This window comes from Nannobrachium achirus, assembly GCF_963921795.1.
Source record: "Nannobrachium achirus genome assembly, chromosome: 16".
Classification (NCBI taxonomy): Eukaryota; Metazoa; Chordata; class Actinopteri; order Myctophiformes; family Myctophidae; genus Nannobrachium; species Nannobrachium achirus.
Window position 1 is genome coordinate 7,240,533 of NC_137823.1, and position 72,089 is coordinate 7,312,621.

The 72,089-nt window shown below is 43.2% G+C and overlaps 1 protein-coding gene across 1 annotated transcript; it reads right to left on the reverse strand.

Moving 5' to 3' along the window:
* Positions 1-495: 495 nt before the first annotated feature.
* Positions 496-20,669, reverse strand: gja1b (gap junction protein alpha 1b; the record flags this gene model as incomplete). The annotated part of the gene is made up of 6 exons (XM_080745325.1): positions 496-762; positions 4,038-4,231; positions 7,398-7,623; positions 16,943-17,117; positions 18,647-18,900; positions 20,601-20,669. 6 exons carry the CDS (start codon positions 20,667-20,669, stop codon positions 496-498), a joined length of 1,185 nt encoding a protein of 394 aa, XP_080601451.1.
* Positions 20,670-72,089: the final 51,420 nt, after the last annotated feature.

The following is a 72,089-nucleotide window of genomic DNA, read 5'->3' on the forward strand; positions in this document are numbered from 1 at the left end:
ATGCAATCAGATAGGACTTTTCTGTTTGGATGTAAAGGCTGTCGAGGCCAGAAAGTCGTTTTCTGCCACTCAGTAGGCATTCCGGGTATGATGATGATGATGTCACGCGCATACCCTCTTATAGGCCAATCAGAGGCAGGTAGGGGCGGGTCTTTTCGTAACGCAGGGTGCGTTCGGATAAAACAAGCGACAGGAGTGCAGTGCACATCACCGGTGCCCTCAGTTCATATATCCAATCTCACCCAGGGTTAATGAAAAGACCCGCCCCCACCTGCCTCTGATTGGCCTACACCTGGATGGCACTGGGCCAACCGAACGTCAGTTTCTGTGACGACACAGGAAGCTGCCCTGACCCGCCCGGCGATGCCGGCGCCCCGCGGGTGGGAGGAGGCGTCTACCTTTCTATGTCTAGCGGGGGCGACGTCGCCCCCTGGTGGTGGACCGGGAGAACAGCGGAAGCGAAACAGGGCGGGGGTTTGCAGGACGAGGGCGGGGCTACACATCCAGGTCGTCGGGCCGCGCGCGACTGCTGACGCGGCTGCTCGCGCGGCTGATGGGCCGCACGTCCATCAGCGCCAGCGGCTGCAGCGGCTGCAGCTCCTGGCCAGCGGAGGGCGACAGAGGCTTCCTGACGTGCTCCACCGTGTCGTCGGGGAAGTCGAAGGCCTGAGCGTGGGAGTTGGAGATGGTGCTGCCGGCGCCGCCCTGCTGGCCGAGGCGGTTCTGCTCCGTGGAGTAGTTGGCCCAGTTCTGCTCCGCCGCCTGGGAACCAGGAAACAACGACTAAGTAACCAGGAAGCAACAATGTTTACGATGTTTACTGTCATTAACTCTTTCTCAGCTACGTGGAGCCACTTAATATTAAAACCGGATTAAACCGTACTTCCTCTGTACTCAAATTAGCCGACCGGAATTTTCCGTACTAGGTCATTAAAACCGAAATAAATGATAATTATCAAAAAAAAACTCGGCCAAAATCCCCACTATATGCCAATGCAGATCGAGATACTTCTGGTGAGTTTAAACCGGGGGATCGAAAGAAGAAAAAAAAAAGTAGGTCCTGGTGGCGCCAAATGTGAAAAGGGTGCCATGACTTCTTTGGACTTTAACGGCAATCTGGCGCTGCATGCATGATTTGAGGCATTTTGTTCCAAAAATTAGTTTGGCAAAAGTCAACCTGCTGGTGGCGCCAATGTGAAAAGGGTGACATTTGTTCCTTGACCTAGTGGGAAGCCAATGTTAGCCAATTAGGATGGAATATGAGATATCAGACAGGTCCGTCTTGATCACATGACTATATAGATACTGTGTACTGACTTGCATGATTTAAGGATAAAATCTCAAGGAATAATAGGAAAAAAATTGTTTTACTCAAGTCGGCCTCCTGGTGGCACTATAAAAGGCAGATATGAAAAATGCAGGGCAAAGGTTTTTCCTTGGCCTCTAGGGAGTGCACATATAAAGTTGTACACTGATCAGTGGAGTTATAGGTAAAAACAAGAATCTGCCTGTTATAGCGCCACCATGAGGCTGATTTGATTTTTTTTAAGTTGCATTTATTCCTCGGCCTATTGGGAATGCGCATGCACAATTTCATCCAAAATGGCACATTGTGTTCATGATTTCAGGCATTTTATTCAAAACGGACCAATCCTGCAAACTTTGGAAGCCAGTTTTAGCCAATCAGGATGGAATATGGAAAATCGGACAGATTCATGTTGATCACATGACTGTAGAGATACTGTCTACCGGTTTGCGTGATTTTTGGACAAAATCAGTAGGAGTACTGGCATGTGGGGCAGAGGTTCTGAATTGGTATCCAGGGAGTGTGTGTGCAGTTTGGCAGCGATTGGGCCAACAGCGCCGGAGATTAGCTGGTAACAGACAGACGGACGGACGGACGCACGCACGGACGGACACACCCACAGTGTTGGGTGTATGGTAAAAAGGGAGGGGATGAGTTCATGATGTCATTAAATCAGTGTTTTTCGACTGTGTTTTCAGTCTTTCAGCTTTCAGGAAGTAACCACAATACACAGGGAATACAAATCTGCACATTATAACCACACACAAAAAGTACAAAACTATGGCACCACCTCTTTAAATAACCAGGAAGCAATGATTACTGTCATTAACTAGCTCTATAGTGTTACAATGTTACTGTTTACTAGCTCTATACTAGTAGCGTTACAATGTTTACTGTCATTAACTAGCTCCATACTAGTAGTTAGCCCAGTTCTGATTCGCCGCCTGTGAACCAGGAAGCAATGTTTACTGTCGCGTCACACTATGTAAGTAAGGGTTACATCCCCCCATTCCGACACTAACCCTATACCTAAACTTAACCTATAACCCATGGAAGTGCCGCCACTCAGACAATTAGAAGTCAATGTCTGAATGGCAGCATGTCGGAATGGAGAGCGCCCCCCTTAAGGAAGCTAGCATGAGAGTAGTAGCCTACAGTGTTGCCAGATGGTACATTTTGAATTATTGTACCGGAAGCTTAAAATGTTCATATTTGACAGAAATCTGTCGTGCACAGAAGTAATTTCACCAACAAAATGGTGTTTAGTGTAAGAAACAACCTTGTTTGAGGCTCCTGTGTGACAAAAACGCATCACATATGCTGCGAGCGTGGACCTTCCTGGACCTTACTTAAATAAAAGCCTGAAACTTGCCTGGCTCCAGCCCATAGACCCACCCACTCTCTGAGCGGACTGGTTCTCTTGGTCTGGTGTTGTCATATGACACTAAAGTTTCTTTGGTTTAGGCAGAACCAAGCCAATGAGAGTCGGAGCCTTGGAGGAGGGGGTGGGTCTAACTTTTGAAAATCAACAGAAACAGTAGCTCAGCCAAAGCTCTTTTTGCTCCCTTTTAACTTCAAAGGGGGTTTTGCACATCCTCGTTAGCATCAAAGACAACAACCTGTTTGATGCCTGACATAGAGGGGAGGGGAGGGGGAGGGGGGAATGTTTTTGTGTACACACAAGTCAAACACAACCCCTCCCACCAGATCTCTTGTGATTGGGAATTTCAAATTTCAATTCCCTTCCCCTTTGAAATCTCTTGTCAATGGGACAATGTCAGACTCAAGCTCAGCGCAGAGTCTGAAATCAGGCTAGCCTGAAACTGAACTGGAAAGACGCGACCAGTGTTTTTAATGCCTCCTAGTACAGAATAGATCTAGGGTCAGATTGACTGATTTCCAGACTTTTCCGGACGTTTAGGCCACGCCTAGACCGGATCACACGGTCCGTTTAAAAACGGATACCATGCGTTCCTCCGAGGTGGAAAGACTGGTGATGTGAGGTTACAAGTGAGGTGGGCGAAAACCTTAGTTGTGTAGGCTCATCACTGTATAATCGAATCGAATCGAATGGTTACCTGGTGAACCGTAATCATATGGAATCGTGAGGGCAATGCCAACAATGCACACCTCTAGTGCTGACCTGCTTGTTGTAGTTCACACCTCTAGTTTCTACTGACCTGCTTGTTGTAGTGCCAATGCACACCTCTAGTCTCTGCTGACCTGCTTGTTGTAGTTCGCTAGCCTGATTTCAGACTCTGCGTTGAGCTTGAGTCTGACATTGTCCCATTGACAAGAGATTACAAAGGGGAGGGGATTGGCAATTTGAAATTGCCAATCACAAGAGATCTGGTGGGAGGGGTTGTGTTTGACTTGTGTGTACACAAAAAACAAAAGTTAGACCCACCCCCTCCTCCGTCTTGCATTGATTTCATTGGCTGGTGCGCCAAGATACCATAGAAAGAGGCGCGTCATATGGAAACACCAGACCAAGAGAACCAGTCCGCTCAGAGAGTGGGCGGGTCTATGGGCTGGAGCCAGGCAAGTAGTTCACACCTCTAGTCTCTGCTGACCTGCTTGGTGTAGTTCACACCTCTAGTCTCTGCTGACCTGCTTGGTAATGCACACCTCTAGTATGTGCTGACCTGCTTGTTGTAGTACCAATGCACACCTCTAGTATGTGCTGACCTGCTTGTTGTAGTTCCAATGCACACCTCTAGTCTCTGCTGACCTGCTTGTTGTAGTTCCTACAGGATCCGGCGGTGGTGGTGGTGGTGGCCATCTTGTACCCCGGAGGAGACAGGGGCGACAGCGGGGCGCTGGGGGAGGAGCAGCCGTTGTAGTAGGAGTACTTAGTGGTGGACAGGTCCTTAGGGGTGGGGCTCAGGGTGCCTCCGCTGGAGTAGACTGTGGGCGGCTGCTGACCTGGATAGATAGGTATATAGGTATGTAGGTATGTAGGTCAGAGGTCGCGCTAGGATTTTTAACAGCCGGTCACCGTGACCGGCATGATTAAAATGTACCGGACATCTGAAGAAAATACCGGACATAATCATTTTAATGCATAAATTACAAGCAGGTGCACAAACAGCCAATAGCAACAGTTAAAGTATTAGGCCTACTCACTGCATAGTTGGGACTGAAAACGAATTGAATGGAAAAAGTAGGCTAAAAAGAAAGAAAAAAAAAACGCTTCAATCTTGCATAAGGGAATTAATTATATTGGACTAATCGTGCAGGCTGGCTGCATGTGGCACACTGCTTTCACAACAAGGTCTTTCTGTTGCTGCATCTTTCATGCCAACAGTACAATACCATGTCTTGACTTAAGAATATTGAAAAATAGCAATTGCTTCATAAGGTTGATAGATTCATCTGGCCAGCATTCTGGTCCATTACTCACTGTCGAGTGGTGACACAGACAGACAGTGCGTCCGTGCGCATGTTATGCAACTTGACAAGTTGAAAAGGCTCTTCCTACTGTCTCCACTCCTCCTCATAAAGAACTTCAATCAAGTGTATAATGTTTGTTTATATGGGTTGATTGCTGACCGTGCGTGCATTCCTTAATTCCCATGGCTTTACATGCAGTGCGTGCGTCGCAAACTGACACTGAAATGAGCGAGCGAACGAGCGAGAGAGAGAGAGAGAGAGAGAGAGAGAGAGAGAGAGAGAGAGAGAGCGGGCGAGCGAGTGAGAGACAGAGAGAGAGAGAGAGAGAGAGAGAGAGAGAGAGAGAGAGAGAGAGAGAGAGAGAGAGAGAGAGGAAGCCTGCACAGAGGAGCAGACAGCGATAATAATAAATGACCATTGGTTTTTCAATCGGTCAGAATGTCCGGGAGGAATTTTATTTTCCGGTCTTGGCCATAAAAAAATCTGTGATGTAGGTATGTAGGTAGATAGATGGATAGGTAGATAGGTAAGTAGGTACCGTAGGTAGATAGATAGATACACCGAAAAAGGAAAAGGTGAATAAAAACACTTGATTTTGCAAAAAAGAACTCCGATTTGCTATTTATGTCATTTCGAAATGTAATTGAGTAAAGGTACAAAAGTATTGTCATCAAAATGTACTGCAAAATGTCCCAATTCCCCAAAAGGTTTTCAAATGTATGAAATGTACAAGAATCTTCTGAAAAGAGTAGATTGAAGATCAGCTATTTCCCAACGGGCGAAAGGGTTTGCATGTTATGCAATAATAATCAAAATCTACAAAGTAATTAGTAACTAAAGTGTGCATGTAGATCTGCTATTTTCACAATAGAAACTTCGACCTTCGACTTTCTCTGGTAGTGGAGCGGCGTAGCTCTTGAAACATGACAAATCGTTCAATTTTGCGATAAAAGCGCCAAACTTGGTAGATATGTTGATTGATATATTAGAAACAAATCTGGATATCGGGCCATCAAAAATTTAGATTTTTCAAAATGGCCACTAGCGGTTTGTTAAACCTTCCTAAATCACCCTCTAGAAGCGACAGTTTTAGTGATAGGAAGCTGAAATGTTGCATGCTGTGTGTGCATGTTCATGTCAATTGGTTAAAAGGGGGTGTGGCAACGGGAGTGGCCTATCATAAAAAGGTGCATAACTTTGATATAGATGCACAGATTTGCACATAATGTTGTAGAAAGGTTGGTCACGACCCAAATAACATCTGAGTAACTGTTCACACCATCTTCCAAAAAAGGGGTTTGTCATTAGGACCAGTGTAATACCAGTGTAGTACCAGTACAAAACCAGAAGCTCCCTGCAGTCCAAACACCCAGAGGTCGTAGCGGCATGGGGCAGGGTGGAGGAAGCATGGCTTGGCTTTGCATGTGAGCCTACTGTGAAGAGACGTGGGATACTGAACGAGGCCAAACAGCTTCTCTTCAGTACCTATGATAACATCAAGGGGGAGGAACTGATGGAGAGGGTGCAGAGAGTCCAGGCAGCGCATGGTGAGAGGCAGTATGGAGAAGCCTGGACGAGGAAGAGGACCAAGGAAGAGGACCAAGGAGGGACAGGTCGAGGGACACACCAGTGAGGAGAGGGTAGCGACCTGGTTCAACCACTTCCGAGGGCTGCTGGGCACAACATCAGATGGAGAGGAGGAAGAAATACCATCATTCCTCCATGGACCTCAACATCAAGGATGATCCCTTCACGGTCACTGAGTTTGCCATGGTGAAAAACACTCTGAGAGAGGGGTAAGAGTGCTGTGCCGGACGGCATACCCCCAGAGGTCGTAAAGAACTGATGTCTTGACCACATCATCCTACAGTTCTGTAACCTTGCCCTGCTAGGCAGCTACCGAGGCATCAGCCTGACCTGTATTGCAGCAAAGGTTCGGCATGCCATCAACCCTCACCCGAGGAAAACCAAAATGCCTTTCGAGAGGAGAGAACCACATAATCCCAGATCTTGGCCCTGAGGAGTTGAATTGAGGAGGTGAAGAAGAACAACCTGATGGGAGGGAGCTTCTGGTTTTGTACTGGTACTACACTGGTATTACACTGGTCCTAATGACAAACCCCTTTTTTAGAAGATGGTGTGAACAGTTACTCAGATGTTATTTGGGTCGTGACCAACCTTTCCACAACATTTTGTGCAAATCTGTGCATCTATATAAAAGTTGCACCTTTTTATGATAGGCCACTCCCATTGACACCCCCCTTTTAACCAATTGACATGAACATGCACACACAGCATGCAACATTTCAGCTTCCTATCACTAAAACTGTCGCTCCTAGAGGGTGATTTAGGAAGGTTTAACAAACCGCTAGTGGCCATTTTGAAAAATCTAAATTTTTGATGGCCCGATATCCAGATTTGTTTCTAATATATCAATCAAAATATCTACCAAGTTTGGCGCTTTTATCGCAAAATTGAACGATTTTATAGCCACGCCGCCCTACTATGGTGGGAGTCGACTTGTGTAATGAAGTCGACTTGTCGACTTTTTCGTTAATGCCCTAGTGGAAATAAGAAAAAAAGTCCCCTTCTGTGTTGCCTAGAACTGGAGGATTGACTGGATGTCATCAAGGTGTACTTTGCAAGCCAAATTCCACATTCAATCCTAAACGTGCTGTGTTTACTTTCCCCCACCCACCTTTGACGCGGTCTTTGATCCTCTTGAAGAGGACGTAGAAGAGCTCGATGACGTTGAGCATCAGAGACACCAGAGACACCACCAGCATGAAGATGATGAACACCGTCTTCTCCGTAGGACGAGACAAGAAGCAGTCCACACGATGTGGACACGGGGAGCGCTCGCACGTATACACAGCTGCCAGGCTGAAGCCATAAATGTACCACTGGATGATCAGGAAACCAACCTAGAAGATAAAATATATCATTATGATTATGAAATGGTAAATGGTGCATTTACATAGGCGTAGCACTTTATTCCAAAGCACCTTACAGTACATAGATTGTGCATTACATTCACCCATTCACACACATTCATTACATTACATTCACCCATTCACACACACATTCACCCATTCATTACATTCACCCATTCACACGCACATTCATTCACACACCGATGGCAGAGGAAAGCATGCAAGGCACCAACCAGCCGTGACACAAGTCACACTTGCAAATTAATTCCGTCCTTGTCCCTTGTATGCCCATATATGGAGATCCCTGATGTCATCAATATAAAGCCCATAGCTTGGAATGCCCATATATGTAAATATTGTGTGAGAGACTCACTTATAGGATATGAATATATGATGATAATATAATATAGTATTAATAGGATATGATAATATAATATAGTATTCTAGGAAACCCACCTCGAAGATGGACTTGAAGAAGATGCTTACTGGTATAATATAGTGTTATAGGATGTATATATGATGATAATATAATTTAGTGTTATAGGATATGTATATATGATGATAATATAATATAGTGTTATAGGATATGTATATATGATGATAATATAATATAGTGTTCTAGTGAACCCACCTCGAAGATGGACTTGAAGAAGATGCTGACTTACTGGTATAATATAGTGTTATTGCGACCGTAAGGTCGCAGTTTAGTTGCGACCGTAAGGTCGCAGTTTAGTATGAAAACCTCCACCGGCCGTCCGTCGGTCACACGTGCGGTCGACCGCACGTCACACGTGCGGTCGACGTGTGATGAGGTCACAATGAGTCATCTATGCCCAAATATAGATTTCTAGGTCAGATGGCCCATAGAGTTTGTGATGTCAAACCTAGCAACCCAATATAAACAAACCTGATGTCAGACCTGAAGTATCCTTTTATACCCATATATGGAGATACAGAGATCTCCATATATGGGCATATTAGAAAGCCCATATATGGGCATATACGGATGACATCAGGGATATCCATATATGGGCATAAAAGGGACAAGGGCTTACAGTTAAGAGATCTCCATATATGGGCATATCAGAAAGCCCATATATGTTCATATACTGATGACATCAGGAATATCCATATATGGGCATAAAAGGGACAAGGACTTACAGTTAAGAGATCTCCATATATGGGCATAAAGGGACAAGGACTGTTACAGTAGATATAGAGATGTCCATATATGGGCATAAATGAACAAGGCCTGACAAACACTGAGATCTCCATATAACCTATGGGAATATAAGGGACGAGGACTGTCAGCTTGTAGACCTATTTTCTAAATATTGTTGTACATTAAAAACTTGAAATGGGTCGTTCTGCATAGTACTTGGGATTTGTTGATGTAAATGTTCACATAGAGTGTAATAATTGGTAAAACAAACTTTTGGCCTATTTGTGGAGATAAGCGACCAACGGTCGCTTATCTCCCGATTAGGGAGTCTTACTGGTAGGATATGTATATATGATGATAATTGCGACCGTCAGGGAGCAGTTTACTATGAAAACCTCCACCGGCCGTCCGTCCGTCGGTCGGTCACACGTCACACGTCACACCTTTGCCCTGCTCATATCTCCGCATCAGTATATAGGGCTTGTTTGTTTATTGTATGACATCACGCCACATCATCAGCTGTGGACTCTGTGATGTCATCGTATCGCATCAGTATATAGGGCTTGTTTGTTTATTGTATGACATCACGCCACATCATCAGCTGTGGACTCTGTGATGTCATCGTATCTCCATATATGGCCATCTCCATATATGGAGATATAAGTCGTCCATGCCCAAGTATGGGCTGGTGAGGTCAGACTTTGTGTGATGCGTAGGTTATCTCCATATATGGAGATTCAACATTCCAGGCAATGCTCTCTTCCCTGGTGAGAATTGCCCCTTTATATAGGGCTTGTTTGTGTATTGTATGACATCACGCCACATCATCAGCTGTGGACTCTGTGATGTCATCGTATCTCCATATATGGCCATCTCCGTATATGGAGATATAAGTCGTCCATGCCCAAGTATGGGCTGGTGAGGTCAGACTTTGTGTGATGCGTAGGTTATCTCCATATATGGAGATTCAACATTCCAGGTGTAACTATGGCTACCCGTATGACGTGAGAGGTGGAGGTAAATGTTCACATAGAGTGTAATAATTGGTAAAACAAACTTTTGGCCTATTTGTGGAGATAACGGTCGCTTATCTCCCGATTAGGGAGTCTTACTGGTGTACGGTGTGATGTCATTGCGACCGTCAGGGAGCAGTTTACTACCAGTAAGACTCCCTAATCGGGAGATAAGCGACCGTTGGTCGCTTATCTCCACAAATATCACAACCTCCACCTCTCACGTCATACGGGTAGCCATAGTTACACCTGGAATGTTGAATCTCCATATATGGAGATAACCTACGCATCACACAAAGTCTGACCTCACCAGCCCATACTTGGGCATGGACGACTTATATCTCCATATACGGAGATGGCCATATATGGAGATACGATGACATCACAGAGTCCACAGCTGATGATGTGGCGTGATGTCATACAATACACAAACAAGCCCTATATAAAGGGGCAATTCTCACCAGGGAAGAGAGCATTGCCTGGAATGTTGAATCTCCATATATGGAGATAACCTACGCATCACACAAAGTCTGACCTCACCAGCCCATACTTGGGCATGGACGACTTATATCTCCATATACGGAGATGGCCATATATGGAGATACGATGACATCACAGAGTCCACAGCTGATGATGTGGCGTGATGTCATACAATAAACAAACAAGCCCTATATACTGATGCGATACGATGACATCACAAAGTCCACAGCTGATGATGTGGCGTGATGTCATACAATAAACAAAAAAGCCCTATATACTGATGCGGAGATATGAGCAGGGCAAAGGTGTGACGTGTGACGTGTGACCGACCGACCGACCGACCGACCGACCGACCGACCGACCGACCGACGGACGGTCGGTGGAGGTTTTCATTGCGACCGTCAGGGAGCAGTTTACTACCAGTAAGACTCCCTAATCGGGAGATAAGCGACCGTTGGTCACTTATCTCCACAAATATCACAACCTCCACCTCTCACGTCATACGGGTAGCCATAGTTACACCTGGAATGTTGAATCTCCATATATGGAGATAACCTACGCATCACACAAAGTCTGACCTCACCAGCCCATACTTGGGCATGGACGACTTATATCTCCATATACGGAGATGGCCATATATGGAGATACGATGACATCACAGAGTCCACAGCTGATGATGTGGCGTGATGTCATACAATACACAAACAAGCCCTATATAAAGGGGCAATTCTCACCAGGGAAGAGAGCATTGCCTGGAATGTTGAATCTCCATATATGGAGATAACCTACGCATCACACAAAGTCTGACCTCACCAGCCCATACTTGGGCATGGACGACTTATATCTCCATATACGGAGATGGCCATATATGGAGATACGATGACATCACAGAGTCCACAGCTGATGATGTGGCGTGATGTCATACAATAAACAAACAAGCCCTATATACTGATGCGATACGATGACATCACAGAGTCCACAGCTGATGATGTGGCGTGATGTCATACAATAAACAAACAAGCCCTATATACTGATGCGGAGATATGAGCAGGGCAAAGGTGTGACGTGTGACGTGTGACCGACCGACCGACCGACCGACCGACCGACTGATAGACGGACGGCCGGTGGAGGTTTTCATATTAAACTGCTCCCTGACGGTCGCAACCAGGGAAGAGAGCATTGCCTGGAATGTTGAATCTCCATATATGGAGATAACCTACGCATCACACAAAGTCTGACCTCACCAGCCCATACTTGGGCATGGACGACTTATATCTCCATATACGGAGATGGCCATATATGGAGATACGATGACATCACAGAGTCCACAGCTGATGATGTGGCGTGATGTCATACAATAAACAAACAAGCCCTATATACTGATGCGGAGATATGAGCAGGGCAAAGGTGTGACGTGTGACGTGTGACCGACCGACCGACCGACCGACGGACGGACGGACGGCCGGTGGAGGTTTTCATTGCGACCGTCAGGGAGCAGTTTACTATGAAAACCTCCACCGGCCGTCCGTCCGTCCGTCCGTCGGTCGGTTGGTCGGTCGGTCACACGTCACACGTCACACCTTTGCCCTGCTCATATCTCCGCATCAGTATATAGGGCTTGTTTGTTTATTGTATGACATCACGCCACATCATCAGCTGTGGACTCTGTGATGTCATCGTATCGCATCAGTATATAGGGCTTGTTTGTTTATTGTATGACATCACGCCACATCATCAGCTGTGGACTCTGTGATGTCATCGTATCTCCATATATGGCCATCTCCGTATATGGAGATATAAGTCGTCCATGCCCAAGTATGGGCTGGTGAGGTCAGACTTTGTGTGATGCGTAGGTTATCTCCATATATGGAGATTCAACATTCCAGGTGTAACTATGGCTGCCCGTATGACGTGAGAGGTGGAGGTTGTGATATTTGTGGAGATAAGCGACCAACGGTCGCTTATCTCCCGATTAGGGAGTCTTACTGGTAGTAAACTGCTCCCTGACGGTCGCAATGAAAACCTCCACCGGCCGTCCGTCCGTCCGTCCGTCGGTCGGTCGGTCGGTCACACGTCACACGTCACACGTCACACCTTTGCCCTGCTCATATCTCCGCATCAGTATATAGGGCTTGTTTGTTTATTGTATGACATCACGCCACATCATCAGCTGTGGACTCTGTGATGTCATCGTATCTCCATATATGGCCATCTCCGTATATGGAGATATAAGTCGTCCATGCCCAAGTTTGGGCTGGTGAGGTCAGACTTTGTGTGATGCGTAGGTTATCTCCATATATGGAGATTCAACATTCCAGGCAATGCTCTCTTCCCTGGTGTACGTTGCTGTGGCAACAGTCAGTTGTTGCTGGTATATATGTATACGTGTAACGCCTGATACTGTGGTGATGTGTCACTGTGACATCACAGGTGACATCGCAGTGATGTCAGATACTCAGAGCAGGGATCTTCATATATGGGCATAAAAGGGATTCTGTTAGGGATCTCCATATATGGGTATAAAGGGATTAGTGATGTCAGTTACTCAGAGCAGGGATCTCCATATATGGGCATAAAAGGGATTCAGTCAGATACTCAGAGCAGGGATCTCCATATATGGGCATAAAAGGGATTCTGTTAGGGATCTCCATATATGGGCATAAAAGGGATTCAGTCAGATACTCAGAGCAGGGATCTCCATATATGGGCATAAAAGGGATTCTGTTAGGGATCTCCATCCATATATGGGCATAAAAGGGATTGTATCCCAGGACTGTGTGATGTCATCATATCTCCATATATGGAGACATAAGTTGCTCATGCCCAAATATGGGCTGGTGAGGTCAGACTTAGTGTGATGTGTAGGTTATCTCCATATATGGAGATTTAACTTCAATGAGTATATAAGACCGGCATTATCTACCGACAGCTGCTATAAGCCAACCCTGGCGATAAGGTCTGAGTCGAAGAAATGCTTCTTTCCTGGCAAGAATTGCCCTTTTATACTGTAGGGCTCGTTTGGGTATTGTATGACATCACGCCACATCACCACATCATCACATCATCGGCTCCATATATGGAGATTCAACTTCAATGAGTAACCATGGCAAACTGTCAACTGCCCGTATGTCTTGATAATTGGGTAAACAGTTGGTTAGTAGGGTAAACCTTCAATGATTTTGACATCTTGTTACTAATCTGTCGGTAGATAATGCCGGTCTTATATAATGGTCATTTGTGTACGGTGTGATGTCATACTGATGTCAGCAGTGTGACAGGAGATAAGCGACCAACGGTCGCTTATCTCCCGATTAGGGAGTCTTACTGGTAGTAAACTGCTCCCTGACGGTCGCAATGAAAACCTCCACCGGCCGTCCGTCGGTCGGTCGGTCACACGTCACACGTCACACCTTTGCCCTGCTCATATCTCCGCATCAGTATGCCACAAACCTTTGTGTACGTTGCTGTGGCAACAGTCTGTTGTTGCTGGTTTGTTAGTGTACGTTAGCAACCACCTTAGCAACCATGGTTTTACCCTAGCAACCAACTGTTTACCCTAGCAACCAACTGTTTACCATAGCAACCATGTTTTTTTACCCTAGCAACCAACTGTTTACCATAGCAACCAGATACGCAGAGCAGGGATCTCCATATATGGGCATAAACAGGTGACATCACACTGATGTCAGATACTCAGAGCAGGGATTTCTCCATAATATATGGGCATAAAAGGGATTCTGTTAGGGATCTCCATATATGGGCATACAAGGGATTCTGTTAGGGATCTCCATATATGGGCATAAAAGGGATTCTGTTAGGGATCTCCATATATGGGCATAAAAGGGATTCTGTTAGGGATCTCCATATATGGGCATAAAAGGGATTCTGTTAGGGATCTCCATATATGGGCATAAAAGGGATTCTGTTAGGGATCTCCATATATGGGCATAAAAGGGATTCTGTTAGCTGTTAGTGATCTCCATATATGGGCATAAAAGGGATGCTGTTAGGGATCTCCATATATGGGCATAAAAGGGATTCTGTTAGGGATCTCCATATATGGGCATGAAAGGGATTCTGTTAGGGATCTCCATATATGGGCATAAAAGGGATTGTATCCCAGATGCCCTGTTAGGAGATCCACACTAACAGAATCCATATATGGTCCTACCGACAGCTGCTATAAGCCAACCCTGGCGATAAGGTCTGAGTCGAAGAAATGCTTCTTTCCTGGCAAGAATTGCCCCTTTATACTGTAGGGCTCGTTTGTGTATTGTATGACATCACGCCACATCATCGGCTGAGGACTGTGTGATGTCATCATATCTCCATATATGGAGACATAAGTTGCTCATGCCCAAATATGGGCTGGTGAGGTCAGACTTAGTGTGATGCGTAGGTTATCTCCATATATGGAGATTCAACTTCAATGAGTAACCATGGCAAACTGTCAACTGCCCGTATGTCTTGATAATTGGTAAAACAAATTTTTTGGCCTATTTGTGGAGATAAGCGACCAACGGTCGCTTATCTCCCGATTAGGGAGTCTTACTGGTATAATATAGTGTTCTAGTGAACCCACCTCGAAGATGGACTTGAAGAAGATGCTGACTTACTGGTATAATATAGTGTTATAGGATATGTATATATGATGATTGCGACCGTCAGGGAGCAGTTTACTATGAAAACCTCCACCGGCCGTCCGTCCGTCCGTCCGTCCGTCCGTCCGTCCGTCCGTCACACGTCACACGTCACACCTTTGTTTGTGTACGGTGTGATGTCATATATCTTCAGTATGACATCACACCACATGTGTACACAAACCTTTGTGTACGTTGCTGTGGCAACAGTCTGTTGTTGCTGGTCTGTTAGTGTACGTTAGCAACCACCTTAGCAACCATGGTTTTACCCTAGCAACCAACTGTTTACCCTAGCAACCAACTGTTTACCATAGCAACCATGTTTTTTTACCCTAGCAACCAACTGGGCATAAAAGGGATTCTGTTAGGGATCTCCATATATGGGCATAAAAGGGATTCTGTTAGGGATCTCCATATATGGGCATAAAAGGGATTCTGTTAGGGATCTCCATATATGGGCATAAAAGGGATTCTGTTAGCTGTTAGTGATCTCCATATATGGGCATAAAAGGGATGCTGTTAGGGATCTCCATATATGGGCATAAAAGGGATTCTGTTAGGGATCTCCATATATGGGCATGAAAGGGATTATGTTAGGGATCTCCATATATGGGCATAAAAGGGATTGTATCCCAGATGATGCCCTGTACTTGGGATTTGTTGATGTAAATGTTCACATAGAGTGTAATAATTGGTAAAACAAACTTTTGGCCTATTTGTGGAGATAAGCGACCAACATATATGGAGATTCAACTTCAATGAGTAACCATGGCAAACTGTCAACTGCCCGTATGTCTTGATAATTGGTAAAACAAACTTTTGGCCTATTTGTGGAGATAAGCGACCAACGGTCGCTTATCTCCCGATAGGATATGTATATATGATGATAATATAATATAGTGTCATAGGATATGTATATATGATGATAATATAATATAGCATTCTAGGGAACCCACCTCGAAGATGGACTTGAAGAAGATGCTGACTTACTGGTATAATATAGTGTTATTGCGACCGTCAGGGAGCAGTTTACTATGAAAACCTCCACCGGCCGTCCGTCCGTCCGTCCGTCCGTCCGTCACACGTCACACGTCACACCTTTGTTTGTGTACGGTGTGATGTCACATATCTTCAGTATGACATCACACCACATGTGTACACAAACCTTTGTGTACGTTGCTGTGGCAACAGTCTGTTGTTGCTGGTCTGTTAGTGTACGTTAGCAACCACCTTAGCAACCATGGTTTTACCCTAGCAACCAACTGTTTACCCTAGCAACCAACTGTTTACCATAGCAACCATGTTTTTTTACCCTAGCAACCAACTGGGCATAAAAGGGATTCTGTTAGGGATCTCCATATATGGGCATAAAAGGGATTCTGTTAGGGATCTCCATATATGGGCATAAAAGGGATTCTGTTAGGGATCTCCATATATGGGCATAAAAGGGATTCTGTTAGCTGTTAGTGATCTCCATATATGGGCATAAAAGGGATGCTGTTAGGGATCTCCATATATGGGCATAAAAGGGATTCTGTTAGGGATCTCCATATATGGGCATGAAAGGGATTATGTTAGGGATCTCCATATATGGGCATAAAAGGGATTGTATCCCAGATGATGCCCTGTACTTGGGATTTGTTGATGTAAATGTTCACATAGAGTGTAATAATTGGTAAAACAAACTTTTGGCCTATTTGTGGAGATAAGCGACCAACGGTCGCTTATCTCCCGATTAGGGAGTCTTACTGGTAGGATATGTATATATGATGATAATATAATATAGTGTTATAGGATATGTATATATGATGATAATATAATATAGCATTCTAGGGAACCCACCTCGAAGATGGACTTGAAGAAGATGCTGGCTTACTGGTATAATATAGTGTTATAGGATATGTATATACAATGATAATATAATATAGTGTTATAGGATATGTATAATGATAATATAATATAGTGTTATAGGATATGTATAATGATAATATAATATAGTGTTATAGGGAACCCACCTCGAAGATGGACTTGAAGAAGATGCTGACGATGTATGTTCTGAGCAGGGCTCCCTTCATCTTCACCTTGCCGTGTTCCTCCAGGCCGTGTTTCACCTTCTTCATCTCGATCTTCTTCAGAGGGATGTCCACGTCTCCGCCGTCGTTCTGCACCGCCTTGAGCTCCTCCTCCTTCCTGTTCACAATGGAGACGTTTTACAGACAGTGAGCAAGACCATTCCAAACATGTAAACGACGACCCGCTTTAAAATAATTATTGAATGCTTTAACCAGTGAAAAATAGCAGATATACAAGCTCACAGTGCGCTGCGAGCTTGTAGATCTGCTATTTTTGAAAAAGTCGTGAAAATGTGTGCAAATCTTTGACTATATGTATTTTCAAAGGCGAATTTTGCTTCTGGGGGGTCCCTGGAACTAAATATTTTGAGATGCGGGTCCGTGGCCAAATAAATGTCATTTTGGTGGTCCTTCACATGAAAAGGTTTGAGATCCACTGACATAGTAGTCTCAAGAACAGACTAACTGAGCTCCAGTTAAGTGAAAAGGACCTTTTCTTTGACGATGGCTGGCCAGATTGCTGACATAGAAACATAGGTTTTTCAAAAAGTCTTAGAAGGATTCAAAAGACACTTATAGAATAATTCTAAAAGTCAAAATTCTAATTTTCACGATTTATCAAAAATAGCAGATCTACAAGCTTGCAGCACGGCACTCAGTGCCGCACTGTGAGCTTGTATCTGCCTCTCCATCATCAAAGATACCCGGCCCTGGTGTAGTGTCTCAGTAAACTATGGGACAAGCAGTCAAACCTAGCATCAGCCTAAAACAACAACAGAGGAGCTACCTGTGATACTTCTGATCCTTCCTCATCAAGTAGAAGACGTTTTAACCCTACTATACAGTATAGTATAGTAGGTACTAGTACAGTAGGCTATAGTTTAACCCTACTATACAGTATAGTAGGTAAAGTACCGTAGGCTTGTTTAACCCTACTATACTAGTCATTTAACTATTAGCCGGGGAGCCACAGGCCCAAAATTTGAGAGGACCTGTGATGTCATACTTTTTATTTTAGTTTTTTTTATTAATTTGGTCAATAAGGTACACAGAATGAGAGGCCTGCCCTGCCGGAAACATTGCGAAAAAAAAGTCCCATCGACGTCACTATACAGGAAAAGAATACAAAAATAAATCTGCTTTAAGTAGCATGGGAGGGGTCAAACTAGGGGTTCTTCATGATTCTGAATCCATTGCAAGCATTTGTTTTGCATGAAAAACATTCCTTAGGCTAGATTTCAGCCCCACAAAACGGTGAAAAGTGATAAGTCATCAAAAATCACAGTTTTGAGAGGCCGAAATCTAGCCCAAGGAATGTTTTTCTTGCAAAACAAATGCTTGCAATGGATTCAGAATCATGAATAACCCCTAGTTTGACCCCTCACATGCTACTTAAAGCAGATCTATTTTTTGTATTCTTTTCCTGTATAGTGAAGTCGATGGGACAGTGAATACAAATGGCCATAACTTTTTTTCGCAATGTTTCCGGTAGAGCAGGCCTCTCATTCTGGGAACCTTAATGACCAAATGAATAGAAAAAACAAAAATAAAAAGTATGTCATGACGTCACAGGTAAAACCCTATTCTTTGAGCTTTTGGGCCTGTGGCTCCCCAACTATAAAGACTGAGGTAATTCTAATAAGCTACCTGTGGTATTTCTGCTCCTTCCTCATAAGGTAGAAGACGTGAGCCAGGTAGAGCAGGGTGGGCGTGGACACGAAGATGATCTGCAGGACCCAGAAGCGGACGTGGGAGATGGGGAAGGACTTGTCGTAGCAGACGTTCTCGCAGCCAGGCTGCTGCGTGTTGCACTTGAACGCCGACTGCTCGTCTCCCCACGCCGACTCCACCGCCGTCCCCAAGACCAGGATCCTAAAGATGAACAGGACAGAGAGCCACACCTTCCCCCGACACCATGGAGTTAATTAATTATCATTAATTATCATTAATTACACGTGTGTTATTTTCATTATTTATCTATCAGTCAAGTTCTCCTCAAAATGGCGTAATCTATCAGTCAAGTTCTCCTCAAAATGACGTAAGAAACTACCTTTGTACCGACAGTACAAAGGCAGGGCCCTTAGCCAATGAGGTGCAGCCAAAGGGTAGATGCGAGCCCACACTGTTTCGTAGGAACAGTATTTCTAGTTATCATTTACTCTTTTACCGCTTCGGACGTTCCCGTTCGGCCCAATTTTCAACCCAGCTCGTTGCCAATACGGCTCGTTCTTTTTACCTTGTCTGATGACTGTAAGCTGATGTGGGGTCGCGCCGCCGCGTACAGTAAAACATCTCCCGTAATGCTGCTCTCAAAAATCCACAGCACGTTAGCAATAATGGAGTCCCAAATCACTTCCTGGCTGTTTTCTGTAGATCTGTTCTAGAAAATGCATTTCTATGCTCTGAATGGATGGCAAGCAAAGCGGCCCAATTCACAGTCATTCTTTGCATAAGGCTGCCCTCTGCCGCCAGCTCGGCTAAAGTACACATATGAGCGTTGTGTTGTATTGTAAAAAGAATTAGCCCTTAAGTTCTGTTCAGATTCACTACACCTTTGTTCTGTTCGGGTCATTTTGACCCGGGGGATATTTGGTTTAAAAAAAACAACACTAATATAAATTTTTACTTAACAAATCATCATGATACATTGACTTTGACTCAATACCAAACCAATTCATATGATATATATGGTAAATGTTTGCATTTCTGCTTTGCTATATCACACTGATTTAGCTGAAATTCATGTAAAAAAAAAAAAGCTACTTTATTTAATACTGGGCAATATTGCTCATGCTTATAGAAAAAAATGAAAATCAGACAATAATTTTTATGAACTTTTTTTTTCCAACATGCCCATGCCCAATTGCCCATTAATTGAATACTTGTGGTTCAAGAACAGGACATCATTCTCACAGAGCTGAACATGTGAACAGTGAACACACATGAACGTCACATGATATACACTTGAACGTATACACTAGGACAAAGGTTGGGGGGTTTGGAGGGGAGGGGGTAAGGGTGAGGTGAGGGGGGTTGGAGGGGGGAGGGGTGTAAGGGGTGTAAGGGGTTAGGGGGTGATTGTGTATCTGTGTTTGTACATGATTCCTTGTATTTCTGTGCATCAGGGTTATGTGTGTGGGGGGGGGGGGGGGGGGGGGGCTTTGGAAGGGGGCTTCGGAAGGGGGGTGTTAGAAGTGGGGGTGACTGTGTGTCTGTGTTTTGGCATAATACTGTGTATTTCTGTGCATCTGTGCTTCCGGGTCAAAATGACCCGAACAGCACTTAAGGTTCAAAACATATGAGGGGGGTCTAGCATGGGTGTAGTGCAAAAATATTTTTTTTACATGTTCATCTCAGAAGAATCTTTAAGGCCAGTGAGTTTCAGGTGGAAAAATGTAAAACTTCTACCTTTTCTTTCCAAATGAAAATGTAAAACGGGTCAAAATGACCCGAACAGAACTTAAGGGTTAGTTTGAAAATATCAATAGATAATTTTCTATAACATCGCAAAGGTAAGCTGCTTTTTGCTGGCACCAGCCCCAATAAATAAATAATAACATCTGGCAGTAGAACTGTTAATTATTGTAAGGGTTAGGGTTACCTTTCCTCCGGCCGTAGAGTACGCCTGCACCTTGTCCAGGAGCCGGCCGAGAGCACTCCAGTCACCCATCCTGCTGGAGCAACAATATTACATAAATACATAAATAATATAAATATATCAACCTTCTGAAGCAACAATACTACAGTCAACCTTCTGAGGACAGACACAAAGATACTACCGTCAATCTTCTGGAGGCAAAGACACGGTTTAAAGACAAACACAATGTTTTAAAGACATGGACAACGTTTTAAAGACAAACACAGGGTTTAAAAACAAAACACAAGGTTTTAAAGGCAAACACAGGGGTTAAAAACAAAACACAGGGTTTTAAAGGCAAGGACAAGGTTTTAAAGACAATCACAAGGTTTAAAAACAAACACAAGGTATTAAAGACAAGGACAAGGTTTTAAAGACAAACACAAGGTTTTAAAGACAAGGACAAGGTTTTAAACGGGGTTTAAAAACAAACACAAGGTTTTAAAAACAAGGACAAGGTTTTAAAGACAAACACAAGGTTTAAAGACAAACACAAGGTTTAAAGACAAACACAAGGTTTTAAAGACAAGGACAAGGTTGTTTGGTGCAGCGACTGACCAACATATGGCCAACATGCAGACATATCTTGGTCACTCTTTCTCTACCGCTCCTACATCTGGCTTTGTCTGTCTTTATGTACTGTATGCACAGTATGTGCCACACTTGGCCCCTTGGCCCAAGCTTCACGGGGCGCTTAATGAAATGAACTCTGCTCACTTCGCACTGGGTTTAGGGGACCGCTCTCCATTCCGACATGCTGCCATTCCGACATTGACTTCTAATTGTCTCAGTGGCAGCACTTCCATAGAGGTTAGGGTTAGGAATGAATTAGGTCGGAATGGGGGGATGTCTGAATGGCAGCATGTCGGAATGGGGGGATGCACCCCTGGGTTTGATGTTTTCCTCATATTCACAATTTTTACTCACAGCACCTTATGGTATATTTTACTATTACCTTTAGAATAACGGTATGATCTAACAATGTTTTAATCAAAAATATAAAATTTGTATTCATTATTATGAGAGGAAGACAAATTCTGAATGAATTGGTGTTTTATTGGGTAAATCACATGACTTGGCTCCAGCACTGCATTTAATACCCTCTCTGGTTAAAGGAACCATACTGGTTCAGGGCTCCTAGCAAACATTCAGAATATGATCACATTATCTCTCGTCACCCCAGGGTGCCTGGCACCCACGTTGAAAAGCCCTGAACTATAGGATCGGATAGAAGTGTCTCTGTGAACTGATCACAGTTAAACCAAGAACCTCAGTGGCGAAATTAGACCTTATTCCCCATGGGTTTTCGGATCAAGGGGGCCCTGATCAAAGGGGCCCGGGTCTGTTGTTTTAGCGCGATTTAAGCACAAACTACAATGATTACCCCTAATATATTGGAAATTACTAAATACATATAATATCCTAGTATGAATTTATGTAGATATGGGCGCATTGGGCGTATATTTTTATTTAGGCCTATTAAAAACAACATTTATTTTCGCCACTAGGGGGGGGCCCTTGGGTTTTTAAAACCCAAAAACCCTATCAAATTAAGCTTGTGAAGAACCTATAGCATCAGTCTAAACCAGTGTTTCTCAACCACTGTGCCTGGGGACCTTTGGTGTGACCCTGAAACTGCTTGAAAGCCAGTATTGTATTTATCATTTTAAAAACGATTTAAACTAGTGGAAACAGCCGATCTACAAGCACACAACGCCTCGCGGAACGCCTCGCGGTGCGAGGCGTTGTGTGCTTGTAGATCTGCTGTTTTCACTAATGTTGTGCGACAGCCTGGTATGATGAAGCAGAGCTTTACTTTGCGAAGAAACGTACAAATTTGAAACTTGGAGATACAAGGATTCTTCCCGACATTGACCATATTTACACCCCCGTATTATGTTGGTGTGCACATGGATTCTTGGGACATTAAGTGTGCCCATGCAGAAAAAAGGTTGAAAAACACTGGAATAAAACGATCTAAAATAAAATAAAGAACCTGTTCATTGAAACTATACAAACTATAATAAATAAAATAAAGAACCGGTTCATTGAAACTATACAAACTAGGTTGCCAGCTATACAAATGACCATCAGCCTAAATAACATACCTATATGAGTTATTACAAAGTACTGTGTAACTGGCTTTGAATAATACGCAGCATCTATGAATAAAACGATGAGTGCCATTTTCGATGAACTTGCTAGCATGTTAGCAAGAATGCTGTGGCGCTTTAAAAGCCCTTTCATCACAAACACCATAAAAGTGTGCAGCCGCGAGCTGGTTTTCATCATCCCATTGTTTGTTAACAACTCCAATAAATGTAGAAGAATGCTGGAATCAAGGATGTGGGGCAACGGTAGATATCAATGCTGTGTTTGTGAATGTTTTATCTCATTAAAGTCGGGAAAACACCCACTGCCACGCTGCGAGCTTGTAGATCTGCTATTTTTGAAAAAATCTTGCAACATTTGTGCAAGTCTTGGAATATTTTTTACTCGTTTCTATAAATTTCTACCAAATCCTGTCAGGTTTCTAAAAAAATATATATGTTTCTATGTCAGTGGTGCTCAAAACCTTTCCATGTCAAGGGCCCCCAAAATGATATCTGCCTTTAGTGGTTAGGAGGCCAACTTATGTACACTTTCTTTGATATTACTCCTTCAGATTTGATCAAAGAATTACACAAATCAGTACACAGTATCTCTATAGTGATGTGATCAAGACAGATTTTTCCGATATTTGATATTCTATCCTGATTGGCTATCAATGGATTCCAAAGTTTGCAACAAAATGAACAAAATGCCTCAAATGTGTGAGGTTTTTCCACGCACATCCCCACTAGGTCAAGGAACCAATGCCACCCTTTTCACATCGGCCTGTTATAGCGCCACCAGCAGGTCAACTAAAACACATTCAGATTGCCATGAAAGATTGCCTATTATAACGCCACCAGAGGCCACAATAACCTACCTGACCTGGTGGAGATCTGTGCTCGGAAGAACAGATTCTAGTTTGTTTTCTTTTAATTATTATCTTTTTCAAAACATTTTTTCCCATAAATTAAAAAGCTAATTCAATCATCTTTCATAGCTAATTTCATGAATAAATGAAATAACAATCTAAGAAATTCCATAAATCAGAAAATAAATGTTTAAGAAGACAGTAGAGAAAATAGCCAATCTACAAGCTGACACAACACGGCACAAAGCGACGAGTTTGTAGATCTGCCAATTTCACTTGTTTGGGCAGACGTCTAATCTCTCTTTTGGGTCTGGAGTTTGGAAAATAGCAGATCTATACAAGCTCGTCGCTAGAATAAAGGTGGAGGATGGTTGGGTTTTTTTTTTTCAGAATAATGGTGGAGAATGGTTGGGTTTTATTTCAGAATAAAGGTTGGGGTTTATTTCAGGGCAGCAACATGGCTGTGTGATGAAGTATCAATTCACTGTCAGATTCCCTGACGTAGTCAGAGAGGAGAGGAGAGGAGAGGAGAGGAGAGGAGAGGAGAGGAGAGGCGAGGCAGTTTGTTCACAGCAGATACATTTCTACAGAATAATGAGTTTGTTTAGAGCAACTTAAAGGAGTAGTTCACCCTCAACATGACTTATTTTCTATTGATTACTCATGCCATGGAGACTTGAGTTCAGTAATATCATTTGTTTTTTGTAGCATTACTAAGACAATAATTTAATTACAATAAATGTACGCCCATTGATTCCGGATGGAGACCCAAATGCATTTGGGTCCCCATCAGGAATCAATGGGGTTAAATTTACTATAATACATTTTTTGTTTTAGGAATGTGACAAATACCAAAAAATATGATTGAACTCAAGTCTCCATGGCATGAGTAATCAATAGAAAATAAGTCATTTGGGGGGTGAACTACTCCTTTAAGGCTGAATGGACTAAACGTGCAAGCAGTGTTGATTTTGTCGACTAAAACTATGACGAAAAATGTTTGTCGACTGCATTTTTTTCCTCTGAAGAAAAAAAAAATGAAAACGAAATGAAAACTAAGCTGTGATGACTAAAACTAAGACTAAAATATTGACAATTTCGTCAACAAAACTGGACTAATCTGTTGGGGAGGGACTAGTGGAGAAGAGTCATTTTATGTTTGGTTGCTGTCCAGTGTTGCGTGCTGAAAATAGCAGATCTACAAGCTCACAACGCGTCGCAGCAACCAAGTGTAAAATCATCATTGCGATGCCACCAAGGCCTGCCAAAATACATTTTAGTCGACTAAATCAACTGTAGATTTAGACGCCTAAAATCGTATATTTAGTCGACTAAAATTAGACTAAAACTAATACTTTTCAGGTGACTAAATAATGACTAAAACTAAAAAAAAAAATGTTTTATTCAAAAGACTATGACTAAAACTAAATCAAAAGTTGCTATCAAAAACAACACTGATTATAAAAGCATTACATTTGTGTATCAGTATATATTAGTGAAGTGAAGTTGAGTCATTTACTATTGTGAGAGCTTTATTGTAAGTTAAGTTAAGTAAAGTTAGATGGTTAAGTAGTTGCATTCAGTAGGTCATCTAGCAGCATGTGCATTCACTTAAACTCATTACCAGGGACGTGCTGGCCATTGTGAAAAGCGGGATAACTCCCGAACAGCCGGTTCATTCCCGGCCTGTCCAGGCCGGCCGTTAGGAAAAAAATAAAAATAAAATGTCAGCCTTCGTTCCATTTTGGGTGCTGGGCGGCCAACAAAGTAAATCGTCACTGTCGGGCAGAAACCTTGTATCTCCAAGTTTCAAATTTAGGCTATACATTTTTTCGCAAAGCAAAGCCCTGCTTCATCATACAAGGCCGTCGCACAAAAGTAGTGAAAACAGCAGATCTACAAGCACACAACGCCTCACGGTGCGAGGCGTTGTGTGCTTGTAGATCGGCTGTTTTCACTAGTTTAAATCATTTTTAAAATGATAAATACAAAACAAACGGTTTTGGACATACAAGGTTTCCACCCGACAACGACGAAATATAACTCACGTAATTGGCCCACTGGCTTGTCACTTGTCATGATCTGAAATGGCAAATCTTTGAGTAGCAGCAGCTACTATATCTCTCTCTATAGCGCGCAATGAGGGCCTCTCCAATTCTTTTTCCCGGGCTGAATCAGGGGCCCAGCGCGCCCCTGAACTCATTACACTTTATCCTGAAGGAAAGACTGTCCATTCACTGTACGTCAATCTGGCTAGCCATCGTCAGGGAAAAGTTCTGTCGCTCTTTTCCCTTTTGCAGCAATGCAGAAGTCTGTTCTAATCGAGAGACTCACTGTACGTTGATATTAACCTTCACTGAACTTTGATATCAACATTGCCTTACGTTGGTATTAACATCAATCACCTTACTGTACTTAATTAACGGCACCATTGATTATTAAAGAGTGAAAACTAAACTATTTATTAGTTTAGAGTTAATTAACTGTATAGCCTATTGATTAGTAAAGAGTGAAAGCTATTGATTAGTAAAGCCTTAATTAACTGCACAACTGTACAGTTAATCTATTCATTTGCATATTTTTTATATATATATATATATATATATATATATATATATATATATATATATATATATATATATATATTAATTTGCATATTAATCTCATGCTCATAGGCCTCTACTGGGAGTCTAAATTCAACCTTCATCTCAGAAAATTTAAATCCATGACAGCAGCAGAATAATCATAACTTTATGGATGAAATGTTTGAATAAAAAGAACATTTAGTCCTAAAGGCGGCAGTTTGGCTTCAAGAGCAATGAAGCGAAATGAATCAACAGTTTGTCTGTCTGTCTGCCTGCCTGCCTGCCTGCCTGCCTGTCTGTCTGTCTGTCTGTCTCTCTCTCTCTCTCTCTCTCTCTCTCTCTCTCTCTCTCTCTCTCTCTCTCTCTCTCTCTCTCTCTCTGTGTGTGTGTGTGTGTGTGTGTGTGTGTGTGTGTGTGTGCGTGCGTGCCTTGCTCGCGCGCGCGCGTGTGTGTGTGCGTGCGCGTGCGTGCATGTCATACCGTTACTTCATAGAATAAACAGTGCATTATTATCTGACCGCTCTCACCAGCCTGCGTTAGGAAACGTCTGTGTGTGTCAGCACGCGCGAGTCAGTAGGCCTATGTGCGTGTATGTACGTGCACGCGTGTGTGCGTGTGCAAGTCAGTGTGTGCGTGTCATGTGCGTGTGTGTGCGCGACGCGAGTGAACTGCCTGTTCTGTGCAAGTGAAAAGTTTACAAAGTGCTAAAAGTTTAAAAGTTAAAAGTGTTCCTGGGAGAAAACATCCAACAGAAGAATAAAGTTAACTTGACATCCTAATAACAATAATAATAAAATTAATACTAATGATATTCACAATCATAATAATAATCATAATAAAAGGGTTAGAAGGATTTAAGCTAAATAAAGTCAGAGTTCATTCCTCCTAGCCAGACTCCGTTCCGTTACACCGCATCGTCTCCCAGCAACACTTTGACATGAAAGGGAAGGAAAGAAAAGAAGGAAAGAAAAGAAGGAAAGAAAGACTTTTTAAAGTTTAAGTCCTCATTGTTGTGTCCTTACCTGGAGAGAGTTCAGATCAGGCCAGCAGAAGGCTGCTCAGCGGCTCACTGTTAGATCCAGAGCAGTGTGGTGTACGGGCTATAAGAAGGATGAACAAACTGAACAAACTGAACAAAGTGAAGAAAACTCTTTAAACTTTCTCTGGGAGGAGGAGTCACCTGATGCCTACGTCACCGCACTTTAACACTCGAACACCTCCTTGTGTTCAAGCTGAGGCCCGCGGACCCGCCTGTGTCCCGTCTGAAGCTCTGCGTCTCAACATGTGGGCCGGGGACCCCTAGAGAGGCCGCCGAAAGGCTTCCATGGGGCTCCTGGTGCTAAAATATGATAGTTTAAAACTTTAAATTAACCAAATGGACCGTTGAGACTCTGAGAGACCCTTACGGGTCCATTTGGTTCCATGTGTACACTCTCAGAATTACAGACCTGTAGGCTATAAGTGTCCATTTAGTTCAATTTGTATACTCTCAGAGTTACAGAGTCTAGACTTGTAAGGGTCCATTTGGTTCCATTTGAACACTCTCAGAGTTACAGACCTCTAAGGGTCCCCAATGATCAAACATGTTGGTTCTATTTCATAGTTAAAGTGCATTAAATAATAATAATGATAACAAATAATATGACCCATCTAGCAGTATCCAGCAGCCACAATCAAGTATTTGGCGCCATCTACTGATGAAAGTAGAGAAATACAATCACAATATAGAGCTATTTAAAGGAGTAGTTCACCCCCAAAATGACTTTTTTTCTATTGATTAGTCACGCCATGGAGAGTAGAGTTCAAAAATATTTTTAATCATTTTGGGGGTGAACTACTCCTTTAACATCACTGTTACTGAACAAACGAATGCCAGAAAGGTCACCCCTTTTCAAAGTCATCCCTTTTTTAAATTGGAAATGTGACCAAATGTGACCAAATGTGACCAATTGGTAAATTGGATGAAGTAATAATAATAATTAAAAAAAAACATAATAACAACACAAGAGGTCAAATGTAGGAATAGAACAGTTTATTTGACGAAAGAGACAGTGTAAAACAACAGGTCACAACACAGTTACTATAACATAACCGCTATAACATAACCGCGTAGGGGGGGAAAATATTGCCAAAAGTAGCTATCTGAGCTCTAATAATAGCAGAATAAAAGATTGTCCACAATTCTGGAAGTATATGCAAAAAAGTAATAAAAGGGTTGGGGTAAAAATGGAAAGAGCTAGTCAAAAATAGTAAAAACAAAAGAGGCAAAAAGTTCACTTCAAATAAGCCATAAATTCCACCTGCGCGGACCATAGCCGTGGGAACTAATTTGAGGCAGGAGGGGCTGTCGATCGTGTCACGCACACGCGAAAAGCGCGCGTGCAGTGACACGATCGCGCTGCGCGCGAAAAATTGCGGTTATTTGCGGATTTTAATTGTGTTTTATAACCTTTTTTGCATGTTTTATTCGGGTTTCCGCGGTTTATTTTTTAGCTAAATGTAACACAATTGGGAACTGCACACTAAACTTTCCCTTTGCCTCTCCAAACGGGCTGTGGACAGTGCGGAGACATATAAAAAATGCGCACACAGTGGCCATATGCCACTGATCTGATTGCAGCCAGCAGGATATTATTAGATGCTATATTGTCCGCCGCATCGGTCCAGACCCCAGTGTTAGGAAACAGCTGGTCAACTTCTGGTACACCATAGCCATTAGCCACTAGCTAGCCCAAACATTAGCCTAGCCAGGCAGCACAGCAGCATAACATAGCATTCATCATTACAAGTCTTTAGCCACGACTCACCAGTGAGGACGCCAGGGCTAGCAGAGGCCAGAGGGCGATGTTTAATGCCTTCATAGCCTAGGTTGTGTTGTCTTGGTGTTCTGTATATTCCTTTTATGCCCGTATTGTTATAATTCACCCGAGTCCATGACGCATATGTTACGCACGGAGAGACAGACGCTTAGACAAGTTAAAAGGGAAGTCCTTTGAAAGCCATTTCCTGTCTAAACAGTGCCCAGAAGCACATTTCAAAACAAGAGCCTTTCTTTTTTTTTTTGTCTATACAATCGATCATTCAACACATGTTTATTTTGAAATTGTACTGGAAATAGAAGTAGCCAATAGCTCCTACTTCACGCCACTGATGTCAGAGCCTCTACTTGCCGATCGGCAATATTTTTCCCCCAACCCCCCTTTAGGGGGTGCGGTGGGGGGTGCGGTGGGACGTGGGGGAGGGGGTGCGGCCGCACCCCCAGCACCCCTACTTCCCTCGGCACTGGCGCGGACAGAGAGGGGGAGAGAGAAAGGGAGAGAGAGCATGAACCATAATGAGAGAGAGAGAGAGAGAGAGAAAGAGAGAGAGAGAGAGAGAGAGAGAGAGAGAGAGAGAGAGAGAGAGAGAGAGAGAGAGAGCGCAAATGTCCAGGACGGGATTTCCTGGGGGTGAGATTTCCAATTTTCTTGAGGTCAGGGCCCGACCTCAAGAAAATTGGCTAGGGGTGACATTTACAATTTTCTAGGTCGTGATTTCCTAGACTGTAGGTCGTCATTTCCTGAGTGACTTTTCTGCGATTGAGGTCGACTTGAAAATAGGTTGTCTTATCTGGCTACTGAACAAACACTCTATAGCAGTGATTACTGTCACAATATAGAGCTATTTAACACTGTTACTGAACAAAAACTCTATAGAAATCATTACTGTCACAATATAGAGCTATTTAACTCTGTTACTGAACAAACACTATATAGCAGTGAGTACTGTCACAATATAGAACTAATTAACCCTGTTACTGAACAAACACTCTATAGCGATGATCACAAAATAGAGCTATTTAACACTGGTACTGAACAAACACTAGCATGGGTCTTCAACCGGGGGTCTGGGACCCCTAAGGGATATCCAGAGTTACTACAGGGGGTCCTCCAAATATTTGTGATAGAAACCTCTTTTCTATTTTTATATATTAACCCTAGCGTCCATATTCTAAACTTTAGCCAAACATAGCAGATCTACAAGCTCACCAAGCTTCACGCTAGGTGTTGTGTTCTTGTAGATCTGCTATTTTTGGCAAATACGTTTTGTAGAGGGGGGAAAAGAGCAGACCAAGTATAGAGTGAAAGCAAGGTAAACTGTATTAAGTATTGACAGTTCAAGTGGTTAAATATCTGAAAACACACATTGACATGAGTCTATAATAGCTTAATGACGATTGTGCTGTCAAACGATGAAACTATATGGAATCTATGATAAGGCTCTGGGGGTCCCTGCTTCATCTCTCTCTCAACTAAGGGTCGATTCACACTGTAATAAGGAGCCTAACTAATTTCGGTTCGGCACTGTCCAAACCCAAATATGGGTCGTCGTCCCCGGTTTGGGGGGGGGGCGTCAACCGACTAAACTCGGCTCCACGGTGCTGCTGAAATGTTGTGACCTCCCAACTTAATTTCGGTACTCAGCGGTGTCTTCTCATTCATTCAGCCCGGCTTCAAGTTCATTTTATCGGCTATGAAGCCAAGGAAACAGCGGTAATTTGGGAGGGAGACACGCCGACTTCCAAAAGCTTGTGTGGCCGTGATTTGAGCGTCGCATAGCGGATACATTGTCACCCTAAAGCCTCGAACAGAGTCGGGTCCGCGGTGGATAACGCGGTGGAAGGCTATCCACCGCGGTGTAGTGCGGTGTAGTCTTTTTGAGCGTTAACGTTGTAGTTTTATGACTCAAAAAGACTACACCGCACTACCGTACCCGACTCTGTTCGAGGCTTAAGGGTCTTTTCACACTCTAATAAGGAGCCTAACTAATTTCGGTTCGGGAGGGCTCCCCGACCCAAAATTATTTAGGTTCGGGGGGAGTTCATCCATACTTTCTTAACGGCTAGTGCAGAAGTCGCATGTCAATATTGGAGGTCTGTGGCATGAAAACGTTTGTAGCCGAGAAATGAGCGTTGCAGGGTGGATACATATCTGACTGGCCTTCGCGGCTGCACGCTGGAGGTCCAGTGACTGGCAGTGAGCAGCAGTGCAGCGTCGGGGTCTCTCTGTCTCTCTCATCACTCTCACACACGCGCGAGCTCCGTCGAAAACATTCAATGTACAAGCTCACATTATAGACGTGCCACCTCTCTTTCTGCATGCATCACAGTCACAATTCGTCGCGGAGCTTGCAGATCGGCTATAAACCATAGAGATAATATAGGCTATCAACACGAAACACTAGCAAAGTTGTGTTTACTTTAAGCCCTTCTTTCCTCTTGAAAACGGTCAGTGACTAGCAAAGCCGTGTGTGTGTGTGAGTGTGTGTGTGTGTGTGTGTGTGTGTGTGTGTGTGTGTGTGTGTCGCGCGCCTCACTCTCCAGCCAGAGTGAGAACCAGCTGACAATGTATCCGCTATGCAACGCTCAAATCACGGCCACACAAGCATTTGGAAGTCGGCGTGTCTCCCTCCCAAATTACCGCTGTTTCCTTGGCTTCATAGCCGAGAAAATGAACTTGAAGCCGGGCTGAATGAATGCGAAGACACCGCTGAGTACCGAAATTAAGTCGGGAGGTCACAACATTTCGGCTGCACCGTGGAGCCGAGTTTAGTCGGTTGACGCCCCCCCCGAACCGGGGACGACGACCCATATTTGGGTTTGGACAGTGCCGAACCGAAATTAGTTAGGCTCCTTATTACAGTGTGAATCGACCCTAAGGCGTCCATGTCTTGAAAACGTTGAAGACCCCTGAATTAATTTAGCCATTAATTAAAGATGTTCTTTCCTTTAGAATTAGAAATAAGGAGCCTGACTTTAACTCACTTAGCGCCGAGCGACTTTCGGGGCGACTAACTAATGATGGCGTTTAGTGCCGAGCGACTCGGAGCGACTTTTATATAAAAGCATTGTTTAAGCTTTTAATTTGGGTTGATAGACGGAGCGGAACGGTTAGCTTACCTTCGACTAGCATACAGATGAAAACCGTGAAAAAAAAGGATACGATTATGACGTCACCTTTAAGCCATAGCTTCCTGTTTACGTAGGCCTCTGTTAGCCGCTAGGCTCAATGCAAACCATCCGACCCTCACGTAGCTTCACTAGGTCGGATTTTGATTCGGAAACTTTCTGTGTGGCATCTATATACGTTCCGATGCCCATACCAATGGTGGTTTGAGACGATCAAGCACGAATTGAGCAGTATTGAGCTCAAATGGCGGCCCGCGGCCTGTCCATTGAATGTCAATGGAGAGCATGTCATTGTACCATCCTGTTATGTCCTGAACCTCGTTTTTTATTCTGACTTAACATGGGACCATGGAAAGTCTATGGGCTATGGCTCACTCTAGTGGTCATCTTGTGGCATTCGCAGGCACGTGTACCTGGTTATGTAATGTGATTTTGGGGATTCAATATAGCTATTTCCTGGCGTTATAAGCGCAGATTCATATTGAAATCTGGCTCGCTCGGCGCTAAGTGAGTATAGAAGATGGAATAAATGGACACATTTTCAGGTTGTGTAACTAAAGGAAATGACTGCTGAGACCTAGCGCTGACACCAAATGGGTGGTTCGGACTAAGTACTCAATCTAAGTATAAAAAGGTGGTCTGGTCGTGAGACCAGCCACAAAAAGAGACAACTAATAATGCGCAACACAGAGGACCCCCCCCCCCCCCCCATGCACACTATTATTTTTAATTTTATTTTTATTATTAATATCATTCACTATTAGTACTATCACATTCTTCTGAATTATGGAAATGATTAGATTAGGGTATTTATTTCGAATAACAAAATGTATTTTTATTTGGGAAAATGTAACTGTTGTATTTTTGTTTACCACTTGGTGTATCTGTAATTTACTTAAAAAAAAAAAAAAAAAGAAAATGAAAATAGTTGCAAATATAGACGAAATGTGAAATAAGAAATGTAAAAATTTGAAACTATTGCAATAAAAAGTACAAAAAAGATGTTCTTTCTTTCTTTCTTTCTTTCTTTCTTTCTTTCTTTCTTTAAATAATATTAATTACAAATACTAAAATGACTATTCTCCATAGTTAAACGTTTTATGAGTAGCCCTATATGAATACTTCACCTACAGGAGTGTCACACCAAAGTAGCCTTGACCAGCAGATCTGACAAGTTGTGAGCTTTGATCTTCTATCTTTATTTGAATCCTGAAAAGTAACAGTTGTGACTCACCAACATTTCACAGCTTTTACTTGTTAATTAAACCTCTTTGAATCTTTGAATTCATTAAACCAGGCTTTATACATCTCACCTGCACTGTTGCACTCTGTCCACTAGAGGGAGACACGGAACAATGAATGAACACTGTGAGTGTAAAGTAGATCTGCTCCCACAGACGCTCTCTCTCTCTCTCTCTCTCTCTCTCTCTCTCTCTCTCCTCCCACATTTCAAACGAGGAAGTGAAACAGGTACCGCACCTTGTTTTAAAGTTTCAGTTAAAGTTTAGTGGCTTTTTCTTTTGTAACAAATAGAAGCATTTATTAACCAGGATGAACTCCAAACAGCATGGTTTGAATATAACCATGTATTAACCAGGATGAACTCCAAACAGGACATTAATGGTTTACCATTAAACCAGGATGAACTTCAAACAGGACTTTAATGACTTCTTCATTGAAGCTGTAAACAACACATCCTGACTGTTGGAGCAGGTAATCAAACTGTTGTTTATCTGACCTATGGTTGATCATGTTTACTTGTTCTAACATAATGAATAATACATGATGCATTGCTGATGAGAGACTTTAGAAACACATCTGTAGGCTATTAAACAGCAGTGAGTTTATACTCTATAAGCTTATGGTGAGTGAGGTCTCAAGTTGTTTACTCTATAAGTTTATGGTGAGTGAAACAGGGTGATCATGCGTCCTCTTTTCCCCGGACATGTCCTCTTTTTGGGGGCTGTCCTGTCCGGTCTGTCCGGGGGGGAGTTTATAAAATCCTTCAATATGTCAGAGGTTTCTGAGCGTCTAGTTTATCAGCGCATCACAGACCATTGTATTTATTTACCCAGCCGCATTTGTGACGACGGTCGCAACGTCTTAATGTAAGGCTAGTAGTAGGCCTACCATACATGTTAAATGGTTAATTTACAAACAAACTCTGGGCGCTTTTAGACCGGCAAAGAACCGCCTATGGGACGAACCAGAGGTGAGCTTTTCCACCGAGAACCGAGTTTGTTCCGAACCGTAAAAGCTGAGCCTGAATGTAGGTCTTGCCTTAAGCTAGATGCAGAATAGATACACGCTACCCAACCCTGTGATAAGTTCCCCCCTCCTCGCGTTCAGTGTTCACGTCAGAAGTGTGTCGCTGACTCGCAGTTCAAGAAGTGGTGCTCAAACTTGTTGAAGTGTGTGTGTGTGTGTGTGTGTGTGTGTGTGTGTGTGTGTGTGTGTGTGTGTGTGTGTGTGTGTGTGTGTGTGTCAGGGTTGTCAACATTGGACTGTCAGAATCCAGGAGATTTATTTTTTGGGGGGTGCGCGGAACTCCCCAACCAGGGTCTGGGGGGTGCTCTCCCCAAAACGTATTAATAGATATATTTTCCTGTGTTCTGTTGAATTTTGTGCATGTTTGATACATTTATCAGGATTACTTTACTAGCATGTGTACAATTTCAGCCTAAAATGCCAAATGTAGGTGTACAGATTTGATGACTGCAGCAATGTAAGACATCTTTAATAATGATGTCTCATCTATAAGTCATTTAATACTTAAGTGAATATCTGTATGATCTTGCATGCATTGCCCCCACCCCTAAAGCGGAGCTGTGTGGAACACATGCTCCCCATAGGCAGCAATGTGTGTCCTCACCGGAGTCTCACCAGAGTCTGTCGTCAAGAATGAACAGGATCTGCGCATGCGCGGCTTTACCACACACACACACACACACACACACACACACACACACACACACACACGGCTCGAACGACCAAACGAACACATGGAGAGGAAAAGCTCACAGACTTTACCACACACCCGCGCGCAGACACACACGGCTCGAACGACCGAACACACAGAGAAGAGAACGTAGCAATTAGCAAATCTACAAGTTCACAATGAGTCGCATGAGTCGAAATCGCGATGTGAAATTACGCAATTAGCGAATCGCAATTCCCAAGCAATATGGAGACGTTTTAATTTTTAAAATCCCTTCATAATTGACTAAAGCAATGATCAAATCAAACTGTGGTGACTTTCTTTGCTTCCGCGCATCTCCACACGCTGAAAGAGAAAGTGAATGTGATGTTTTGGCACGGTGGCCACTGTGCAGGAGCGTGGGAACAGCATTGGAACTAGGGGTGCTGCAGGTGTGCAGCACCCCTATGGGGAAGTTTCCATTTTTTATTTAAATAAGAAAAGAACAAATCAAACATAGCAAAAATACATTGCCTGTTGTTGCCGTTTTTTATTTATTCATTTATATATACTTTATATATATATATATATATATATATTTCCATTATAAAATGGATTAAAAAACGATAAAAAATGTTAGGCCTATTATATAAACAGCTATGTCCATGGCTATGTGGCTCCACACATACCCACAGATCTAGAACACATGGAATGTAAAAATATAGATCTAGACTAGAACACAGAATCAATCTAAAAAAATATAGAACTAGAACACATATATATAATTCATAGATCTAAAACACATAGAATCAAAACATAGATCTGGAACTGCTCAAATTCACAGCTCCACTTCGAACAGAGGTTTGATTTTTTTTAACATAGTAGATTTAATCTCCTGTGTTCTGTTGAATTTTGTGCATGTTTGATACTTTTATCAGGCTTGCTTTACTAGCATGGGTACAATTTCAGCCTAAAATGCCAAATGTAGGTGTACAGATTTGATGACTGAAGCAAAGGACATCATTAATAATGATTTCTCATCTTTAAGTCATTACGTAAGTGAATATCTGTATGATCTTTCTTGCATGCATTGCCCCCACCCCTAAAGCGGGGGGTCTTGGGGTCCCTCCCCCAGAAAAAAATGTACATAGTAGATGTCATTTCCTGTGTTCTGGTGAATTTTGGGAGTTTGATACAAAATCCAGGAGAAATCCAGGAGATTTGCCAATCCAGGAGCATGCCAGGAGATGGGGTCAAAATCCAGGAGACTCCTGGGAAATCCAGGAGAGTTGACAAGCCTGGTGTGTGTGTGTGTGCAGACCTTGATATGACCTAATTGATAATCAACCTCTGGCCACACACAATTACAACATTTTAAAAATTCCAACATTTTTCAAGATGGCCGCCAGTCTTCAGAATGGCTGCAACTGGACCTACGTGTTGGACTATATAACTTTGCTGGGGCTGTAAATCTTTGATTCTCAGCTCATTTTATATCTAAGAATAATGTTCTAGAGGTATTTCAATCAAACAAGATAAAAAATGACATTAGGTTCCTCTATAACTCGGGTAATCGGGCTGTGGAGCGGCGAATTTTGGGCAGATGATTGGAATATTTTGGCTTATCGCCGAACCTTAATTGATAAATACGGGGGTGCGGTAATTACTGCAATACCGTCAGTAATTGGAAGACGATAACCACGATAAGGCAAGCTACAAACTTCTGAATGAATGAGACCTTCACTAAAGTAAACTAGTAAGACTCCCTAATCGGGAGATAAACGGCCGTCAGGTCGCATAGACAAACTTTAGAAGGCAATCGTAGCCAATCAGGAGGGAATATGGGAAATGGGACAGATCCATGTTGATGGCATAACTTTAGAGATATTGCGTACCGCTTTGCATGATTTTAGGGCAAAATCTGTAGGAGCAGTGTCCAAAAATGTGTTTTGGAAAAAAATAGGCCTCATGGTGGCCCTAAAAGAGGGCCATGTGAGAAAGCGAGGAGGTTGTGGTTTGCCAGCCAAGGAGTGTGTGTGTAGGGCCAAAAGTGTGACGTGACGTGACGTGACGTGACGTTACGTCCTTGCTGTACACAGCTTGGATGGTTCCTCACTTTCCTCTCCTGAGGTGTCGTATGGTCTTCCAGAACACCTTTGGTGCCGCCCGACAGTCCTTCTCCATGGACCCCCCCGAACTCATCCCACACCCGCTGCTTAGTGTCAGACACAGTCATGGCTGCTGTCGGTACCTTGCAACTTCCTCCGGTCCCTTGGGATAACGGACCCCAATAGGCCTCCTTCTTCAGTCGGACGGCTTCCCTGACCCCCACTGTCCACCAGGGTGTTTGAGGGTTACCGCCCCGACCTTCTGACCACAGCTCACAGTTGCAGCTTCAGCAAAAGAGACTTTTTTTCTTTTTTTTCCCCCACGATTTTGTAACCCGTTTTCCGGCTGGCCAGGGGGAGGCATTATAGGGACCAGGATTACTGCATGTTTTTGTGAGGGTACCTACCCTAGGAGACACGGGGAGAACATGCAAACTCCACACAGAAAGGCCCTTTTGCCAACCCCACCTAGGGTATGGGCACTGATGACGCAGACCTGGGAACACGCCCCAGCGCCCACAGTGTCCCTTGGCGGACCTTCTAGGTGTGAGGCGACAGCGTTACGGACTGCGCCACCGTGCAGAGACTTTGAATATTTCCCATTCTTTTTTCAATGTTCCCAACCTCCACAGGGAGGTTGGGAACCTCCGCCGACTGAGTTGAATTCCTCCCGGACAGAGTTCTCATCCAAACCTTCCCAGTTCACCTGCTCTACCCGCTTGGGTTTGCCAGGTCTGTCCAGTGGTTTTCCCCTGCCATCTGAACCAAATCTCCACCAGATGGAGATCGGTTCAGCTTCTCTCCACGTCTCCAAGGTCAGCCTCTGCTGCCCAGGTCCCTGCTGTCACTGCCACCCGTCTGGCATAGCACCCGACCCCACTGTTTCCAAACGCGGGTGGCGGAGAAAAGGTTTCCACGTTGCTTCTTCGGGCTGAGCCCGGCCACCAGACGCTCTCTGTCGAGCTCTACCCCCAGGCTTCTTCCTAGCTTGTCCATGGAGTGTTTTTGAACCATTCCTTGTCTGGCCCCTCCCCCGAGACCACTCTGCCATGGAGACCCTTCCAGGATCACAAGGCTCCACTCTACCATGGAGACCTTACCAGGAGCTCTAGGCTACAGACAACTCAGCTCTCAGGTTTACTGGGGAACACAAACCTCTCCACCACGGTAAGGTGATGGTTCCTTGGAGAGGTTCACAATTTACAATTTAGGCATTTAGCAGAAGCTCTTAATCCAGAGCGATTTACAACGAGCAAGGTAATACAGCAATACATCAAATGCATAGAAATACTAATCTAAGAAAACATTTAGGTAGACCAAGCACATTTTAAGTTAAACGTTATAAAATCACCCAATGTGGGTAGACAAGTGGTATGGTAAGTGTGGAGTCTGGCAGAACCACGGCGTGAGTCTGCAGTACAGATTTTGAAGGTATGGAGGTGCCATAACTTTGGCTGCTTTGAAGGCCAGCATCAGTGTTTTGTACATTGTGCGGGCAGCAACAGTTCACGTGTTATTGCAGATATAATGGGAATGCTCTCGTCAGTTTCACTGCCTTTAGAACAACTCCAACCAAAGAAATATTTTCTAGTGATATCTCTTGTTTGTGGTTTTCTTTTTTGTTCTTCCTCCACATCTTCCTGTTTTCATAGCAAATTGAGTACACTGCCACCTGCTGGAGAGAAGGACCACAGAGTCTTCCTATATGTTACCAAGGCCTTGGACAAGCATTTTATTATCACGTCATCAATGAGGTTTATTTTGAGATTTCCGTTCGATGCCAATATGGCATTTTACATTGGATATTGATACCGAATTGCCACCCTGTCATCAAATTATCACACACACACACACACACACACACACACACACACACACACACACACACACACACACACACACACACACACACACACACACACTCTAACTCTTATTTGTGGTTTCTCTGATCTGCATCATAGATTGTCCTTAAATTCCAGAAGATGGAGTCAAAGTTCACCACGTCCAGACAGTCTTCCAGAAGAAGGAAGTCTCCAGCAGCCAAAGACGAATCACCAGACTCCAGGTAAGATCACTGTTTTATTGTTACAATTAAAAAAAGAAAAACATGTTTACTGAGTTAATATCATATTTCTGTAGAAGCAGAATCAATAATAGGCCTATTTAATTAACTCTCCTACTGCCAGATTATTTATTTATTTATTGGGTCTGGCGCCATCAAAAAGCGGCTTACCTTTGCGACGTTATAGTAGATAGACAGACAGACATTTATTTATTTATTTTTATTTTTTTTGGTTGTGCAATAGTGCACTTTGGTCTGCCAGGCAGCAGAGGGCGGCGTCATGCGAGAATGAATGTGAATTGTCCTGCTATGTGTTGCCGTACATTCAGAGCAGTCACTGGCTACAGAGCCTCCGGGCCAGAGGAAATCAACAAGGAAGTGAATTGTTCTCCGTTGATCTAACGCATAATGGATTTTTTACACCATCACAGCGGAAAATGTGTTTACAGTAAACGGCCGCGCGACCCCTCATCAGCTTACAGTCATCAGACGAACGAACCGAACGAGCGCCGTATTGGCATCGAGGTTCTGTAAAAAATGGGGCGAGCGTTATCGTTCAAAGCGTGGGGAGAGTTAAGGCAGAATTATTAGGAGAAGATGAGGATTTGTGGCTACTAATACAGTTGCTGCTGCACTGGTCTGTGTTGCCAAATATGTTTATTATAAGTTGTTCTTCTTTCTGTGAAGTAGAAAAAAAAGAAGAAAAAAATAAATAAAAACAATTGGGGGTCCTTGATCTTGGCATGAAAATGGAGAGCCACTGTTCTAAAACAATATTAGACAATAAAGTCTGACATGCCCTAGTTGTTTATTTTTGGCTTATTGCGACCGAAGGTCGCAGTATACCATGAGAAATGTCGCAGCTTGTCCGTCCTTCCGTCCTTCCTTCCGTCCTTCCGTACAGGAAGTGATGTCACGTGACATCACCTCAAAAACCCTGGATATTCATACTGTCACTGTGACATGTGGCTGGTTCAGATAGGGATCTGGTTCAGATAGGGATCTGGAAATCCGTTCAGGCATTCATGATTTATCATCCATTATGTTTTCTTCAGATGTAAACAAACATGGCTGCCATGTTTGAAAGAATGGGTTGGTATGGGGGTTAAACATGCAATTTCGTGATCGCGATCATGCCTAATACATTTCTGGAGGTCCAAAACATGTTTTTGAAAAAAAAAAAAAAGAAAAAAAAAAAAAAAGTAGTACTAAAAAACTAGTACCAATACAAACTCGGGAAACTCGGGGTTGGCACCATATGTGTTAACAGAATAATACAAAATAATCATAAAAATAAAATAAAAATAAAAATAACATATAACATAACGACACAAAATAATACAATAAATGAATATGCAGTATGAAAAGTAAATACATTTAATAAAATAAAGAAAAGAAAATGGTGTGGGTGTGGGTGCAAGTGTATGTGGGTGTGGAGACTGAAACTTTATTACATCAAGTGGGTTCTAAGTGGGTTCTGAACTTGATGGAAAACTGACATAGACCGGTACGAAACTTTGGAAGATGTAGATGATTTGCCTGTCTTGTGTTGAAATGGTGTACATCACTGTTGAGCTGGAAAAAGGTTCTACAGGGCAAGGAAAATGAATCAGGCATATCTCCATAATCCCCATATATGGGCATGTTTTGACATAATTGTTGACTATCATGCAGGGGTCTCCATATATGAGTAACTGGTCCCATATACATCACTGGCCAGATGGCCAAGAATTGGCACAACCTTGTTGGGTTCGCCTCTGTGATGATGAGCCGAGCCGTGCTCCTTCACTGGGACGGTGCATATAGAACTTCTGTACAGTAAAATCCATCAAAACACAACGGAGAACAATCATTAGATAGATACCTTTATTATCCCATGGAATGTCCCCTGTACAGCAGTTAAAGGTTACAAGTTACACTGGTAAGAAAAAGAGTACTGTTGTGTACAGTCAAAAAAAAAAAGCAAGGCAGAAAAAAGAAGAATATAAACATGAGTGAATATATGTTACTGTTAGTTTGGGTAACTCAGTTAGATTGGGGTAGGAGCACTCGTTTTGTAGTTCACCACACCCCCCTACGACCACCTGATCACCTTTGTCAGCCTTCTGATTGGTCCCTGACTGGCCAACCAGAAAAATTCTTCTCTTTTGCTACAGGGGGCGGAGATATGCAGTGGGACAATGACCTCTTTCTTTCATTCACATACATGGGAAGAGTGTAGTTTTAAATTGATATTTATTTTAATTTTAATTTTATATTTTGCTTTGTCATGATAAATAGGAACATTTTGGAACACAATAGAGTTAATACACTGTGAACATTTGTTGAAATACGAGAAATCGCTATGTGGATTACTAGTGTTGGCTTACATAGACATGCAGTGCGGTGCGGTACGGCCACGGCCGGCATGGTGGGACACGGTCATAGCGATTTTGATCATTACAATGAATAAGCTTCAACAAACTAGTTCACATGAAAGATATCGATGTAAGTAAGATATTCGATTGGGTAGGCCTACATATGTTTTAAATGGGCAGAATTACAATTAAAATACATTTTATGTTGAGGGCGAGCCTATAGTTCCACAACTTCCTGGTCAGTGAGAGGTACCCAAGATGCACTGCTCTCTCTCTCTCTCTGCCCTCTGCCTGTTTCAGAGGATTAAACTAATTAAAACATGTATTTTTTGGGGGAAACCCCCGTTTTGCAATGTAACTACTGTACTTTTTTATTCCTTTTTTATTAAGGCGAGACACTACAGGTGAATAGGGTAAAAAAAATAACTAATAGCTACAACCATGAAACTTTTCCAGTTGATTACTTACATCAAGACTAAGAATTTTTGAATTACAAGTTTTCTGAAATTATATGTTTAGATATGCAAATGAGGCATTATATGCGCTAATAATGCCCAATTTGCATACTTTTTAGGTACATAAATCTGAAGATTGGATAATGCCAGGTTCAAAACTATTGTTTCCCTTTCTTGACATATTAGAGACAAAACAAATTACAGAGGGGATTTTAGATATCTCTTTTTATCACTCCATAAATCATAAAATAGTGTCAACAGTCATAAAAAAAACCATTTTCGCCATGTTTTTAGTGATAGAATGTGATGTAAATCAGGCTATGAATGATATATCAGCAAACCCCTCTGTAAATATCTTCAGGATATAGATAAGAATAAAACTGGAAGGTTTGGTGTATGTGGGTGCAACTGAAGTGGAGATTTATGTACCTAAGTATGAGGAAAAACACATTTTGGGAAACAGCCTTTAAATATCGGACACACCCCCACTCAGCACTTTCACGTATGAAATGAACATCTATATGTGTATTTTGAACGCTAATTTTGCATTAGTTTGAAAGAAGGCATGTTTAGGAAGCAAAATAGTAAAAAATCTAATTTTTTTACATTTTGATTTTTTACATGTTTTCACCTGCCATGTCTCCCCTTAATATCATGTAGATGTTTTTCTTTTGGTACTTGTAACAAGGCGACATGGGGCGGGACTTGACAAAGAGTGAATTCACTTTGATAGTCACTTATCAACACACCTGTGTAATTCTGCATAATCACCACAAGATGGCGACAACACAGCCATTCACTGTGTAGTCGGTGACGTCACTCGTCTGCGACCCCTCTTTGTTTACCTACCAGCATAGCTCAACTGTGTTTAGCCATTAGCTTAATTAATATGCCTAACCCTAACCTCAGTAAAACTATGTCTAACCCTAACCCTAACCTCCGTGGGGTGAGGCACTAGTGACCAAGAAACATTCATCGCTCATAAGTGACACGTCACGCACTAAAAAAAGCCATGCTCAAAGCACAACTTAACAAACAGTGCCAAACAAAAGTGTACATAACAGTCAATGCTAGTCAGTGCAACACAAGTATCTCACCGCCATATCAACACTGCAATAGTACTCAATTCAACCAACACAACAGTGCAGGGCCAAAAATAAGTGTCCATAGTCAGTGCTAAAATGCTAATGCCAGCTAATTGCGACCGTCAGGTCACAGTTTAGTTGCGACCGTCAGGTCGCAGTTTAGTATCAAAACCTCCACCGGCCGTCCGTCCGTCGGTCACACGTCACACGTCACACCTTTGCCCTGCTCATATCTCCGCATCAGTATGACATCACACTGCTTGGTGTGTGCCGTCAGGGTCATTTGTGTACGGTGTGATGTCATACTGATGTCAGCAGTGTGATGTCATACTGATGTCAGCAGCTATGTCTCTATATATGGAGTTATATGTTGTTCGTGTCCAAATATGGGGCTTGTGAGGTCAGACTTAGTGAGATTCGTCGGTTATCTCCATATATGGAGGGAGAACCAGCTTATGAGCCGATGAGTTGTGTCAGAGTCGAGATCCTGCTTGCATCTAATCTGTCGGTAGATAATGCCGGTCTTATATAAGGGTCATTTGTGTACGGTGTGATGTCATACTGATGTCAGCAGTGTGATGTCATACTGATGTCAGCAGCTATGTCTCTATATATGGAGTTATATGTTGTTCGTGTCCAAATATGGGGCTTGTGAGGTCAGACTTAGTGAGATTCGTCGGTTATCTCCATATATGGAGGGATGTGTTGGTTATCTCCATATCTGGAGATTCAACCTTCAACGATTTTGACATCTTGTTACTAATCTGTCGGTAGATAATGCCGGTCTTATATAAGGGTCATTTGTGTACGGTGTGATGTCATACTGATGTCAGCAGTGTGACAGGAGATAAGCGACCAGCGGTCGCTTATCTTCCGATTAGGGAGTCTTACTGGTATCAAAACCTCCACCAGCCGTCCGTCCGTCCGTCCGTCGTTCACACGTCACACGTCACACCTTTGCCCTGCTCATATCTCCGCATCAGTATGACATCACACTGCTTGGTGTGTGCCGTCAGGGTCATTTGTGTACGGTGTGATGTCATACTGATGTCAGCAGTGTGATGTCATACTGATGTCAGCAGCTATGTCTCTATATATGGAGTTATATGTTGTTCGTGTCCAAATATGGGGCTTGTGAGGTCAGACTTAGTGAGATTCGTCGGTTATCTCCATATATGGAGGGAGAACCAGCTTATGAGCCGATGAGTTGTGTCAGAGTCGAGATCCTGCTTGCATCTAATCTGTCGGTAGATAATGCCGGTCTTATATAAGGGTCATTTGTGTACGGTGTGATGTCATACTGATGTCAGCAGTGTGATGTCATACTGATGTCAGCAGCTATGTCTCTATATATGGAGTTATATGTTGTTCGTGTCCAAATATGGGGCTTGTGAGGTCAGACTTAGTGAGATTCGTCGGTTATCTCCATATATGGAGGGATGTGTTGGTTATCTCCATATCTGGAGATTCAACCTTCAACGATTTTGACATCTTGTTACTAATCTGTCGGTAGATAATGCCGGTCTTATATAAGGGTCATTTGTGTACGGTGTGATGTCATACTGATGTCAGCAGTGTGACAGGAGATAAGCGACCAACGGTCGCTTATCTCCCGATTAGGGAGTCTTACTGGTGTAAACAATTCTAATGCTAATGGTAACACCAACCGTTACACAAGGTTGCACACACTTAGCAAGCTGCAAGCACACTTATAATTTTGTAGAAATGTTCTTTTCCTGTTAAGGATTCTTCTTCAGGAATGTATGATTCAGAAACAATGTGTTTCTTTCATTCTGATTCCAGAAGTGAGGACCAGAGACATACCCCAGAGTCTCCAGAACACAGCAATGAACCAGACTCCCAGACACAGTAAGACACTGTAAACTTTCAATGAACCAGACTCCCAGACTCAGTAAGACACTGTAAACCTTCAATAAACCAGACTCCCAGACAAAGTAAGACACTGTAAACTTTAACTCATGTTAGTTCAATGAACCAGACTCCCAGACACAGTAACACACTGTAAGCTTTAATTCATGTTAGACAACATTAATTAGCATTTATTTTCAGATAGTTTGTGATACTTGTATTGGCCATATATTTCAACACAGATCCCTTTCTGAAAATGCTTTGGGTCAGATTTATATCAGATTTCTCTGGATGTGTTTTCCCAGACAAAGTAAGAAGCTGTATACACAGCGAAAATCACAACTCCATCTGTTATATAAAACGTAACTTTAGATCAAAGTATACACAGTGATATACACATACACACGTTCCATGTTGCTTGCTGCGCCAGTCGCCAGCTGTGGGTGTTGTGTTACTTGTAACAGCAAGATTCACACCGTATCGAATCTATCGATAGAGCAACCTCTGTATCAATTCACATATTGTCGGTAGTTTATATTGATATATTGCCATATCGATTAATCAACCCCACCCCTAGTAGACAAACTATTAAGAGTTTAGAAATATAGCCTACTGCTAAAAGATCCCTTAATTTCTTTGAGCAGTGTAGTTATCCAACATTCAGTAATGAACCAGACACCAAGACAAGTACAATCACTGTAAACGTTAATTCATGTTATTACCCGGCTTGGTTGAATGCTTGATTCTGATTGATCGAGCGCTGAAATCAGCGGTGAATTATGAGCGTATAATGACCGCTCCGCTCTATAATTCACCGCTGCCTAATCAAAGGCTCAGAGCAGCTGCTGTATTCAGGCTGCACTGCGTGGATTTCGTGCCGTATCCAACATGTCAGCCATGTAAACAAACACACAGCGACATTTACAACCAAACGTTGCTCTGAAGAATGTATTTAAAAACATTTGAGGCGAGAAATAGACGACGCAGTAACAGAAATGGATTCTATTTGATCAGCACTTCCTTGTTTTCCAAGGCGACCGTGTTGCGCTCGGGGGGACGCACTTTCAGCCGTCTGTAAACAAGGAAACACTTTGTTTTGATTTTAGTTTTGAGTCAAATTATTAATTTTATGTATTAGCCGGGTAATAAGTGCTATAAGGTCTTGCTGCTTGGTCATTATGGCTTATATGGACACTTCGGGCTGATAATTCCCCTCGGCTCCGCCTCTGGGAATTATTACCCCGTCGTGTCCATGTAAGCCATAATGACCGCGCAGCAAGACCTTATCGCATACTTAGTTTATGTTTATTAAGGATTCTTCTTCAGTAATGTATGAGACAGAAACAAAGTGTTTCTTTTATTCTTATTACAGAAGTGAAGACCAGACACCAGAGTCTCCAGAACACCGCAATGAGCCAGACTCCCAGACAAAGTAAGAAACTGTTAAATTTAATTCATGTTAGTTCAATGAACCAGGCAGACTCATTTCGGCCGCTTGTACACGAGACTTATACGTTCGGTCATGACCCACACTTCTTGACCATAGGTGAGAGTGGGAACGAAGATTGCTCGGAAGACAGAGAGCTTTGCCTTACGGCTCAACTATTTTTTTCTTCACCACAGTGCGATTTAGCGACTGCAAAACCGCTCCTGCTGCGTTTGTGATAATTGAATTGGCCATACATTTTGACACAGATCTCATTCTGAAAATACTTTGGGTCATGCATTCACACCCTATGTTGTTAAAATGTTTAAACAGTCATTCAAATATTTTTCTAGATCTGTTATAGCAAATCTACAATGTACTGTATAAATGGTTGATGTACCGTATATAAGTCTGTAAGTAATGTACTGCATACATGGTTGACGTACTGTATATAAGTCTGTTGTTATGTTTCCAGAAGAGACGACCAGAGACCAGAACACATGAGTGAACCCCCAGACTCCCAGACAAAGTAAGAAGCTAAACTTTATTTCATGTTAGTTCAATGAACCATACTCACAGACACAGTAAAACACTATAAACTTTAACACATGGGCTGCTAAGGTTTATAACATTTATAGCTGTTGCTGCTGCCACCATTGACTTACGCTTTGTTTTGACGTGCCTCGCAAGCTTCGTGCGTGTGCACGTGCGTGTCCAGAGAAGATTGAGGAGGATAATCCATTTGTTTACAAACGCTCGCGAAACTAAAATCCAAAAATCGCGGTAAAATCGTGGTAAAGTGTCGCCGTGAAAACAATCAGCTCTCTGCTTCCATGGGGCTGTTTTCATGTCATTCTTAGATAAAGCCGTTCTTATGTTTCAAAAAGTTAACTGTTTGTTGCCTCGTCTGTGAACGATATAACTTCCTGTGGCAGGGGGACACCTAGTGGCCATAACTCATCCCTGAACGAGTTTGGCTCTATCTATCTAGGTCGTCCTCAGACGAGCCCTCCATCGTTGTTTGTTTTTTTTTTTTTTTTTTTTTTTTTGGCTCCCCAAGTGTTAATTCATGTTACTTCAATGAACCAGACTCCCAGACACAGTGAAACACTGTATCTTTTTTTAAAGATTTGTTTTGTGGATTGTATGCCTTTATTGATAGGACAGTAGACTGACAGGAAATGGGGGGAGAGATGGGGAGTGACACGTGGCAAAGGTTGTCCGGATAGGGAATCGAACCGGCGCCGCCGCCAGGCATCCATGCCTATGTGGCAATGCCTAAGTGGTATGTGCCTGGACCAGTAGGCCAGTGGGCGCCCCAAAACACTGTAAACTTGAATTCATGTTTGTTCAATGAACCAGACTCCCAGACAAAGTAAGAAACTGTAATCTTTGATTGTTGTTATTTCAAGTAAATACATGAAACCATGTTGTGTGACTATAATGATACTAGTAAGTTCTTGCCAACCTTCCCCTAAGGGCGAGGTTGCGCTGAGTCCACACAATGGCCCTCATTTATCAACGTGCTGCGGATAAAAATTTTGGCGTACACCGAAATTTAGGCAAGTGTCGGCATTTATCATTTCAACTTTGACGTTGGTGTAGGGTAGGATCAAATCTTGCGTCAGGTTCTGAGGTGGTGTAGGAATCATCCAACAAAATAGACGACGGACCATCGGCTTCCGGTTCAGGGGCTCAATGCTAACGGGTCCGCCCAATAATGTGTCCGTGTAGAAACCGATCACGGAGCATTAGTTCCGGCCTATTTTAGTTCCGCTTCGATAAAAAAAAATGTTTTAATTAATTTTTATTACATTTACGGGTTCTACGGGCATGGCAGAGAAGGGGTACAAAGGGGTATTTTTGGGGCAGAGGTTGAGTTAACAGTCTAAATCATAAGATTGCAGATCTGACTCAGAACAAGCGCACGCTGTGGATGATTTATTTGGGGGGCCATGGCCCACCGGAGAGATGGCCAGCCCGTGAGGAAAATATTGTTTAAGCACTCAAAGGCGCATTGCACTCGTCGCCGATATTGGGTTAAATTAATATCCAATCGTAACCGTGGGGTCTCTCAATTTATACAGTAGCTACTGTACACTATGCTGAAGTTAATGATGAAACCCGACACTCCACCTGTCCTGTGCCCACAGCGCACCATCTTCCCTGTGGAATTATTTTTGCCACGCTTGACTCCAGTGGAGATCGGAGTTAGAACCATCCCCTCATACAAAATAATAGCAGGTGGCCCATTTCTACTACCGCAACGTGAGGCAGGACTACGGCTGCTATGACACAATCGTAATACCCACCCCTTTCACTGAACGCTTTGGTTCCCATGGCAACGCGTCTACGCAGCAGACGTTGTAAACGCTACGGGGAAAGATAGCTCCTGTCGTAGTAGAGACGGATGCGACAGCAGCAGGTTGATCTATCGAGTGCTGATCATTTCCGGTTACCGTTGTCATCTGCCGTAGCCGTACAAAGCTTAAATGGCCTACTGTCTACACAGTGAAACAGCTAACGGCCAACTTAGCTTGCTACCAGCTAGCTGCTACACGCTATCACCTAGCACTGCTAGCATACTCCTAGCTTAGCTTCTCCAGTATAGCTGGCGCTTACACCTCGCCTTGGCCTTGCTGTGCTGTAGCTTTTTCCCTCTCTCATTATTCTGATGATGAACCAGCTTGGCACTACGCCTGCCGGCTGGATCTCCGGCACCACTTCTGTTTTCCTGCCTCGAGCACGCTCCGGAAGCGGTCTACAGCTCCGCTGTTCCATCTGCTCCCGGTGGCGTGAAGGCGTCGGCTCGTCAGGATGAGTTCCCCGGCCTGAATGCCGACACCAACTCGGAAGAACGAACCGGATGCAGCCCATTTCAGCGGCCAACACAAGGTCCATTCCTTGTCTCAGTTCTATATGGTTTGCACGCTTTGTATTTCATTACACTAGCGTAGCGGGTCCCGGTTCCCCTCCCTTCTTTTGCGCTCCTGCTGCAGCCGGTCGGCTTGCGCAAATTTTCACCGAAAACCGTCCCCTCTGTACGTAGCTGTGTGATGGTGGCCCACGCCGGTCTTAACCCTTCTCACCGGGCAGACGTGCACACATCGACTGAGATACAGCCTCCATGGACCCAGTGCTAGTGTTGGGCATGGGGCTGTCTGCTATGCCCCCCATGGACCCAGTGCTAGCCGAGAGCTTCACCTGGCGCTTCAGGGGCTCAGGGTGTACAGGATAGCTGCTTTTGGAGCCAGGAGCCTCAACGCAGCCTCCCTGCAGGGTTCCCTGGACGAGCAGATAAGTCTCACGTAACCAAACCAGTAAGACTAAGATAAGCGACCTTCAGGTTGCATACACAAACTTTAGAAGGCAATGGTAGGCAATCAGCAGGGAATATGAGAAATGGGACAGATCCATGTTGATGACATGACTAGAGATACTGTGTACCGCTTTGCAAAATCTGTAAGAGCAGTGTCCAAAAAATTGTTTTGCCAGAATCTGCCACATGGTGGCGCTAGAAGAGGGTCATGTGAGAAATGAGGGGTGGAGGTTGTGGTTTGGCAGGCAAGGAGTGTGTGTGCAAAGTTTGGCATGGATAGGGGCAACGGTGGCGGAGATAAGAGTGGGACAAAAGTGTGACGTGTGACTGACAGACTGACAGTCAAACAGACAGACTGACAGCCGGTGGAGGTTTTGATAGTAACTGTGACCTGACGGTCGCAACAACTATTCCACAATCTTTGAATGCTATATAGAGTCTGGATCTGCACCTCCTGAATGTTATATAGAGTCTGGAACTACACCTCCTGAATGTTATATAGAGTGAGTCTGGAACTACACCTCCTGAATGTTCTATAGCGTCTGGAACTACACCTCCTGAATTTTATATAGAGTCTGGAACTACTCCTTCAATGTTCAAGAGGGGAGGAGGCTTCACTTCCTCTTTAACTGGATACTCATCGTTCTTCTTACGTTACCCCTAACGAGGAGATCACTGACCAGGTGACCCCTGAGCAGTTGGAGATTAGGAGACGTACCCAGCTCATTATCGAGCTGAACAATCACTACTGAATGGACTGGGCGAACGATGGGCACCTGTGCCATGCTGGCGAACGCCAGGTGGCTGGCGACCATCACATTCTAAGCGGTGTCTGGTGCTGATCCTAAGAAGCACCTCATGGGCCTCCAACTGTCTCCAAACAACCCATTCCCCGGAGCAGTCGAGCACCTCCGGCTCACCACCGATTCCAAGAGAGCCCATCAGGAAGTGGCCTCCACAGTCCTTTGAGCCGCCGTCACAGTATTATTCCCTTTGCGGAAGTACGGCATCTCCTCTGCTTTTCAACCCCCTTGCCCCCTTGGCTCAATAGGAGGCTTGCGGTCTGAATCCCTGGGTACTGCGCCAAAACACGGGACATCGAAACCACCGATGTCAGAAAAGACACTGAAAGGAGGAGATACGCTCCCTTCTCAGCAAAGGCACTTTCCAGGAAGTATCGTTGGAACAGAAACGCCATAGTTTCTGTTCGAGACATTTCCTGGTAAAAAAAAGAAAAAAAAGGGGGGTTGGGGGTATGCAGCCCATACTGGACCTGTGCAGTCTCAACAAGCACCCCAGAATCTTGCGGTTCAAGGGGCGGGTCTACGAGTACACAGTCCTCCCATTCGTGATGTCGCTGAGTCCCAGGGTCTTTGTACCCAGGCAGCAATCGACCCTCTGAGACGTCAGGGGTATCCACCTGCATAGACGATTGGTTGCTCAGCACTGGCTCGAGCCAGGAGGTACGTCGCCACACAGAGATGGCTATTTCGCACCTAAGCTCACTCGGCTTTACTCTGAACTACGAGAAGTAAGTCTTGATTCTGTCATAGTGGACCACCTTCATAGGGGTCACGCCAGACATTTCTGGTAGCCCGCCTACCTATCCCAAGACAGGATAGACGGCTTCCTCGTCTGTGTGACGTTGTTCACCTGAGGGCTCCGAGTCACGTACAGGACATGCATGCGAGCAGCGGGATTTATGGCCTCGGCCATTATCAACTGTGGATGCTTTCTCTCAAGATCCCGTCTTCTCTGGGCTCTCAGTGGGTCCGAGTGACGGAGGAATGCGTCCGAGCGCTCAAACCCTGGACGAATGTGGCCTCAGGGAGTCAGCATAGGCACAATAATCTTGTACAAAGTAATCACAATCGACGTCAGTCTCACGGGATGGGGTGTCAACCATGAGGGCAGGGCTGCCAAAGGGGTTGTGGGACGCCAACCCCAGGACTGCACATATCAACTACCTGGAGTTGATGGGGGCCGCTCTCCATTCCAACATGCTGCCATTCAGACATTGACTTCTAATTGTCGGAATGGTGACACTTCCATAGAGGTTAGGGTTAGTTATAGGCTTAGTGTCTGAATGGAGGGATGCACATGGAGTTGATGGCAGTCTTTCTGGCATTCAAGCACTTCAAACCTCATATTCGAGGCTGTCGTGTCCTGTGTTCCAGCACCCATTGGTGTGCCGGTTCCTCAAGGGTGTGAGACGACTTTGGTCGGTCTCTAGACCCCTGTTCCCAGCCTGGGATCTGACGTCCTTTGTAACCAGCCCTTTCAACCGTTGGAATCAGTGAATTTAAAATACGGTTCTGCAGGTGCTGGAAATTTGCTAGTGATTACAGTAAGGTCTTGCTCAAGCTCAGCGTGGCGGTTTTGGTGGTTAATTCTCTGATTGAACTGGACGCTTTTCACCCACCACCTTTTGCATCAGTGGGAGACAGACGTTTGAGCTGTGTGGTGAGGGCGCTGTGCCAGTTTTATAGCCTGGATGTGGCTGCGTCCTTGAGGGTGCATGCTGTGCTAGAAGTGGCTGACACCTGAAGAGCTTACAGAACCAGAGTTATATACATAACCTCTAGTTATCCATAGTAATATGCTATCACTGCTCCCCTCTCCCCCGCGCTCCTTGTGAGCAGCACTGGGTTCAGCTGGGTTAAGCTGGAGAAAAAAAGCAGCTGGGTTGGGCTGCGATATCTGAATTTCCCTCGCGGGATGAGTAGGTATTCATTTCATTACAAGTAATTGTGTGTGTGTGTGTGTGTGTGTGTGTGTGTGTGTGTGTGTGTATGTGGGTGTGTGTGTGTGTGTGTGTGTGTGTGTGTGTCCACAGAGAGAAGACTGAGGATCCGTCCAGGGGTTCAGTGTGTGACCATCCCACCATCATTGTACAAAGTAAAGTAAAGTCTCTCTCTCTCTCTCTCTCTCTCTCTCTCTCTCTCTCTCTCTCTCTCTCTCTATTAAATAAGTAAATAAATACATAGATAAATAAGTAAATAAAGGCATAGATAAATACATCAATAGTCAAAGATTGTTGTGGTTGTTGACTTTTAGATAAAATAAAATATATTTCCATAGGATGTGAAGTGTGTTTAACACTGATAAACTGTTGTGTTCCAGTGGATGCCAGTCTGCTGAAGGTTCTAAAGCCACATATGACCAGTATGAAGAGCTTAGCAGGTCTGACAGGAGACATTACTGGACCTGGAACCTCCATCAACAGCACCTACTCAACGCTCTACCTCTCAGACTTAGACAGTGAAGGAGTTAGTCAGCAACATGAGGTGTGGCAGCTTGAGAAAGCATCCAAGATTGACAAGACCCTCGTTCGAAACACAATCTTGTGCTGTGACATCTTCAAGCCCTTACCAGGCAGAATAAAACCCATCCGAGTTGTTCTGACAAAGGGCATCGCCGGCATTGGAAAAACCTTCTCTGCGTGCAAGTTCGCTGTGGACTGGGGGGGGCGTGTGGCCAATCAACACATCGATCTCCTGATCCTGATGTCGTTCCGGGAGCTGAACCTGGTCAGAAATAAGCAGTACAGTCTTCTCACACTGATCCATGATTTCCATCCAACATTGAAGATGCTCACAGCAGAGCAGCTCGCTGCCTGTAAGACTGTGATCATCTTGGATGGATTGGATGAGAGCAGGATTCCATTGCAATTCCCCAGCAATGCCATTGTTTCCGGTGTCACAGTGACATCATCAGTGGGCACTCTGTTGACAAACCTCATCGACGGGAATCTGCTCCCCTCAGCCCTCCTCTGGATAACTACCAGACCTGCAGCAGCCAATCTGATCCCTCCTCAATATTTTGACAGGGTGACAGAAGTACAAGGGTTCACAGACCTCCAGAGGAATGAGTACTTCAGGAAGAGATTCAGTGATGAGAAGCTGGCCAGCACAATCATCTCACACATCAGTGCAACAAGGATCTTCTACGTCATGTGTCACATCCCCCTCTTCTGTTGGATTGCTGGGACCGTTCTGGAGGAAATGTTGAAGACCGATGAGACAAAACCGCTGCCCACGACCCCCACTGAGATGTACGGCCACTTCCTGCTGGTCCTGATAAGGCGGAATCAGCAGAAGTATTCACAAGACGTGAATCAACAGGAGCTCATGGCATCTGACTGGGCTGTTCTTCTGAAGCTGGGTAGGCTGGCGTTTGAACATCTGGAGAAAGGCAGCATCATGTTCTACCATGGAGACCTGGAAGAGTGTGGTCTTGATGTCAAAGAGGCCTCGCTGTACTCGGGACTGTGTACAGAGATCTTCAAAGCAGAGTGTGTGCTCTTCCAGACAAAGGTCTACAGCTTCATCCATGTGAGCATTCAGGAGTTTCTGGCTGCAGTTTACCTGATGCACTGTTTCAATGAGGGGAACACGAAGGTGCTGAAGTCCTTCCTGGAAGATTCTGAATCTGAAAGTGATGATGAAGATGATGAAGATGATGATGATGATGACAGACTGGATGTCTTCCTGAAGAAAGTCCAGCTTAAAGCCCTGCAGAGCAAAACCGGCCACCTGGACCTCTTTAACCGCTTTCTTCATGGCCTCGCACTGGAGTCCAGTCAGAGACTGTTGGGAGGCCTGCTATGTCAGAGAAAGAACAGTCCAGAGAGCATCCAGAGAGTCATCGACAACCTCAAGGAGATTGACTACGATGACTCTCCTGACAGATGCATCAACATCTTCCACTGTTTGATGGAGATGAAGGATGACTCTGTACTGCAGGAGATCCAACAGCTCCTGAAGCCAGGGAACAGATCACAGAAGGAACTTTCTGACACCGAGTGTTCAGCTCTGGCCTTCATGCTGCTGATGTCAAAGGAGGTTCTGGATGAGTTTGACCCGATGTCATACAACACATCTGATTATGGGCGACTGAGACTGCTGCCAGCTGTGAGGAACTGCAGAAAGGCTCGGTTAGTATTCATGTTAATTTTAAGATGTTAAAATGGAGTAAATCATTGCGACAGAAGGTCGCACTATACCATGAGAAATGTTGTAGGTCAGGTAGGTTTATTTGGCCTCCTGGTGGCGCTATAATAGGCCAATGTGAAAAGGGCGCCACGTGTTCTTGGGCCTTTCCCGGCAATCGTATGCTGCGTGCGTAATTTGAGGCATTTTGTTCCAAAAATATGTTGTGCAAAGGTTGACCCGCTGGTGGCGCTATAACAGGCCAATGTGAGAAGGGTGGCATCTGTTCCTTGACCTAGTGGGAATGTACGCACATCACAGGCTGTGTTCATGATTTGAGGTGTTATTGTCCACTTTATCGCTGCTTGCAGCTATATACATATACATACATACATACATACATACATACATACATACATACATACATACATACATACATACATACATACATACATATATATATATAAACTCAGCACAAAAAGAAAGGAAACTCTACTTCGGTCCATTATATCTCCCCTTTAATTGAGCTACACAGCCAAACGTGTACCTAGCGCCAGCCAATATTTTGCCAAAATGCCTGCAATATACTGTTCTGCTGGCATTTACTCTCCTTACTCTCTGACATTGAGCCTAAAACTAACAAAGTGTAAAAATGGCCAATATGTGTTGTTTTTACTTTTCCTTATTACTGTGGGAGAGTGAAATCATTCAATGAACCAAGCAACAAAGGTGAACACCAAAATAACAGTATTGCAGGCCTGCCAGGCCATTTTGTGAGTGAGTTTTTTGATTTTTGGAGGGGCACTACCCACACGTTTGGCTGTGTTGCTCATTCCACGAATGCCAGATCCTTACAAGCTGTACCTCGTTGTAAAGGTGACAAATCAACGATAAAAAAGATATACAATACCATATAGCATAATTAAAGGGGAGATATAAAGGACCGAATGTTGGCACATTTTGGGACGGCGCTACCCACACGTTTGGCTGTGTAGCTCATGCCTCGAATGCCTGATGCTTACAAGCTGTTCCTCAATTTAAAGGTCACGAATCAACGATAAAAAATATATAAAACACAATACAAATTGGTATTATTAAAGGGGAGATATAATGGACCGAATTCAAGTTTCCTTTCTTTTTGTGCTTATTGCGACCGAAGGTCGCATATACTCTGAAGAACCGTGTCGCTTGAGTGTCCTTCCTTCCTTCCGTATCCTTGTGACCGTCCGTATCCTCTGTGATGTCAGTGTGATGTCAGCGAGTTGTGACATCACCTCCTGTACAGGGCGGCTACACGAAATGTGGATAACACTATATATGGAGATGGTCCAGTCCATCATGTCATATGGGACTACCATCATAGAAAGTAGCCATTGTTAGGCCGGAGTCATTGGCTGTCTAAACATGGAGATGTGGATAACACTATATATGGAGATAGTCTAGTCCAATATGTCATATGGGACTACCGTCATAGACAGTAGCCATTGTTAATCCGGAGTCAATGGCTGACTGTCTGTACAGGAAGTGATGTCACATGACATACTTTTTATGCCCATATATGAGTCCTAACATGGAGATGTGGATAACACTATATATGGAGATAGTCTAGTCCAATATGTCATATGGAACTACCGTCATAGACAGTAGCTATTGTTAGGTCGGAGTCAATGGCTGTCTGTCTGACTGTCTGTACAGGAAGTGATGTCACATGACATACTTTTTATGCCCATATATGAGTCCTTCTGTACCAGGGTTAGGGTTAGGGTTAGGGCAACTCTTCCATATTTTTCAGGAGATGGTAGAGATTGCAGGTTTCTGGACCAAATGCCAGATTGGTAAACTGCTCGATTTGAATGTTGTAGCAGAGAGAGTTGTTTACTGTTTTTCATATATTTCAAAATGGTGGGAGATTTAAAGGTCAGAGGTCAAAAGTCAGAGTGTCAAAGTTGTTCGGCATGAAGAGACTCATGTGTGTCCAGGTTTCATCGCTGTATGTCAAACAGAGCATGAGCTGTACCTGTTCAAAGTTTGCACTTTCAAAGGCTTTCTACAGCTTCCTTTGGCCAATTTTTGCTAGAAGTAATAGCACACATCGCCACAGTAAGCTGAACACGTTGTGTTTGATCGGTGATTTTAGGGTCATTCTTCAGTTTAAGTCCTCCCAGATGTGACCACGGATAGCTCAAGTTGAGTCTTCTTGCTGGGTCTTTTTTTGTTTTTTAATGTTTTCATTTCTCTCTCTCTCTCTCTCTCTCTCTCTCTCTCTCTCTCTCTCTCCTTTATTAGTCATGAATGTAAACAGAGGTACAGAGGTACAGTTAGACATTAAGGCTAAAAGTATAGCACAATACTTTATTAGTCATAAATGTAAACAGCGGTACAGTCAGACATTAAGACAAAAGGGATATAAATGTAAACAGGGGTACAGTCAGACTTTAAGGCTAAAAGGATAACACAATACTCTATTCGTCATAAATGTAAACAGAGGTACAGTCAGACATTAAGGCTAAAAGGATAACACAATACTTTAATCGTCATAAATGTAAACAGAGGTACAGTCAGACATTAAGGCTAAAAAGATAACACAATACTTTATTAGTCATAAATGTAAACCGAGGTACAGTCATACATTAAGGCTAAAACACATCAAAGTCCTGGGTCTTGTTTCCATTGTGGTTCTATATATTCAATTGACCAACATATCATACAAAATAATCACAATATTACATGTCATCAACAAATATAAACACTACAAAGGAGAAAAAAAAGAAAAAAAGTGAATGCTACCTCCTTTCGTTGATCATTTACCTTGACCTCCCCTTGTAGTCTCCTTTCATAACTGGGCTCTGTGTGTTTCCACTAAAGAAAGTAGGCTTTCAACTAACCCTAACCGTCTGTTTTGGTGAGTACTACTAGTATTTTTTATTTATTTTTATTTTTACTTTTCATTACAGGCAAGGCTGAGCACAACTTGCACAAGGTCTTGTCGGTACAATAACGTTAACGAGAACTCTTAACGCTATGGACCAGACAGAGCCAGGTTGGATTAAAGAGGCTAATGTGTAAGCTAAGCTATGCTAACTGGCTAACAGCAACATGTTTCGCATAGCGGTGCTTGAGTGTGGTCTCCGCTCCGGTCTGACTGCCTGCCCTGCAGGGTTTATGTTAGGGTTATTCTTTAGTCTTAGTAAATTTACAGGTTAAACTTGTAGCCCCCACCTCATGTCTAAAAAATACTTTTTCGCCAGAAGAGAAAACATTTCTTATTTAATAATAATATAGCAGTCTTCAACAGGGGGTCCGCTACCCCTAGGGTCCTCAGAGTTATTACAGGGTGTCTCAATAGCTGTTACGACCCCTGTCTAGGGTAGGAGTAGCCTATAACTTAATGAGGAGGATGACAGCTTTTCAAAAAGATGAATTTATTTTATTATTTTTATTATTATCTTTTTAGCAGAAACTGCAAATCTTGTGCATGCGCTAACTGGGTTGAAACTGTTTCCGTTTTGGTGTTTCCTGCCAAAGTGTAGTCCGTTTTGAATCAAAATGATGTAGGATGTCATCCGGTCGAAGACCACGAAGACCAGGCCTGGTGACGCGAGGTTAACATAAACCCTGCAGGCAGCAGGCAGCAGGCTGTCTGCAAAGGTTGGTGCGCCGTTAGATACGGCACGGCTCAAACACGTCCAGTGAGAAAGGTTCTGCGGTGCAAAAATATGTAAAATGGGTACATTTTTAACGCAATATTCTTTCTGTAATTAATTAATCTAAATGAATGAATATATGATATAGTACTTTATTGTCAGTTCACACTGAAATGTGTAAAACACAGCAGCCATGTATTCGAAACCTATATACAAACATGTGTAACAAGGCATACATGACACACTTAGTTGCGGTGCAGCCCCTGTACCAGCGCACCGACATTTCACTTGCTTGAGGAGAAAAGACTTGTGGGGGTAAGATGGAGAGGGGATGCCTTGGGGCATAAAAACACTGTTCTCATGTAATGCTTCCAGGTATTTATTTATTTGACAGGGACAGTACTCATTAATCGACATGTCAGTTTTCACCTCAATGTAAATGAGCCAGAGTTAGCCATAGCCTAATTTTCAACTGTAGTCCCTGGGCAGGCTGTACAAAAGTGGTAAAATGCTATCCGTACAAAACATACAATACATTCAATACATACAATACAGTACAAAACAGTGATGTAAGAACATTTAGGGGGCACAAATACAGCAAGTTATGAGTAATAACAGGGACAGATGGAGCAGATTGTTACCCATGATTCTAAGTTTGACTTGCTTAAAGCCACCTCTTAAGATTGAGCTTGAGAATAGTAAAGTATTAAATAGTAGATAGTAAGTAAATAGTATATAGTAACTAGAAAATAAATTAGACATTTTAAGTGTGCCTGCAGCTCGCTAAGTGTGAAACCTTGTATAGCGGTTGGTGATAGTATTAGCATTAGATTTTTTAACATTAGCATTTTTAGCATTAACATTTTTAGCATTTTCATTACAGTTTACAGTTACAGTTTAGGCATTTAGCAGACGCTTTTAATCCAAAGCGACTTACAATAAGTAGATAAAACATCACAATAATAAACAAGGTTAAATGTCAGTAACAGCAATATAACAAATGCAAATGAATATCTATCTAGAAAAACAATATAATCCCTAAAGAAAAAAGGTTTCTAAAAAATCTAAAAACAATTGCTAACTAGCTTCATGCATGGACATTGATTTTTCCAGTATTACTAAGGGTTTAGGTGGAGTCTGAAAAGGTGAGTCTTCAGTCCACGGCGAAAGCTAGCGAGTGAGTCCGTTTTAAGTGCGACAGGGAGTTTATTCCACAGCTTGGGGGCCAGGAGGGCAAACTGTCTCGGACGAGTGGATTTTTGCCCTCGGGTTTTTAGCGAGGGTTCTGTCAGCATCCCTGTGTTGCCTGATCTAAGTGCACGGGTGGGGGTGTAGGGGTTGATCAGGTTTTGGAGGTATGGAGGAGCCACACCTTTGGCTGCTTTGAAGGTCATCATCAGTGTTTTGTATTCCGTGCGGGCCGCAACCGGGAGCCAGTGGAAGCTGCGGAGAAGGGGAGAGACATGTGAGAACTTAGGCTGGTTGAAGAACAGTCGTGCCACGGCATTTTGGATCAATTGGAGAGGTTTAAGTGCACATGCCGGGAGACCAGTGAGGAGAGAGTTACAATAGTCAAGTTTTGATATGACAGATGTCTGGATGAGGAGCTGGGCTGCCTCCTGAGTCCTGGGTGAGGAAAGGTCTGATTTTACGGATGTTATAGATTGTGAACCTACAGGACCGGGTGACTGATGCAATGTGTGCCTTGAATGATAGCTGGCTGTCCAGGAGCACACCAAGGTTTCTAGCAGTAGGAACCGAAGTCACCAATGCATTATTATTAACAATAGCTTTAGCATTTTTAGCATTAGCATTTTTAGCATTAGCATTTTAGCATTTTTAGCATTCATTAGAATTTGTAACATTAACAAATTAGCTTTAGCATTTGTTAGCATTAACATTTGTTCGCATTAGCATTACCATTTTTAACATTAGCTTTTTTAGCTGGGAAGTGGAGTTATGGCCAAATAAAGCTTCGGCCAATCAGAAGAGGGGGCAGGGCTAAGTTAAACCAATTAAGGTGAAGGACTCTGAAACAAGTCAAATGATGCCACCCACAAGTGTGTACGACAAACGGTTGATGAGATAAAGCCAGATAAAGTTTCGGCCAATCAGAATAGGGGGCGGGCTAGATTAAACCAAATAAGCTGAAGGACTCTGAAAGCCAAATACAGTTTCAGTAAATCAGAAGGGGGGGGGGGCTAAGTTAGACCAATTAAGCTGAAGGACTCAGAAGCAAGTCAAATGACGCCACCCACAAGTTTGTAAGACAAACGGTTGACGAGATAAAGCCAAATACATTTTCGGCCAATCGGAAGAGTGGGTGGGGCTAAGTTAAACCAATTAAGCTGAAGAACTCTGAAACATTTCAAATGACACCACCCACAAGTTTGTACGACAAACGGTTGATGAGATAAAGCCAAATACATTTTCGGCCAATCAGAAGAGGGGGCGGGGCTAAGTTAAACCAATTAACCTGAAGAACTCTGAAACAAGTCAAATGACACCACCCGCAAGTTTGTACGACAAACGGTTGATGAGATAAAGCCAAATACATTTTCGGCCAATCAGAAGAGGGGGCGGGGCTAAGTTAAACCAATTAAGCTGAAGAACTCTGAAATAAGTCAAATGAAGCAACCCACAAGTCTGTACGACAAACGGTTGACGAGATAAAGCCAAATACATTTTTGACCAATCAGAAGAGGGGCGGGGCTAAGTTAAACCAATTAAGCTGAAGAACTCTGAAACATGTCAAATGACGCCACCCACAAGTTTGTACGACAAACGGTTGACGAGATAAAGCCAGATAAAGTTTCGGCCAATCAGAATAGGGGGTGGGGCTAAATTAAACCAATTAAGCTGAAGGACTCTGAAACAAGTCAAATGAAGCAACCCACAAGTCTGTAAGACAAACGGTTGACGAGATAAAGCCAAATACAGTTTCAGCAAATCAGAAGAGGGGGCGGGGCAAAGTTAAACCAATTAAGCTGAAGGACTCTGAAGCAAGTCAAATGACGCCACCCACAAGTCTGTACGACAAACAGTTGACGAGATAAAGCTAAATAAATTTTCGGCCAATCAGAAGAGGGGTGGGGCTAAGTTAAACCAATTAAGCTGAAGAACTCTGAAACAAGTCAAATGACACCACCCACAAGTTTGTACGACAAACGGTTGACGAGTTATAACTAGGCCTGTCACGATTCATGAAAAAATCGATTTAAATCGATTTAATTAGGGGACGATTCGAATCGAATCGTTTTAAAAAACGAATCGCGATTCGACCAACGTCTAACGTCAACGTCTAACCCCCCCGGCTCCACCGAGCGAGTCGAGCGTCGGCAACGCTGGAAACGCTCCGGTTTTAATCAATGAAGGGTGCTCCACTGCCTAATGTCAACGTTGGACGCTCAAGCAGGAAGGCTCACTCACTCACAGCTGCCAGTGTGCCTCGTTGCAGGAGCAGAGGAGAGCTCCGCGATTTTTATTGGCAAAGAGAGCATTTGAGTGCTGTGTCTACTTTGCTGCTACAGAGCATCGCACTAATCAGTGCTAAGGGCTAACAACAACAATGCTACGTACAGATGCATGTCTCTGCCACTGGTTTCAATGTGGAAACAACGTTTTTAGTGAAAACAAGAATTGACACAGTCAATATATAACCAGGTGAAATGGTGGGTTAGAAAGTCAGCACACTAGGCGGACCAGTTCGTGTAGGCAGATGGGCAGGCGCGGCGAGTCTCACTGCAAGTCTCCTACCAATAGCATGTGTTCTACTCCCCCCTCCCCCCTCTGCTGCTCTGCTCAGCGCAGAGAACGCTGCTGCGTCATGACGTCAACACATTCGGTGTGACGTTCTCTGCACTCTGATTGGTTAGGGGAATTCTACACTTCCTCCAACAGTGATCATAACACGATCGCCCAGGCTTCATTTTCTTCCGATCGCCAAATGAAGCCTGGGTTTCCGAGGCTAGAAAGTCAGGGACTTTGAACAGTCTATCCACAATGAGACACTAGGTCTTGACGTTGATGCAGTATTGATTTTGAAAAGAGGGTAAGAGTTGTCGTTATGCCTTAGTTTGTGCCTGGCTTACAGTACAGTTGGCTTGCTATGTACCACAGGAAAAAGGCATTCATTTAAGAATTGATAAGTTTACACTTTTCTGTAATTTGCTATTTGCTACTGTATACTATAGAGGATAAGAGAACGTCTAAAAAATACATTCATTCATTTAAGAATTGATAAGTGTACACTTTTCTGTAATTTGCTATTTGCTACTGTATACTATAGTATAGAGGATAAGAGAACGTCTAAAAAATACAGGATTCCTTGTAAGAGAACTGAAATTGAATTTTTTGTTTTTTGTCATTTGATAGTTCTTCTGTATTGAAAAGAGCATAAGAGAAAACAGTATTGTTAAAAGAAAAGAAAATACTGGAATTGTGGATTTTTGGGGGGTAATTTTTCAGTGATCATAAAACAGTATTGTTAAAAGAAAAGAAAATACTGGAATTGTGGATTTTTGGGGGGTAATTTTTCAGTGATCATAACACGATCGCCCAGGCTTCATTTTCTTCCGATCGCCAAATGAATCCTGGGTTTCCGAGGCTAGAAAGTCAGGGACTTTGAACAGTCTATCCACAATGAGACACTAGGTCTTGACGTTGATGCAGTATTGATTTTGAAAAGAGGGTAAGAGTTGTCGTTATGCCTTAGTTTGTGCCTGGCTTACAGTACAGTTGGCTTGCTATGTACCACAGGAAAAAGGCATTTTCCTGTGAAATTTAATTGTTGTTTTTTGTCATTTGATAGTTCTTCTGTATTGAAAAGAGCATAAGAGAAAACAGTATTGTTAAAAGAAAAGAAAATACTGGAATTGTGGATTTTTGGGGGGTAATTTTTCAGTGATCATAACGCGATCGCCCAGGCTTCATTTTCTTCCGATCGCCAAATGAAGCCTGGATTTCCGAGGCTAGAAAGTCAGGGACTTTGAACAGTCTATCCACAATGAGACACTAGGTCTTGACGTTGATGCAGTATTGATTTTGAAAAGAGGGTAAGAGTTGTCGTTATGCCTTAGTTTGTTCCTGGCTTACAGTACAGTTGGCTTGCTATGTACCACAGGAAAAAGGCATTCATTTAAGAATTGATAAGTTTACACTTTTCTGTAATTTGCTATTTGCTACTGTATACTATAGAGGATAAGAGAACGTCTAAAAAATACAGGATTCCTTGCAATGTTCCCTCTAAGCTGCGCGCATGCGCGCCCGCGCACTACTCAGGACGCTGTCGCGCACAACAAATCTTTGTAGCGCATGGCAGATTAACACAGACAGATTTGTGAAACACAGTTGATTATTTTGTGGTACACCGTCTCTGTCTGCCTGCATCAGCGCTAGGTGTCTCTCTCTCTCTCTCTCTCTCTCTCTCTCTCTCTCTCTCGCTCTGTTCTCCGTCTCCCGACTCAATTCTCGCTTGCGTCCCCCGCACCCCCCCCCTCTCTCTCTCTCTCTCTCTCTCTATCTCTCTCTATCTCTCTCTCTCACACACACGCGCGCACGTGTGGTAAACAGAGACTTCTTCTGACTACTTTATTGTTTTATTGCCGTCATAAAACTTTCTCAGCTACATCTAACGTTAGCAACAGTGTGGCTGTAGGGCAGGCTACCAAAACAAAACAAACGCATGTGCTTTCTGCTTTGCGTCGCGTATCAGAAGCTCAAAGGACCATGGTTGCTAATGTGCAGTTTCATAAAGACGTCTCCCGCCTGTGCACAGCGCGGATATTAGACCTACAGTACACACTACTCCTCTATCCAGCTTCCAGGTATGAACTATATAAACTGCAATGTTTCTCTGGAGCTGACGAGCGTGTGGTGTGGGCGTCTCACCTTCACGACGAGTTAACAAAAATAACTCCAGTCCTGTAATGCATTAGTCTCAAAGTGGGTCCAGGGACCCCCGGGGATCTTGAAGTAGTTCCAGGGGTCCCCAGCAAAAGTTAGGAACCAAATGGACCCTTATGTAACTCAGAGTGTACAATGGAACCCCACACTCAGTGATTTTATAAATGTATTATATTATGGGGGTCCCTGGGATAGCTTTTCAAGTGGGTCCTTGACATGAAAGTTTTGAGATCCACTGCTGCTTCACTGTCCTGCAAAGAAGGAGAGAGTCCACCTCTCTTATGGGCTATAGACTATATAGCTTAGGTCATATTATATGATTTACATTTTTGGGAAAGCAATCTACATGGTTACATTGGCACTTGGCACATACAGTAGGCTACACATAATGCTTTTGGACTGTCTTTTATTCATAATAATAACTTCTTAGCAATGGCTAAGTGTCAATGTCAATATGTCAATGTATTGTTATTTTGTAGACTCATATTTAGGCCCATTGTTTGTATTGTATTTACATATGTCAACATGTGTATATACCGTAGTATATAAGATAGATAGATACCTTTTATTATCCCAAGGGGTAAATCAGTCTGTAGGCCTAATACTGAATAATAATGGATATAAAACCCTTCTCCCCCCGTCTTTTTAAATGTAACTGTCCTACAATAGCCTACAGTTTATTAACAGTAGTCGAACCGCTATTACTTATTCTGTAATTAAATTTGAATAAGCCATAACTTGACATGACTTGACGCACTGACGCAGTATACATTCGTGCACTCGACATATATTGCTCATCAGTGCTCAAGTTGTGCTCAGAAGGTTGGAGTGTTTGCTCAGACCGAAGAAAAATTAGAGGGAACATTGATTCCTTGTAAGAGAACTGAAATTTAATTGTTGTTTTTTTGTCATTTGATAGTTCTTCTGTATTGAAAAGAGCATAAGAGAAAACAGTATTGTTAAAAGAAAAGAAAATACTGGAATTGTGGATTTTTGGGGGGTAATTTTTCTGGAAAATAAATTTGTGTTGAACAAATCGTGACATCATGAATCGTGAACCTTGAATCGTGATTCGAATCGTATCGTGAGTTGAGTGAATCGTGACTGGCCTAGTAATAACTGCCGTATGATTTACACCACCCCCGCAATATATATACATCAAAACGTGCGGCTCGGCTGGGAATGGGGTGCTATTACTTTTCTTTCCGATCCACGTTACCATGGCGACGTAATTCGCAAAATAATGACGCCCAAAAACCCCATTGACTTTGATTGGGGGACTCTGAAAAAAAAGAACAGAAACTTTGGCGCCACATTACACTGGCATACTTTTGCCTAGCAACGTGATTTAAACTTTAAAACTCTCACACGACTTTGGACTTTTTCCGGCCAATAGGGACTTACTTAAGCCCCACCCCCTCTTAAAACCAGCCCCTATCTTCCTATTGGCTGAGCTTTAAACATCTATAACTCCAGTTTGCAGCAGGGTACCGTTTCGAAACTCGCTGTGTGCTCTTAAAAAGCCAATAGAGTAGTGAAGTGTGATGTAATTTACACATCCTACCTGGTTCACGGTTTTCTTCCCCCATTCTGAATTCCCATAGACCTTTTTCATATTCCGTCATATAAGAACTGTGTCCCAATTATAAACAAATTATCTCAGCGGTTTGACTCATATGGATATGAAGAATCAACTGATGGTGAGCAAACGCTAATGTTACTGTCGCCGAATTAGTTACATTTTCGCTAGAAACAGGTTTGATAAAATATGAGTGAGTGACTGACTATCATAAACCACACAGAGCCACCTCGCCGACAATATCGCAAAGACCGTTTGTTTATTTTTGGACCGCAATGCTTATATGAGACGATTTTAAGATGACTCGATGTTATTCTCCATAAAGAATGACTTCATTGGAACCGGGGGATGAGCGAGTCACGTCATGATATTGTTACTCTATAGGAATTACCTATAATTGCTGAAGCTCCGGCCCTCTCTTCCTATTGGCTGAGCTTTAAACATCCATAAATCCAGTTCACAACATGGTACTGTCTCGAAACTTGGCGTGAGTACTTAAATGGCCAATAGGGACTTATTACTTAAGCCCAACCCATGTCTTCCTATTGGCTGAGCAAAAAACAGCTATAACTGCAGTTTGCAGCATAGTATCATCTCGAAACTTGGTGTGGGTACTTTGCTAAGCCACTCCCCATCTGTCTTCCTATTGGCTGGGCTTTAAACAGGAATATATCCAGTTCCCAACGTGTTACTGGTCTCAAACTTGGTGGGTGGTCCCACAGACCTAACCGCTAATGCTAACCGCTACTTCCGCATATGCTAATGCTAATGTAAAAAATGCTAATGCTAACGTTAAAATGCTAATGCTAATGTTGCAAAATGTAAATGCTAATGTTACAAATGCTAATGCTACAAATGCTTATATCAATATTAATATATATTTAGGAACTAGTAATGTAACTATTTACTTTTTTCAAAGCCGCAGTAACTAATAAAAGTAAGTAAGTAAGTAAGTAAGTAAGTAAGTAAGTAAACTTTATTTATATAGCACCTTTCGAAACAAGGTTACAAAGTGCTTTACAGTATAAACAAAATAAACAATAACAAGATACAGGGTAAAAATATGAACAAGATTAAAAATACAAAAATACAATACAAAAAGAAACCCAGGAAATGGGCAAAGACCTGAACAAGGGGGCAATAAAGTATCAAGAAGTAAAATGAATTTGAAACAGGTGAGTTTTCAACAAACGTTTAAAACTGTCAACTGACACAGCAGTTTTTAAAGGCAGAGGTAATGCGTTCCACAAAGTAGGAGCCACCACTGCGAAGGCCCGATCTCCCTTCGTCTTAAGATAAGACACAGGGACTTCCAGAAGGCCCTTGTTGGAGGATCTAAGAGATCGTGCATTGGTTTTAGGGGGCAAAAGGTCAACAATGTAAAGTGGGGCCAGCCCATGCAACGCTTTAAAAGTGATCAAGAGTATTTTGAAAACAATTCTAGCTTTGATAGGTAGCCAGTGAAGTGAGGCTAACACCGGGGTTATGTGTGCTCTGCGGTTAGTGCTGGTGAGGATTCTGGCTGCAGTATTTTGTACAAGTTGAAGACGGGAAAGTGATGAACGACTGAGGGTGGTGTAGAGTCCATTACAATAATCAAGACGGGAGGAGACGAAAGCATGCATAATTTTTTCAAGATCTTGGGGAGAGAGAATTGACTTAATTTTTGCAATGTTTCGTAGATGGTAAAAACAGGCCTGGGTAACCTTCTTAACATGGAACTCAAGATTTAAGTTGTTGTCGAAAAAGACACCCAGGTTCTTGACTGTCTGTTTGACATTCATTGCCAGCGGTCCAAGGGATAGCCGCATGTCATTTGAGCTACTCTCCGGGCCAATTATAAGAATTTCGGTTTTGTCTGCGTTTAGTTGTAAGTAGTTGTGAGCCATCCAGTTTTTTATGCTAGTTAAACAATCGTACATGACTGTGAGCTTACTGAGGTTGTTTTGTTTGAAAGAGAGATACAGCTGTGTATCGTCGGCATAACAGTGATATGAGATGCCTTCGAAACTACTAATAAGGGTGCCAAGGGGGAGCATGTAAAGGGAGAAAAGGATGGGGCCAAGTATGGAGCCCTGAGGGACCCCACAGGTCAGGGGAACTGAGGAGGAGGCATAGCTGTTGACGGCAACAGACACACTTCTCGCTGATAAGTATGAAGAGAACCACTCCAGGGCAGATCCAGTTATACCCACACACCGCTGGAGCCTATCTAGGAGGATGGAATGGTCGATAGTATCAAAAGCTGCGCTTAAGTCTAACAGCAGCAGCACTGAACATTCTCCAACATCAGCCCTCATAAGGATATCACTGGAAACGCGGAGAAGTGCAGTTTCAGTGCTATGCTTCTGGCGGAACCCGGACTGAAATTTGTCGAATATATTATTAGATTTGAGAAAATTTAGGAGCTGATTGCAAACAACTTTTTCTAGTACTTTTGAAATGAAGGGGAGTTTAGAGATTGGTCTATAATTGCTATGAACTGATGGATCGAGAGTTGGCTTTTTTAATAGGGGTTGGATAATTGCGTGTTTAAAGTGATCGGGTACACAGCCGGAGGAGAGGGAGCTATTGATGATTTCCAGAATGTAAGGACTCAAACAATGAAAAACATCTTTTAAAAGTGTAGTTGGGATGATGTCGCCAGGACTAGAGGAAGGGTGCATATGGGACAGAATAGGTGAAAGGTCAAGCAAAGAGATAGTGTTAAACTGACACAGTGTGGAAACTGGCGGTGGAAAGTCAACTATTGTGTTACTGCTTGGCGGGTTTATGTTGGACCTAATATTGTGAACTTTGTTTATGAAGAAAGATAAGAATTGTTCACAGTCATCATTAGAGAAGACAGGAACTGCGGGGGGAGCCGGATTAACCAAGGTGTTAATGACAGCGAAAAGGGCTCTAGGCTTATTTAGGTTAGAATTAATTAAATTTGAGAAATATGTGGTTCTTGCCTCATCAGTTTTAGTGTTAAAAACAGATAAAAGTTCCTTCATGTGAGTGAAGTGAACCATCTCCTTGCATTTCTTCCATTTCCGCTCTACCTGTCTGCATTCTCTTTTGAGACTGCGGATGTCATCGTTCATCCACGGGGATGAATTAATGCCACCCGCACGTTTGTTTTTTATTTTGAGGGGGGCAATTACATCTAGGGCAGTCAGGCACAAATTATTAAAGTGACCTACAAGGTCATTGGTGTCTGTCAGAATGGTCACCTCTGGGCGGAGACTCGGCAATAAAGTCAATGTTAAAACGAATATACTTATGGTCAGAGAGAAAGAAATCGCCCACACATAGATTATTGATATCCAAGCCCAGCGTGAAAACTAGGTCCAGTGTGTGACCCTGGTCATGTGTCGGCCCAGACACATGCTGAGTCAGATTCAGCGATTTAGTAATACTAATGAACTCATTAGCTAGGATATCAAGAGGATTGTCAATGTGAAAGTTAAAATCTCCGGTCAGCACCAGATGGTCAACCTTCATAACAATAGAAGATAAAAAATCTGGGAATTCTTTTAGGAACTCACTTTTGGAGCCAGGAGGGCGATAACATAATAAAATAAATAAAGGATTAACAGTACCAATCCTAAGTAGGAGTGCTTCAAACGTATTAAAATGCTCTATTTCCACGGAGCGGCACACAAACTGCTTAGAGAAAACAGTAGCTAAGCCACCTCCGCGTGATGACCTGGGAGCGTTAATAAAGCTGCAGTCAGTGGGACAGAGCTTGTTCACTGTGACATTGTCTTTCTCTTTAAGCCAAGTCTCTGTTATAAACAGAAAATCAAGACCATGTGACTTAACAAAGTCCCTTACAACAAAAGGTTTGTTACAAGCTGACCTAGCATTTATTAAAGCCATTTTAAAAGGAACAGGCTTAATGGGAGGGGCTGTAGGTAGACAGGAAATGCGGGAAACACTCTGCTAAACAGATGTTATGCTTTTATGTGTTTTACCAAGTCCCGGAAAAGATGCCCTGTGATTGGCCAGTACAGTCACTTTGATTGGCAGTTGTGCCGAATGCTCACCCCAAAACATGATTTATGAGACTGTGGTGGCTTGTGTGGAGCAAACAAGGCATGGATGTGTTTGTAATGACAACTAGTAACACATTCATGAAAAAATAAATCACTTTTGACCACACCAAATAGTGTAAAAGCGATAGGCTTATATGCTCCACTCTATGCTATGAGAGCTGCTGGGTTCTGCTGGGGAAACTGGACAACAGGAGCGTTTCTGCCTAATAGACCCCATGGACAGTCTTTATGGATCAATATAAGTAGGAAAATTAGCCTAGAAGTGATTTAGGGCGGAGTTGTCCTTTAAGGGGAAATATTGACATATTTGACATAAAAGCGCTATTTGCTCTGAGCCATAAATGTCTGAAAACCACTGCCTTAAGATTCATGTAGTGCAGCAAATACACATGACAATGTTTTAATAAATAAACAGCACTGCACAGCAAATTCTCAATAAAATAAACACTTTTCATAACAAGGTCTAAACCTGTTGAAAACCACTGAAATACTACTGCAAATTCTCATGCAAGTAAAACATTTGATCCCACAAATAACAATCAAGAATTGACCCTCATAATGATGGGCACACAGAACGCTATGTTGTAATTAACCATCTAAATCTAAAATCTAAATGTGGTTCTAAAAACCTTTTATCTTGAGACCCAAAAGATAAATTAGATGTTTGCTTGGGACCCAAACTAGTGAAAACAGCAGATCTACAAGTTCACAATTCGTCATGTTTGCAAGCATGTAGTGTAATGGACGTTTTTGATGTTACTATAAGTAAGATAAACAGATCAGGAAGATGCAGGACTGCAATGCCAGGATTCCAACTCATACTATATTGTTGGTCTCATCACAGTAGAGAGAGACTTGCGTCTCCCTCCATAGCTTCCCCCATCAGCCCCCAACACCCATGTCCAACACATTTATACATAGACAGGGAGATGTACAGAAAGGTAACAACAGATGGTCACTCCTTACATGGTCTCTATTCTATAGTTACACACACACACACACACACACACACACACACACACACTAGTGTTGTAGTCGAGTCCACCTAAAGCGAGTCCAAGTCAAGTCCAAGTAATTTGGGGTCAGAGTCGAGTCTGAGTCAAGAGCCCCTGGGAGGGGGTCGAGTCCGAGTCGAGTCCGAGACCAACGGGAGGCGAGTCCCAGTCGAGTCCGAGACCAATGGGAGGCGAGACCGAGCCGAGTCCAGTTTTTTTATACACAATACACAAGAACCCCCCGTTCATGTGCGTTCACCTGTCTGGTGTTTCCGACCAATACCTTTCAAATTAATGGCTTGTCTTCAAATTAAAACAATAGATCTCCCCAAATTACCTTTGGTTGCAGTGGTTTAGGTTTGAGGGAGTTTTATGGAGAGGGAGGTTTTTTTTTTTTCCCATACCAATTTAAAGGTTTCCACATTCAAACACATAGCAGTACATGCCTGTCTGCATTTCATTGTTTAGGTGAGAAATGTGACTTATGTCATTAGTCTGATGCCTTTCAAGTATATACAATGCAAAAAAATACCCCATGTCACTGCTTCAAGTTGTTTTGATTCGTTTTAACCTCTCTACAGGGACTTACAATGTTACACTTCTCTCTGTTGATCAGTGCACTTTAAAACTTTCGGACTGATTGATTGAAGAAGACTTTATTTGAAGTCTTGCTTAGACGAGGCTTGCTTAACGAGTAATAGACTACACCTGGAAAGACAAAAAGACGTAGATTCTTAATCCAGCGGTGCCGGTGGATTAAACTACTTATGATCACAAAGTCTTGTTTGGAAGCTGTTTTTCCTACAATAAGGACTTATTTTTGGGGGGACACAAGGATATCCTGCAGGTAAGAGGAAAGCAGAGTGGACTGTTGTGCTGTTGTGTCCGTTTGGCGAAAAAAAGAACTTCTGGGAACTCAGATTAGTTGCTTGCTGCTGTGCTGAGTGGGGCTCTGCGTGTGTGTGCCTGTGTGTGTTTGCGTGCTACTACTGTGTGCCTATCAGATGCGCGTCAGATATGCTCCGTTACTTAACAAGGCAGCTCTCTTAATTTTAACGTGAATGCGCTCCTCATATGGATAAAACATTTATTCCATTGCATTGTAGTGACTCGACTCGAGTGGACTCGGTGGGGGGGCGAGTCCCGAGTCAAATGGTCCGAGACCGAGTCGAGTCCAACTCAAATTAAGGGCGAGACCGAGTCAATGAAATTTTGGACTTGTGTCCTGACTCGAGATGAGTCATTGACTCGAGTACTACAACACTAAC